Here is a 72,089-nt window from a genome sequence, read left to right as displayed (position 1 = left end):
CACGCGCCCCATTTTGGACTTGACTACACATGGGTGACACTTGCCCGATGACCAGTACCAACCCACAAATGCCATGGAACCAAGGCAGCTGCCCTGGTGGCCGCAAGGTGGCACTTACATACCAACTATTAAGCCCCCACGTAGTGGGGCATTATGGAACACAACCCGAGCTAAATGTAGGGGCCAGCCATGCCAGCCACAACTCAGGCCATCTGGTCCACCTGCCACAACCTGGGACATCATGGCCTACTCCTTGGGCCAGACCCCACTGTGCAGAGGCATGTGTATAAAGTACCACCCACTGCACTCTGGGGTGGGGGATTCAGCTGCCGCATCTCTTTCCCTGCCCTGTCTGGGGTCTTACGGCACCACCTCCGTGCACTGGGACCGGGGCCTAAGAGACAATTCCACACTGACAATTAAGCCCCCATAAAGATGGAGCTTATGGAACCTGACCGGAGACAAATGTAGGAGCCAGTCGTGCCAGCCACAACTCTGGTCATCTGGTCCACCAGCCACAACTCGAGCCATCTGGGCGCACTCCCCAGGCCAGGTGTTATGGCGGCATGCTGGCTGTGCCTTGCCTGCCCTGACCCTATCGTCCAGGGGCTGGCAAGGTACCACCCCCGCGCTCTGGGGTGCTGGCTTAATATTTGTATGTATTTTGATTGTTTTTACATCTCCTTGTCCTCTCCCTGTTGTCCTGGGGGTGCTTTGAAAACTATTAACTTCCTTTATAAGTGCCAAACAAGCAAACAATATATAACTACATAATATAAAATTCATGCAATATCTTATTGCAGGGGCGTCAGTAGGATTTGAATTGGAGAACAGATCTAGCAACAATAGTTTGTTGAGAGGTGTCACAACGCAGATTCAAGATTCGTACCTGAAAGATTATGTACAAATAATCAGACGTTCAGCTAGATCACAACCACAGAGTATTCTTCTCTATGTAGCTATACAATAATTGTATGCCGGACGTTCTCAGCAGGGTGCACTACTTCTGTATCAAAGAAGAAATCATGATTGCCTTGAGAGCTACTATGGATTTGGTTTCCTGTGGCACACAAATCACCTTGCTCCAGGACTTTTCCCCATACATAGTACAGATGGAAAAGGTACACCTACACTACATAAACCGGGGAAATAATGCATTGAACTTTGCAAAAAGGGTTCCTGTGGGATGCTATCCTAAGTGATTATGAGTTAATGCTGTATAACACAGATAATGAGCATAATTAAGGAGAAACACTCTGAATCACATACATACATTTTCAATTGTTGTTGATGCAAATACATTTAATAAAGGAATCTATCCTACTGGTCAGTTAATAAAAACAAATTATAACATAATAAAAACAACATGCAACAGGTACAGGGTGCATGTGCCAAGAATGTATATTTACATGAGGGAAGTTTATATCTGGCAGACACCAATTACAAACTAAATTTTATTTTTACAATGGACACTGGGAGAAAGAATTGTACCCTCAAGATAATTGTTACACTAATAGATCAGCAGGTATATACAATGAAATTGTATATGAGTACTAATTCCATGTTAGATACACAAAAATATACTACGTAAACAATCGAAACTCAGAAAAACAATGGTGAGTTGCATGGTGGTCAGTCAAAATCTCAAAAAAAAAATCTCGAATAACAATAAGGTCGAAAAAAAAAGACAGAAAAAAAGTCAAACTTCTCTTTTTTGAATTAGATATTTATTTTGGGGTCCGGGATTTAAAAAAAAAAAGGTAAAAAAAAAAAAGGGGGGGTTGAGGGGGAACCCCCCATTTCGATTAAAAAACGTCATTAAAAAAATTTTATTTTCGAGATTTTTATTTCGAGATTTATTTTTTCGAGATTATGACCATAAACCGGGTTGCATTGCTCGATAATGGCTAGCACCAGAGAAAGCATACTCATCTGAAGTAAATTGGAGAGAGGATAAGCAGGCTGAATTCTGCTTAAATGTAGAGAGAGCAGGATCGACTTCTAGGAAGTGTAGGTGCCAGTCTATAGTGCGCCTGAAGTGTAAGACGTTTTGGCGCCAGTCTATTCCTTCCTCAAAACCCGGTGTGTAATGAAGAGGACCCTGCTAGGCAGTAGATAGACAGATTGAAGATAGAGAGCAGAGAGTACAGATGTGAACAGGTGGCAAAGACAATATGCAGCTAGTAAAAAGGGGTAAATAAAAGGCGTAAAAATATTAGTGTGGAAGGATACGGTTCAACTACTGAGGTTGTGCTCCAACTGGCTCGGCCCAGTGGAGGTCTATAGGGCATAAAATGTACCCATGGGATGAATCCTAGTGGGAACAGGGAAAACCATGATTCAAAGCACAGCACAACGTTGTCAGCATCCATTATGAAGTCAAATGGCAAGGAACATGGAAAAGGTTTGAGTACATATCTTGGATATGTAATTTAGAAACATAGGTAGTTAGAAATGAAAAGGATCAATAGCTTGCAGCACTAAGCTCCTACAAGAAGCAAACATGTTTTTACATAAAGACAATTGGTAAGAACCTGATTGCTAAGCCAGTAAGCAAATTCAAAAGGAGGAAAAGATGCATTTTAGGGGAATCAGCACCTAACTTAATGGTGTATAGTTATTTAAAGTGGACAATCATGAATGTTTGACAGTAAGCTATGTACAGAATACAGGGAAGAGGTGCTCTGTCAGAGCAGCATTCTGCCAAAACTATAAAAACAGTTTGGCTGCAATTACCAGAGGGACGATCGCATAAGGGGTGACTATATCGCTTACCATCTATTCTTGAGTTTAGCAACGAGTATCACAGGGAGAAGAGTGGCTGGTCTCTTACAGTGTGCAGGAGGGAGAAAACTTCATCATGATGCAATCATAGCCTGAGCCTTGTTCACAAAGGATTATGGTCACGGCCCATGATGTCAAGACCCAGTGGTGCCTGAAAAATGGGGATGCACGTGCAGGTCAAAAGTAAACATTAAAGACACGTGGAGGCAGTGTGGTAAATACTATGTGTGCAAATGAGTTCCAAACACATCACCAGACCTGGAAGGGGACATCTACTCAAACAGGTATGGAACAAGTGAACACGTAAAAAAAGCCTGGGGTCGTGTCTACATAAGAGCATATTAATACCTGTGGACAATAACCCGGTGCACTCACTTGATATATGAGGATGCGGCAGGTGGAAAGCTAAAAGGAGATACCCACACCCTAAATATTGGTTAATGGGGTACCTGAAAGACCTCATTTAAGCCTGATATGTGCGTCTGCAGCTGCTGAATCCAGTGCATTCTTTGTAAAGGAGTGTTCATTTAGAGTTGTTGCTACTTGAAACTTTTTCTAGGACCTACCAAAATAAATCCCCAGGAGAACGATTCATTGATGTCTAGTGGTGAACAAGCAGTTCATTGGGGGTTCGACATCTAATGCGGAACCTTTGTTCAGAGATTTGTGTAATGACAACTCTCTGTTTACACAGGCATTCAATGCTACACACAACTTACTTGCGTTTGCTGTTTGTAATTATATTCAGGGACCATGCTCTGTCTCTGATGGTGAAATGTTCCACTTTTGCGTGAATCTGCACACAGAACAAGTCCCACCTGGGTGATGGTCTACAAGAGGTCCCAAGTTCGAGAGGGTCTGGGGTTTTATGTTTTCTTTTAAAGTGAGAGTGGACCAAACTGTCCTTGGCATTTCTTGATCTTTTCAGGGCAAAGAGATGTCCTTCCACTTATGGATGTCTTAATTTGACTAAATGTCAGTATTTATGGATAATATATTTTAGTTCCAGGACTTTTCTCCTTGTCCCTTGGCCAAGTGGAGGTCCTTGCGTGTTCTCATAAAGTGACTACATGATAAGGGCCAGTGGTATCGAAGGTGGTTCCCCTGTGCAGGACTTTGCACTTTGTAGGGTGAAAGCAGATCGATATCGACAATGGAGGAATATTTGCCAGTTATGAACCCATCTTCTCGGTCCCCGTTGACTCTGCCTCGAATCGGGCTATATTCTTACCCGGTAATTAAGTAACCCGCATTTTTATCTGTACTTAAGTTGAACTAAGACACTGCTCTACTGTAACCTTTGTAATTAACTTGTAAAATGCCTTCACGTTCACATCACTCTGTAAGCAGACTGCATTTTCTGTATGTAACTCATTTCTGTAATCAACAAGCATTCTGTAACAAGCGCTATGATGCCCTATGGCCTCCCGGCGCTATACAAAACCAAATAAATAAATAAAATAAATAAAAGTCTACCCACATCCGCTGCGTGGTGTATCATTGCAAGGTCCAAGAGGCAGTGGCTCTGGAGCTGCTCTTCGCGTTCAGACTACACTTCTGCCCTCAAGGCATGATTTTGATACTTTCAATGCTAATTTTGACTATATTCTGCTCCCTGTTGGAAGGGGAGTTTCAACGTTTCAGATGGGGAGGGGTCCACATTTCAAGGAACACCTAGCTTGCTTTCCGAATGTTCTGTACCATCCAAAGACATTTGTATTGCAGTTCTTTTTTCTGGGGAGAGGACTACAGTGGGGGGTCTGTAGTGAGAAACCCCCAGGACCTGGTTTGTTTTTCTTTGGGGATGGGGGAGGGCACTTGGGATTAGGGTTTGTTTTGGGCTTGTTTTTTGAGGGGATTTGTCTGGTGGAATGTAGAGAGGGAAAATGCAAAGTGTTAACCTGGGACCTTAAAGAGGTTATTGGTGGATTTGTCTTTTACTTTGGAGGGACATTTGGTTCATTGGCTTCAGGCGTTCCCCAGCCCTTTATCTGCTTGTGTTACATATAAATGACTGAAAAATAATTACTTAATATCACGACCCTTAATGTGCAGAGACTGAATTCCCCCGTTAAGAGGATGTCGCTGCTGGGCAGACTCCAGACATCAGATCTTCAGAAGACCCACCTGCTCTCACAAGATGAACACAGACTGAAGTATAGACCTTCCCAGAGGCAATACGTTGCCTCTGCCACAGAGAAGAATTGGGGGGGTTGTGATCCTGATGGGGATGGATTTCCCCTTTCTGTTGGGGGATGCTTTTAGGGAGTCATTGGGGAGTTTATTCTTCTGAAAGCTATTATATTGGGGCACCCCATAACCGTGGGGTGTCTGTATCTCCCTAATGTCAACCTGCATAGATTTCTGGCAAATATTCTCGCCACTCTGGTGCCTTTTGTCAATGGCAAATTAATAATATGCAGGGATTTCAATTTAATACCTGACCCTATGTTGGATAAGACACTCGCCCTTAGATAAAACAATTAAACAAAATGCCCTGGCTTTCCTGAAGGTCCTGCAGGAATGTAGATAGGTGTATGTCTGGAGGCTGCTCCATGGGAATGAGAGTGAATCATTGTTTTATTCACATGTGCACAGAGGGTTTTCACATATTGGCCTCCTACAGATATCAACAGCGTAGTATGCTTATGTGTCAGGATCTGACATTGGCCCTAGGCTGCTCTTGGACCATTCATAAATCTACATGCAACTGAAGGTTATAGATTGTGTTTAACTGCTAAACAGTGAGTGGAAGGAAGGGGTGCTTGAGACCCCCCCTTAGTCCGACGCTTCCTGGGTGGGCCCAGCCACGGCTGCTTCAGGTCCAGGGCCCCGGCCCTGAGGCACTCGTGCGGGAACACCTTCGGGAACCATGACCCCTTTCGTACGGGAATATCTCTGGGTGCTGTAATACCCCTGCACACACCCCTGTGTAGCAAAACCAGGGGCGACTAAGACTCCATTTTGAAAACCACATACTCCATTTTCAATAAAGAATGGCTATCAAAGTTTTACTCCTCCCTGCAGCCAGCCACGGCGAGCACACACAATAAGCGAGACTCTCCCCCCACCTCCTCCCCTCTGCCGTCCACACAACTACTTGGTTCCCATGAGAAGGCTGGCTGCAGGAATGCAACAAAATCCACACTGTATCACTTTCCGTCCGACTCCCTTTACTGACTCAGATGCACCCCAGAACAAGGGCCAGAGCAAGGGCTATCTGTCTCTGGAAACCTGCCCCGCACTCCACAGAACCGGGCCATACAAACATAATCCCTGTGCACTCTAGGGCAAAGTCAGCACTTAAAAAAGACTCTTAAACCAGTGAACCTGTCTTTCCTTTGACATGGATAAAAGTAAGCATGCCCTCTCTTCTTGTGTGAGATAGTATAAACCTGCAAATAACTTAATAAGGCTTGTGAGTAAGCAATGCAAATAAATATACGTGTGCAACTGGAAGTTCCTATGCTAACCGCTGTATTGAAGGCATAATATATGCCTACTTATAATGTTGAAACCGTTCACAATATTAACTACAATATTACAATGGTTAATGAAATGTAAAGCTGTCCATACTCACACAATTCTAACTCATTTTCAATAAAGCTGAATGTAATTACATGTATGATGTCAGAAAGCATAACACAGAAGTTAGTCGAATAAGTGAATCTCGAATTAAAGAAATGTTTTATTATACGGTTATTCATCAACAGTCTCTCTCTCTCTCTCTCTCTCTCTCTCTCTCTCTCTCTCTCTCTCTCTCTCTCTCTCTCTCTCTCTCTCTCTCTCTCTCTCTCTCTCTCTCTCTCTCTCTCTCTCTCTCTCTCTCTCTGCCTGTTGGTGTAAAATTGCCTAGGTGTATAGAGATAAAAGCATGTCCCAAGCCTATTTGATTCAAATGTAAACCAGCCAGCCACGTGCTAAAAAGTTGTATGTTAGATGTATTTAGAAAGGCTTTCAGCCATTATGTAGTGTGGGACTAAACTGTAAAGGGGGCCTCAGCTCGCCCCTGATCACCTTGGTGTCAGCAAAGAGTTATGTTGTCTGGACAGTCAGCCCCTGAGCCCCCTCCAAGGAAATGCATGTTTATCATGATACATACCATTTGCAACACAGTCATCTCAGCTATATACTCCAACATTCCCCTTTTCAATACTGAATGAACACCCATGACCATACATTAACCTCATAACCCCTACCCCTGACCTGGTTTGAACAGGAGAATGATACCTTTGATAAGGTCATATAACTCATGTCCAGGAATGAATATGCTCACTTCAGAGCCTTGTTTTCACAAGTGCAAGATACTGGCCTTGCTGCCGGACGAACAGGTCAAAATTCGGAATGGTTGGGAATGCGTGGCCACAAGGACAAAATGTAACTCAGATAGGATGTCAGAAAACCAGCGAAGGATGCCAAACCGAGGAGCCCAGCTGAACGTTTGACCCTCAGCACCATGTCATCTCATCACATGCCCATGGACTAATCAACCACCACCGACTGTATAGCACCTATAGGTACCTACCCTTAGTGTCCAATCCCGATTGACTCTGTGCCCCTTAGGCCTTCACTCTGTTCGATAATGATAAAGCTGTATAAAAGTAATTTGTAAATTTGTAACATGTTTTCTGCAGAGCGCTCTCATCGTGAGTAGAGTAGATTCTGTTTGCCCTAACTTTAGATAAAAAGCCTTTAACCACACTTTTACTTTGTATTGGTCTTATTCCCTTCTGGGATGTACCTTTATTGACTCTGTTGGGTGATTTGCCTGCTGTATTGGGGGCCTCTCATTTTCATTGGTGACCCCGACGTGATAGCGTTCTTTTCCATCTTTCTGGCACGAGACGCCCCACTGCTTTGACCCTGAGCGCGCTCCCTCAAGAGCTACCCGCCAATGCCAACCAGTACACCTAGACGTGCGCACGCAGTAGGGTGAGCGGGTACGGGATCCCTCTTAACAAAACCCATATGTACCACTCGCCGGAGCCGGGTGTGGTCTTTGAGCGAGGAGCAGCGCCCTGCCTGATAGGGTCCAGAGGGTCTTGGATCAAGACGGACACGTGAGTATAAAGTGCAAGTGATATTAAAGGCACGGGTGGGGGTCAGATTAGGAGGTCTTGGGATAAACGACATAGTCTTGGTAAGACAAAAAAGGTGTGGAGGGTTGAAGCTAAAGAGGGTTGACTGGGTTCTGGGAGTCTGTGGCTTTTCTATATTTCATACTATTCTCATTCTATTGCATATGGCCATTAGGACGATGACAAAGTATAAGGTGATAAGAAGTTAACAGGGATCCTATCTCTGCGGGGGGTGGAAGGCGGCACCAGATAGTGGTATCTCGACTAGTACAGGATATATGGGTATGAGAAATTGAGGTAAAAGAAGGTAACGTAGGGGTCCAAGGGAAGACCCAGAGTATTAATTAGAAACGCTTTTTTCCGACCTTTATCTTATCTATTCTCCCTTTCTGTCCCTCCCAAGTGGGTAAACTAAAGAAAGGTGGAGGGAGAGGTTAAAAAACTCACAGAGGAACAGGGGGCTGGGCAAAAGTAGAGGAACATTGGGAACGGTGGGAAAAGGGGGAAACAAACTGTCTTGTTTATGTTTTCGGTTGTCCATGTGAAACATTAAATGTCCATTGTTGTGTGAAAAGAGTGTTTCTGTGCATAACGTGGGAAGCAAATTTGGTGTTATATGAGAAGAATTGCATATGTGACAACGTGATTTTAAGGTATTGAACAGCGAAGGAACATTCAATCTAAGTTGAAAAGAAGTGTAGGTTGTGTTAAACTGGTCATATGAGAAGTGAACACGTACAAAATAGAAGCATCAGGTAAGGTGTACTGAGAGTAAAAATACAATGGGTGCAGGGACGCCCTTTGTCCACATTTGCAAAACGTTACCAGGGTACGCAGAGAAGATTAAGAAATATCATGAGCAGTGGACAGTGGAATTGAAGGGGGAATGGTTACCCCAAGTATGGCCTGAAGGAGGGTCCTTTGACAAGAAGGTGTTAGACATGGTTGCCACTTTTTTGTTCATTAAGTATAAGGGAAAGCAGTTGCAGAATAGAAGAGAGATATTGGACCTGTGGAGCTTATTTGAGGAGGTGCCCCCAGATAAGAATAGCGAGCATGATGCATCTCCCCTGACAACAGCTGACAGCACAGGGTCACCCACACAAGATGAAAAAGTAATAGAGGTTACACGTGTTTACCCCCTATTGTCAAAACCAGTGCCTGCAGAGGGGTATAGTGACCCTGTATATGTAGCACAGCCCACAGCCCCGCTCGTACATAAGCCATCCACCACAGCACCACCCCTGTATGAGAGCCAGAGCATAACAAGACCTCTAGATGCATCTACAATTGATACTGGAAACTTGCACAGGATTTAGACTCGAAACTCACAATGGCCCGAACAGAACTGTCCCGCATAAGGGCCATGGGTGAGGGGGGAGGGGTGTCTACCCCCCGGGCAGAACGCGATGACACACCCGCACTGAGTATGGGAGCAGGGGAAGATGGATGGAAAAAGGGAGAGATTCTATTCATAATAAATGACATCCCTACGCGAATAATAGAAATAAACACTGCAGACAGTGAGCGGGAGATAGAGGAAGGAGGGGCAACGTCAGATAGAGAGGAAGAGTGCTGGAGAGACTTAGAAGAGCAAGAGGAGGAGGGAAGGAGGCTAGGAATTGCCAATGGTGGGGTCTCATTTGGAGAAGGGTAGTCCCCCATGGAATAATGGACGGGGATGCTAAGAAACAGGGCACGGCGCAAGGCAGTGATCAGAAAGAAAGGGAAGAAGGTGAGTACTAAAATGGGGGCGGGGGAATTTACAGCTGCCTCTGATACACCGCGGGCGGGAAGGCCAAACTACATACCATGGGCTCAAATGGACAAGGCCAACTTGCTTAAAAAGCTACCCCACTATCCGGAGGCGCCAGCAAATGGATATGTGTGTTTGAAAAACACACGGCAGGAGTGCCCTTGGCAGTGGGGGATGTTAAAAGCTTGCTAGTTTCTGCAGTGGGAGATCACGCTAACAGGGTCTGGGCAAAGGCGGGGTTCCCAGGAATAACATTAGATTGCGACCGCCATGATGGGGCCTTGTTTAACACAGTGCAAGCGCGCGTGTGGGATACGTTGAGGGAAATATTCCCAGACACTCCCGACTTACAGTCCGTGATGCAATGTACAATGAATGATGAGGAAGATGCAATGTCCTTCATTCACCGGGTGCAGGACATGTGGAGAGCGGAAACGGGTACGGCCTGGGACCAATCAACATTGCTGTTTTACTTCATTGTAAAAAGGGTTCCCAAAGGAAGTGCAGAAAGCCCTTGACAAAATAGCTGGGATAAAAGCCAAGGGGTGGCCGGAAATTCAAAGCATCATAGTGCACCACTGCAAGAGGATAAAAGAGAAGGAAAAGGAGATAGCTCAGAGGCGGCTGGCAGACAAAACTAAATTAGTGCAGAGCAAACTGCTGAAGGTCAGTGTGGTAGCAGCTGCCAGCGCAGCAGGAAGGGAACGGGAGGAAGCAGATGGACAGATGGGGATACCAATGCAGATGGTGGAAAATTGTACAGGTAACAGCCAGGACCAATGGGCAGGGGAAAATCAATATGAGGGACCGCAGTGGCTATCGAGAGGGGGGCGAGGCAATAGAGGAGGATTCAGGGGATCAAGAGAAGGGGGTGCGGGGTATGGAGGGCCATGAGCGGGAATGCCGGGACAATGTTGGAATTGTGGGAGGTGGGGCCATTTCATGAGAGAGTGTCGAAGCAGACCAAACTATACATATCCAAATCAACGCCAGGCGGACACTCCCACCTGGGAAGCCCTTATGGGCTGCCAATGGGCGGGACTAGGCGGGATAGTCAAGTCGACCCTAGATACATGAACGAACGTCCAATGCCCCATCAAGATACATCCTCACACCCCCAGTTTCATAATCATGCCGCTCCCATGCACAATCCGACTACACCACTACAGCCAATGGGGCACCAATGACACAGTGCAGGGGAGCAACAGTGGTGACAGGAATTGTTTTCGTTGTAGATGAACTCCCGTGGCACTCAGCATAGGACAGCCCACAGAGAGCACTTGCGTGTCCAGTACTATCGATAACCCATGATGCAGCAGTGGAAAAATCATGCCTCAAGGAAGGCAGGTTCCCGCTTTCTAATCAGACTTTGGAAACGCAGGGGTTCTCTGGGGTGGTGGTCGAGGTTCCATACACTGAGGATCTAGACATAACGGTGGGGTGGAAAACTGTACGTGCCCTCATGTTGGGTTATGAGGAATCGCCTATCAACTTACTGGGAAGGGACCTTCTCAGCAAACTCAACATGACCATCTCATTTACCTAGAGAGGGATAGTGTGTTCCACGCCAGGCATATGTACAATTTGTGCGATGTTAGTGATACACACACAGGCAGATCCCACAAACACGAGGCATACCCGTAAATCCTACAAAATATGTCCCCACAGGTTATAAACTGGTGATACGGTATATATATTACTTATACACACCTCATTTTCTCTGACAAAAGAAGAAAGAGAAAAGGATTGGAAAATGTTGCACAGAACTATTTCAAAACCGGAGCACTGCTATCTGGGTATATTACTCCTTAGCTCTAGATAGTGTCCTAATAATCTTTATTTGTAGACACTAACATCACATATATGTATTAATGCAATTGATGTTATCAAAAATCATTCAGTATGATTTTGTCACTTGACTAGATATGAAATCTCACTATATACATCAAGCATGTTTCTCATTATTTAATAAAGAACCACGTATAAGGTCTGGCCTTGCTAGTATAGGCACAGGTACCCCCTCTATAGGCCAAATGAAGTCGGCCAGGTGGAATCAAATACGTTTCGGCGTGAAGCTCTAAACAGAAAACGCCTTCCTCAGGACCAAAGATCAGATGTGTAAGACATTAACCCCTAGGGAGATAGACAAAAAATAAGAGGGGGATTTAAAAGTAAAAAGCCACCCCACGATGGCTGAAGAAAATTTAAAAGCATGCCAGTTCCTATCTCAGGGTTATTGAAAATAAATGGTTCAAGAATGACCAAAATCAGAGCAGGTAGTCAATACAGCTGCTGGTGTTAGGGAGGGGGGGCAAGAATACACACCCAAACCCAGTGTATAATACTTCAACATGCAATAAAGAATGGTACTCAAAGTGAAAAATGAATGAAAACGTGAATAATTTAAGAGAAAAGCCACATTCAGTAGGGAAACATATGAGAACTAAATCGCCTAGGTGGAATACGACATGGAAGGCATGGGCACCTCAGTAGTAAAAGGGCAGCAGTTCTCAAAAGGGTACCCAAAGTACAAGGGAAATATTGTACCTCAAATGGGGTTTTGGGTAAACCACTGTGAGCTCAAATCCAGCAACCCTAAGTACAGATGCAAAAGTGTCGGCTCACTGAACGACACCAAAGTACACTACACCATGTGTAGTCTGTGTCTACTCCAACATGCCTAGGAAAAAAACAAACAGAAACCAAGCCACAATGTATGGATATTTTCTCTAGTCTTACAAAGAGTCTAGGGGGTATATATAGCATAGTAGTGTAAAAGGTACAGCATATAAATGAAGGCAAGTACCTGGCTATAGTGGCCATAGGGGGCCCCGTGTTTTCATGTTGGCTCTAATCTTTATGACCATGCAGGAGAGGCTACAACGAATAGAAGCCCCTATTATCCCTCGGGCAATACATAGGGAAGTTCAAACTATTCCAGTTTTCAATTTATCAGACATAGAATTATCCGACCAACAAATTCAGCTCCTCACAAAGGGCCTTTCGTTTGTCCCTACCAACAGAACGGACTGGTATTCTACGGAAGTTGAGATGAAACAATTTTTCAGAAAAGTTAGACTTAGTAACTTTTTTTGTGAACAAGGGGATCGTGAAATTGTAACAGACACGGGAATGAGGGTTCCCTCTGTCTTTACCCCATCAGATAATCAGGTGGCGGTGGAAATTGTCTTATTTAAGAAATGTGTATTGAATGATTTTAGAGGACTCCATAACACCAACCATCAGGTTAGAAATAATCTCTCTAACAAAGAAAAGAAAGCATTTGAAGAACTAACGTCAAATCCCAACTTGATCATTAAACCTGCTGATAAGGGGGAAGGCCTTGTTCTCTTCTCTTGGGCAAGATACAATCGCATCACCTTAGACCTGCTGAAAGATACCCAAATCTATTGTCCACTAAGGAAGGATCCTTCACCTGACATAGAAAAAGAGATCAGGGATGCCACTCAATATGCAGCAGATCGATCATGGATAACTAAGGAAGAATTTGAATATCTAAATTACTCGGAAAAAATGACTCGTTTTTTCTACAGCCTTCCTAAGATCCATAAGGACCAAATACACCCACCGGGTAGGCCGATTGTGCCTGGCTGTGGTTCCCTTTTGGAACCCCTGTGCAAGTTTATAGATCTATTTTTGCAAACGATCAGCCAACAAACAGATACATATTTGAAAGATAATACAGCAACCATAAAAATCTTTGAGGGAGAACCATTTGATGGGGATCAGGACTTTTTAGTTATGATGAACATTACATCCCTCTATACTAACATCCCTCAAGAAGAGACAATAGAGATAGTCCACCTTTTCCTTAGCCATCAGGCGACCCAACAGCGGGTTCCAGCGGCTTTCATAGTCGAACTGATGACTATTGCACTACAAAGGAACTTCTTTATCTATTCAGGTCAGTTCTATCTACAAACAAGGGGCACGGCCATGGGAGCAGCATTTTCTCCCAGTCTTGCAATCTTGTTCATGGCTGCTTTTTAGGTGAGATATGTCTTCTCAGAAAACAACATCTATAAACCACACATTAGAAAATGGTATAGGTATATTGATGATGTGATTTTTCTCTGGAGAGGCAATATTGAGTCTCTACAGGAATTTGTTGTCTATTTAAATGGTCAACATAATACCATCAAATTTACGATGTTACATTCTAAATCGACAATCAATTTCCTGGATCTATGCATTAATGTTAAAGTGGGACATTTAGCTTGTTCTTTGTATACAGAAACCACTGACAGAAACACCTTTTTACAATTTAAGAGCTTCCATCCCAGATCTCTTAAAGAGAATTTACCGTTTAGTCAATTTCTCAGACTTCGCAGAAATTGCACAGAGATTGCTGATTATTATAAACATGCTAACAAACTTGCCAGCGACAAAGAACAAGGCTACCCGAAAAAACTGGTATCTCACTCCCTTAAAAGAGCGAGATTTACCCCCCGGGAAAACTTACTGGAGCCCAGCCTGAGGGAACAAAACCAGAATCGCATAACATGTGTTACAACCTATAGCACACAATCCTTTGCGATCTAGAAGACACTTCTGAAGTATTGGCCAATGGTGAGCAACTGTCTACAAGATAAAGTGAAACCACTGTTTGCGTTTAAAAGATCGAGAAATTTGAGAGACAAACTGGTGCACTCAACGAGCCACAGCAAGCCTAACACAAGTCATAGAACCCTCAGACCATTGTTGGGTCATTATCCCTGTGGAAATTGCAGTGCTTGCAAATTCACAATGAAAATGTTCAATTTCAAAATCCAGGAAAGAACATGGGACATACGTTTCTTATCTAACTGCAAAACATTGAATGTAATATACTGTGTCCAATGTCCATGTGGACTGAGGTATGTGGGCCAAACCACAAGACCAGTGCACACAAGGATCAATGAACACAGATCTAGGATTAGATGTAAGAACCACCAAGCATCAATGGTGTCCCATTTTGTTGCCTTTGCCCAGACTCCTGATGACATCCAATGGTGGGTGTTAGACGTTGTGAAAAACAGCTCCAACCCGAAGAGAGCTATGAATAACAAAGAATCCAAATGGATCCATCGTTTGCAAACTCTTGACAAACTGGGAGGACTCAATGAAGAATCTCCCAATTATGAATTCCCACAATGATCTTGGGTATATTTGATTTAGCTTTTCCTTGATGCTGGCAGTTATTCCTGAACGCAATGCTTATTTCATCACAGCCATATAGGGCTTTGGTATTTCTCCTTCAGCAGATCGCTCCGTTCAACAAGGTTTCAGAATTTGATCTGTCCTCATGTGGTTACCCACAGTGCTTTTCTACTTTTACTGAATAGAAGGCCATTCAGCCACATTTTTCAAGCCCACAAGAACCTTAGATTTAGATTAGCCTATATGGTAATTATGATATCCTGACCACTTGAGGCTATTTGCTATCTTCACCTCATCTATCTCTTGGGCTTGTGTTAACTTTGTAGATATTGACAACAATTTTGTCTTCCTAAGCCAACTGAGGCACTAGCAAAACCTAGGAACCTCACTGACCGCCCTGGGCAGCAGCCGCCACATAAGAGGCATAGTTAACTCAAATGGACATTTGGTTGCTGATTGCAGCCAAACAGCCACTGAGGGTTACTAGCATGCAAAGACCTTGGTATACACTATCAAGACCACCTTCTTGCTAAATTTTAGATTCTGTTGTTATCATTCCCTATTATCACTGGCTTCCTTTAATATAGAGAAAGCACCTGTGACAGGGTGCATTTCCTTAGTTGGCCACTACCAAAACAACAGCGCACTTCCCCTGACATGGATTGTGCTACCAGCTTTCGAACACTATGGTTATGTGGACTTTCTGCCGCACGTTTTGCAGCTTTATGACATAAAACAAACTATTCTTATGTTTTGGCACACTCTACTTATTGACAGGCTGTGCCATTTACTTTGCATTACAGCAATGGTTTGGTCACTGTGCAGTACGCTACAAAACGGGCTGACTTGTTTGGACAATCAGAGCGATCACATGTGCCGTACTCTTTGAAGACTTGCATGCTTAATCCCGGCGGAGATAGCAACTCCGCCTTTTGCCAACGGCTTGGTGAGTATGTGTCTGTTGCCTTAGAAGACATCAACAGGCCGATTCATGGAATAATTAGCGCGGCGCAAGTGGGCAAAAACGTGCGATTCGCAGTGGAATAGCGAAAATCGCAGTGCAAGTGCGAAAATCGCACGAAAAGCAGCGCACGTCGATTCATGGAAGTCCGTGCGCGAGAAAACCAGCGGATGTGCGATAAAAAAGTGCGCGGCGCACGTTGGCGCACAGGCCATCAAACAGCGTGCGCCAGGTCACAGCGAAAATCGCACAGGCCACAGAGAAAATCGCACATAGCGCGGCGCACGCAACAAAAGTAGGCGGAACACGGGGCGTACCACTCGGAATGGGGAACAACTTGCCAAAATGTGGGCGTCACGGGGGAAGCACAGGGTACAAGTGTGCGGAACGCCCACACGCTCGCCTACAACACGTATTCATGGAATAGAATAGGGCAAAAAAGCGCACGCTCAAACCAGCGCACAGGCACAAACACGACCGCCACAAGAAAGCAGGCTTGTGTTAACTTTGTAGATATTGACAACAATTTTGTCTTCCTAAGCCAACTGAGGCACTAGCAAAACCTAGGAACCTCACTGACCGCCCTGGGCAGCAGCCGCCACATAAGAGGCATAGTTAACTCAAATGGACATTTGGTTGCTGATTGCAGCCAAACAGCCACTGAGGGTTACTAGCATGCAAAGACCTTGGTATACACTATCAAGACCACCTTCTTGCTAAATTTTAGATTCTGTTGTTATCATTCCCTATTATCACTGGCTTCCTTTAATATAGAGAAAGCACCTGTGACAGGGTGCATTTCCTTAGTTGGCCACTACCAAAACAACAGCGCACTTCCCCTGACATGGATTGTGCTACCAGCTTTCGAACACTATGGTTATGTGGACTTTCTGCCGCACGTTTTGCAGCTTTATGACATAAAACAAACTATTCTTATGTTTTGGCACACTCTACTTATTGACAGGCTGTGCCATTTACTTTGCATTACAGCAATGGTTTGGTCACTGTGCAGTACGCTACAAAACGGGCTGACTTGTTTGGACAATCAGAGCGATCACATGTGCCGTACTCTTTGAAGACTTGCATGCTTAATCCCGGCGGAGATAGCAACTCCGCCTTTTGCCAACGGCTTGGTGAGTATGTGTCTGTTGCCTTAGAAGACATCAACAGGCCGATTCATGGAATAATTAGCGCGGCGCAAGTGGGCAAAAACGTGCGATTCGCAGTGGAATAGCGAAAATCGCAGTGCAAGTGCGAAAATCGCACGAAAAGCAGCGCACGTCGATTCATGGAAGTCCGTGCGCGAGAAAACCAGCGGATGTGCGATAAAAAAGTGCGCGGCGCACGTTGGCGCACAGGCCATCAAACAGCGTGCGCCAGGTCACAGCGAAAATCGCACAGGCCACAGAGAAAATCGCACATAGCGCGGCGCACGCAACAAAAGTAGGCGGAACACGGGGCGTACCACTCGGAATGGGGAACAACTTGCCAAAATGTGGGCGTCACGGGGGAAGCACAGGGTACAAGTGCGCGGAACGCCCACACGCTCGCCTACAACACGTATTCATGGAATAGAATAGGGCAAAAAAGCGCACGCTCAAACCAGCGCACAGGCACAAACACGACCGCCACAAGAAAGCAGGCGGTAGCGTCTCTGCGCCTGGAAGAAATGTGCGCCAAAAGGTGCGCCAACAAATAGCACCTATATACAGCCATGATGAATGCCCAATACTGTGGCCCTCCAGGACAAATGACGTGCAAAGGGGTACCCACAAACACAGACACGCGCTGACAGAAAAAAACGTGTGCGTGTATACCGGGGTGCGCGGGAAGTCTCACACGCAAATTGGTCGGGTACGTGGATTACAGGGGTGCGTGGGAAGTACCACACGCGATTTGTCAGGGTACGTGGATTGCAGGGGTGTGCGGGAAGTTCCACACGCGATATGGCCGTGTACGTGGATTTCAGGGGTGCGCGGGAAGTACCACACGTGATTTGGCCGGGTACGTGGATTTCAGGGGTGCGTGGGAAGTTACACACGCGATTAGGCAGGGTACGTGGATTTCAGGGGTGCGCGGGAAGTTCCACATGCGATTTGGACGGGTACGTGTATTTCAGGGGTGCGCGGGAAGTTCCACACGCGATTAGTCAGGGTACGTGGATTACAGGGGTGCGCAGGAAGTTCCACACGCGATTTGGCCGGGTACGTGGATTTCAGGGGTGCGCGGGAAGTTCCACACGCGATTAGGTAGGGTACGTGGATTGCAGGGGTGCGCGGGAAGTTCCACACGCGATTTGGCCGTGTACGTGGATTTCAGGGGTGCGCGGGAAGTACCACACGCGATTTGGCTGGGTACGTGGATTACAGGGGTGCGTGGGAAGTACCACACGCGATTTGTCAGGGTACGTGGATTGCAGGGGTGCGCGGGAAGTTCCACACGCGATATGGCCGTGTACGTGGATTTCAGGGGTGCGCGGGAAGTACCACACGCGATTTGGCCGGGTACGTGGATTTCAGAGGTGCGCGGAAAGTACCACACGCGATTTGTCAGGGTACGTGGATTTCAGGGGTGCGCGGGAAGTTACACATGCGATTAGGCAGGGTACGTGGATTTGAGGGGTGCGCGGGAAGTTCCACAGGCTTGTGTTAACTTTGTAGATATTGACAACAATTTTGTCTTCCTAAGCCAACTGAGGCACTAGCAAAACCTAGGAACCTCACTGACCGCCCTGGGCAGCAGCCGCCACATAAGAGGCATAGTTAACTCAAATGGACATTTGGTTGCTGATTGCAGCCAAACAGCCACTGAGGGTTACTAGCATGCAAAGACCTTGGTATACACTATCAAGACCACCTTCTTGCTAAATTTTAGATTCTGTTGTTATCATTCCCTATTATCACTGGCTTCCTTTAATATAGAGAAACCACCTGTGACAGGGTGCATTTCCTTAGTTGGCCACTACCAAAACAACAGCGCACTTCCCCTGACATGGATTGTGCTACCAGCTTTCGAACACTATGGTTATGTGGACTTTCTGCCGCACGTTTTGCAGCTTTATGACATAAAACAAACTATTCTTATGTTTTGGCACACTCTACTTATTGACAGGCTGTGCCATTTACTTTGCATTACAGCAATGGTTTGGTCACTGTGCAGTACGCTACAAAACGGGCTGACTTGTTTGGACAATCAGAGCGATCACATGTGCCGTACTCTTTGAAGACTTGCATGCTTAATCCCGGCGGAGATAGCAACTCCGCCTTTTGCCAACGGCTTGGTGAGTATGTGTCTGTTGCCTTAGAAGACATCAACAGGCCGATTCATGGAATAATTAGCGCGGCGCAAGTGGGCAAAAATGTGCGATTCGCAGTGGAATAGCGAAAATCGCAGTGCAAGTGCGAAAATCGCAATGAAAAGCAGCGCACGTCGATTCATGGAAGTCCGTGCGCGAGAAAACCAGCGGATGTGCGATAAAAAAGTGCGCGGCGCACGTTGGCGCACAGGCCATCAAACAGCGTGCGCCAGGTCACAGCGAAAATCGCACAGGCCACAGAGAAAATCGCACATAGCGCGGCGCACGCAACAAAAGTAGGCGGAACACGGGGCGTACCACTCGGAATGGGGAACAACTTGCCAAAATGTGGGCGTCACGGGGGAAGCACAGGGTACAAGTGCGCGGAACGCCCACACGCTCGCCTACAACACGTATTCATGGAATAGAATAGGGCAAAAAAGCGCACGCTCAAACCAGCGCACAGGCACAAACACGACCGCCACAAGAAAGCAGGCGGTAGCGTCTCTGCGCCTGGAAGAAATGTGCGCCAAAAGGTGCGCCAACAAATAGCACCTATATACAGCCATGATGAATGCCCAATACTGTGGCCCTCCAGGACAAATGACGTGCAAAGGGGTACCCACAAACACAGACACGCGCTGACAGAAAAAAACGTGTGCGTGTATACCGGGGTGCGCGGGAAGTCTCACACGCAAATTGGCCGGGTACGTGGATTACAGGGGTGCGTGGGAAGTACCACACGCGATTTGTCAGGGTACGTGGATTGCAGGGGTGTGCGGGAAGTTCCACACGCGATATGGCCGTGTACGTGGATTTCAGGGGTGCGCGGGAAGTACCACACGCGATTTGGCCGGGTACATGGATTTCAGGGGTGCGTGGGAAGTTACACACGCGATTAGGCAGGGTACGTGGATTTCAGGGGTGCGCGGGAAGTTCCACATGCGATTTGGCTGGGTACGTGTATTTCAGGGGTGCGCGGGAAGTTCCACACGCGATTAGTCAGGGTACGTGGATTACAGGGGTGCGCAGGAAGTTCCACACGCGATTTGGCCGGGTACGTGGATTTCAGGGGTGCGCGGGAAGTTCCACACGCGATTAGGCAGGGTACGTGGATTGCAGGGGTGCGCGGGAAGTTCCACACGCTATTTGGCCGTGTACGTGGATTTCAGGGGTGCGCGGGAAGTACCACACGCGATTTGGCTGGGTACGTGGATTACAGGGGTGCGTGGGAAGTACCACACGCGATTTGTCAGGGTACGTGGATTGCAGGGGTGCGCGGGAAGTTCCACACGCGATATGGCCGTGTACGTGGATTTCAGGGGTGCGCGGGAAGTACCACACGTGATTTGGCCGGGTACGTGGATTTCAGAGGTGCGCGGAAAGTACCACACGCGATTTGTCAGGGTACGTGGATTTCAGGGGTGCGCGGGAAGTTACACATGCGATTAGGCAGGGTACGTGGATTTCAGGGGTGCGCGGGAAGTTCCACACGCGATTTGGCCGGGTATGTGGATTTCAGGGGTGCGCGGGAAGTTCCACACGCGATTAGTCAGGGTACGTGGATTACAGGGGTGCGCGGGAAGTTCCACATGCGATTTGGCCGGGTAAGTGGATTTCAGGGGTGCGCGGGAAGTTCCACACGCGATTTGGCAGGGTACGTGGATTGCAGGGGTGCGCGGGAAGTTCCACATGCGATTAGGCAGGGTATGTGGATTGCAGGGGTGCGCGGGAAGTTCCACACGCGATTTGGCCGTGTACGTGGATTTCAGGGGTGCGCGGGAAGTACCACACGCAATTTGGCCGGGTACGTGGATTTCAGGGGTGCGCGGGAAGTTCCACATGCGATTAGGCAGGGTACGTGGATTGCAGGGGTGCGCGGGAAGTTCCACACGCGATTAGTCAGGGTACGTGGATTTCAGGGGTGCGCGGGAAGTACCACACGCGATTTGTCAGGGTACGTGGATTTCAGTGGTGCGCGGGAAGTTACACACGCGATTTGGCCGGGTACGTGGATTTCAGGGCTGCGCGGGAAGTTACACACGCGATTTGGCCGGGCACGTGGATTTCAGGGGTGCGCGGGAAGTTCCACACGCGATTAGGCAGGGTACGTGGATTGCAGGGGTGCGCGGGAAGTTCCACACGCGATTTGGCTTTACCTGTACTCCCTCCACGGCCCCTGCAGGCAGCACACACCGCAGGGGACTACCCTGCACACCTGCTCATGTCACCCACCACCCCCGCCCCCAGCCACCAGGGGCACCCTCCACCAGGCCCCCACCCATGTCACCCACCACCCCCACCCCCCAGCCACCAAGGGCATCCTCCACCAGGCCCCACCCATGTCACCCACCACCCCCACCCCCCAGCAGTGCAGGGGCATCCTCCACCAGGCCCCCACCCATGTCTCCCACCACCCCCACCCCCCAGCCACCAGGGGCAGCCTCCACCAGGCCCCCAACCATGTCTCCCACCAACCCCCACCCCCCAGCACTGTGGGGCACCTGCCAGCAGGCCCCCACCCATGTCACCCACCACCCCCACCCCCCAGCACTGTGGGGCACCTGCCAGCAGGCCCCCACCCATGTCACCCACCACCCCCACCCCCCAGCACTGTGGGGCACATGCCAGCAGGCCCCCACCCATGTCACCCACCACCCCCACCCCCCAGCAGTGCAGGGGCATCCTCCACCAGGCCCCCACCCATGTCTCCCACCACCCCCACCCCCCAGCCACCAGGGGCAGCCTCCACCAGGCCCCCACCCATGTCACCCACCACCCCCACCCCCCAGCAGTGCAGGGGCATCCTCCACCAGGCCCCCACCCATGTCTCCCACCACCCCCACCCCCCAGCAGTGCAGGGGCATCCTCCACCAGGCCCCCACCCATGTCACCCACCACCCCCACCCCCCAGCACTGTGGGGCACCTGCCAGCAGGCCGCCACCCATGTCACCCACCACCCCCACCCCCCAGCAGTGCAGGGGCATCCTCCACCAGGCCCCCACCCATGTCTCCCACCACCCCCACCCCCCAGCCACCAGGGGCAGCCTCCACCAGGCCCCCACCCATGTCACCCACCACCCTCAGCCCCCAGCAGTGCAGGGGCATCCTCCACCAGGCCCCCACCCATGTCTCCCACCACCCCCACCCCCCAGCAGTGCAGGGGCATCCTCCACCAGGCCCCCACCCATGTCACCCACCACCCCCACTCCCCAGCACTGTGGGGCACCTGCCAGCAGGCCCCCACCCATGTCACCCACCACCCCCACCCCCCAGCAGTGCAGGGGCATCCTCCACCAGGCCCCCACCCATGTCACACACCACCCCTACCCCCCAGCCACCAGGGGCAGCCTCCACCAGGCCCCCACCCATGTCACCCACCACCCCCACCCCCCAGCAGTGCAGGGGCATCCTCCACCAGGCCCCCACCCATGTCTCCCACCACCCCCACCCCCCAGCAGTGCAGGGGCATCCTCCACCAGGCCCCCACCCATGTCACCCACCACCCCCACCCCCCAGCCACCAGGGGCAGCCTCCACCAGGCCCCCACCCATGTCACCCACCACCCCCACCCCCCAGCCACCAGGGGCACCCTCCACCAGGCCCCCACCCATGTCTCCCACCACCCCCACCCCCCAGCAGTGCAGGGGCATCCTCCACCAGGCCCCCACCCATGTCACCCACCACCCCCACCCCCCAGCCACCAGGGGCAGCCTCCACCAGGCCCCCACCCATGTCTCCCACCACCCCCACCCCCCAGCAGTGCAGGGGCATCCTCCACCAGGCCCCCACCCATGTCACCAACCACCTCCACCCCCCAGCCACCAGGGGCACCCTCCACCAGGCCCCCACCCATGTCTCCCACCACCCCCACCCCCCAGCAGATCAGGGGCATCCTCCACCAGGCCCCCACCCATGTCACCCACCACCCCCACCCCCCAGCCACCAGGGGCACCCTCCACCAGGCCCCCACCCATGTCACCCACCACCCCCACCCCCCAGCAGTGCAGGGGCAGCCTCCACCAGGCCCCCACCCATGTCTCCCACCACCCCCACCCCCCAGCACTGTGGGGCACCTGCCAGCAGGCCCCCACCCATGTCACCCACCACCCCCACCCCCCAGCAGTGCAGGGGCAGCCTCCACCAGGCACCCACCCATCTCTCCCACCACCCCCACCCCCCAGCAGTGCAGGGGCATCCTCCACCAGGCCCCCACCCATGTCACCCACCACCCCCACCCCCCAGCCACCAGGGGCACCCTCCACCAGGCCCCCACCCATGTCACCCACCACCCCCACCCCCCAGCAGTGCAGGGGCAGCCTCCACCAGGCCCCCACCCATGTCTCCCACCACCCCGACCCCCCAGCACTGTGGGACACCTGCCAGCAGGCCCCCACCCATGTCACCCACCACCCCCACACCCCAGCAGTGCAGGGGCAGCCTCCACCAGGCACCCACCCATGTCTCCCACCACCCCCACCCCCCAGCAGTGCAGGGGCATCCTCCACCAGGCCCCCACCCATGTCACCCACCACCCCCACCCCCCAGCCACCAGGGGCACCAGATACAACCCTAATGGCAAGTCTGTAAATGAACACATGTCCGTCACACACACATACACAATGGGTGCAAGTGAATGTCAAAACCCATATCATGACATGTATGAAACCAATGAGAAAATACCACAAGTGAAAGTTAAAAAAACATGTATTAAAGATGAAAAATAAGTAAACAAATCAAACATACAACAATGGGGATAACAAAATAAATGGTCCATGTCCGAGAACAAATGTAAAAATAAAAAAAACAAAATAATCCAAAAACAAATGTTGTCCAAAGCAATATCATGTGGAAGGAAAATATTGAAAAACCATTTCCTCATGGTGAACACAATAATTAATAAAAAAAAAGTTTCTTCAAAAAGCAAACTATATACACGAATATTCCAGGGTCCATGAGCCCAACACCATAAATGAAACCTACTACTACCTAATGAAAATAATATATACAAAAAAGTGGCCATTGTCGGAGCGGTCCAAAAAAATAAAAATTAATAAAGGAAACCTAACACTAACTAACTAAATAACTATATACAAAGGCAGCGGGCAAGTCCTGCGGCTCACTCAGTGATGTTGCTGGCCAGGGCATCATCGAACTCCATGTCGATGTCCTGGAGGCGGGACTCTATCCTGGCCCCGAGGTCTCGCAGGGATAACCCCATGTCCAGCTCAAACTCCCTGCGAGCTTCCTCGAGGCACTCAGCCCGCCTCAACGCCCGACGCATGGAGAACTCCGCCCTGACCATGGTGAGCCGCTCCTCTTCCGCCCGCTGCCGCTCCGCACCTATCCGCTGGACCAACTGCTCCCACACGGAAGACACCACCATCCCAGGGTTGCCCTGCCCTCCGGCCGATGCCTGCCCCTCTGATCTTGATGGCCCCGAGCCATGATGCCTCCCACGTCGAGCCTGCTGCTGCCTCCGACGCCACTGCCTCTGCCAGCACGACGGCATCCAGGCTGATGGAAACCACCGACGCCGTCGTGCACGTGCCCTGCCCGACGATGCTGTCACATCTTCCATCTGCTGGGGTGCAGTTGCTGTGTTGTCCACCCCTGCTGGATCTCCGACTCCCAACTGTGGCAGGGATGGGATCCCCACCGAGCTGGCTGCATTGGTCGGGGCAGGTCCACAGGGGGCCCTGGTGGCATCTGGGCCGGAAGACCGCAAGGAGACCGACTGGTGTATAGCCTGCACAGAGGAGGAGAGGGCCGCCAGATTGGCCAACACATGCAGGAAACCCCCGAACATGGCCGATCCCAATTGGGCCACGTCGGCACGGTGCACTTCGTGATGACGTGCGTGCTCCTCCTGGGAAGCACGCACGGCATCACGAATCACAGCCGTGCGCATCGCAACCCCAATCAGGACCTTCTCCACACGGCCAGGGGTTCCCACGTCCGCAGGTGGAGGGGAGTCAGGTGACATGGACATCCGCTCTACCTGCGGACGGGCCTGGGACGGGGCATCCCTGCTGGTGCATGGTGGTGCACTCACAGGGTCAGGGACAGTGACATGCACAGGCCCCTCCACGGTGACCTGTGCTGCCTCCTGCCCCTGGCCCTGGACTGCACCACTTGCACCAGCAGGGATGCCCCCACCAGGCCCCATGTGTGCCCCAGTGGCGGCCTCCTCCTCCTCTGTGCAAACCACCAACCTGGATGGCTCCTCACCGTCTCCCATCGTAGCAGGCCCCTGTGGGGGCTCACCCACCCCTTCCGCTGCAGCCATGGGGGCATCCCCGCCGCCTTGCTCCACAGCGCCGTCTCCGCCCTCTTCTTCACTAGCCGCTGCGTAGAGGGAGAAAAAGAACACAAGCATCAGGGCACTGTACAATGGTCCCCCTAGACAGGAAGCAATAGCAGATGAGCACCACTGTCAAAGTACACTTCCATCATGTCCCTCCACAACACATGGGTCAGTCCAGGCAAAACACACACAGTAACAGGCATGGTGCATGCCATGGACATTTCCATGCATGTCCAATGGACTCTTGAAACATTCAATGATATGTAACTCACATGCATCATGGCTCATGCCTATCACATGCACACACTTCACCTCAGTCACATCCATCTGGCCCCAAACACACCAAACACAGCGGATACAAGGGTAATTTGGCTGCTTCACTGAATCTGTGCATTGTCACACACATGTGTCATGCATCCATGGCATGCACAAGTCACAGACACGCAGGTCAGGCACACAGACATGGCTACCATATATGTACCTGGCATCAGCACCCATCCCTCACCCCCACCCATGTCCAGGTACAGAGACTGGCATGCTCTCATGTTCAAAAGCTGCATAGGGCTCCCATTGCGGCATTTGAACACATGCAACAACCATGTGGGTCACACATCACTGGTCGCACATGCATTACCATGATGTCCCTGCACACATACATGCATACATGGCCTATGGCACACATACAGGCAAGTATCATAGAACCAGCACACCGCAACATGCCCTGTCTCACACAGTAATGCTTGGACACTTACCGCTCAACTCCAGACGGGCCTCCCTCTCAAGGATCTGGGCGTGGAGTGCTGGGTGTACGCGTTCCAGGACCCTCATCTGGATGGAACTCATGCGGCCCCGGCCCCCCTCCACGAGGCGCCGGGCCTTCACAAGGGTCCTGGACCTCAAGTCCTCCCAGCGCTTCTTGATCTTCAGGACGTTGGGGGTTGCCACCCCCTCCGCGTTGATGGCAACCACACAGTCGGCCCAGATCCTCTCCCGTCCTTCCTTGCTGGCGCGGGACGATCCAAAGAGGGCATCATACTGCCCCAGGACATGCTCCACCAGGACAACAACTTCGGTGGCAGTGAAGCTGGTGCCCCTCTGCCCCTCTGGCCTGGGGTTGCCACTGGTGCCAGATGTGGAAGTGCCTGACATGGCAACCCCAGAGGGAGGTGTGGGTGGGAAACTGGGTCCTGGGGCTGGGCTGTGGAGCGATGTAATCCCAGTCGGGAGTCTTCAGTTCCAGCAGGGGTGGACACAGCAACTGGACCCCTGCAGATGGCTGATGTGCATTCACCAAATGGCAGGGCACGGTGGCAGCAGGCAGGCAGGCAGGCAGGCAGGCAGCAGCAGATGGCACGTGGGAGGCTGCTCGGGGCACTGGGGGGCAGTAACTCGGCCTTCTGGGCAGGAGCGTGGTCTTCCGTGTGTTTTCGCGTGGCCAGCTTGATACGGAGTGATTTGGCACGTGAAAATCCTGCACGTCAGCGTGAAATCCGAGGAAAGGCCCTTAGCGCGTAAGCGCGTCAGCACGCATATGCGATTCTATTGGACCAGAGTCCCTCAGCGCGTAAGCGCGTCTGTGACGTGACCCGCACGGGTGTTCCCCACTCAGCACGTGATGACGGAGCACACGTGGAAATACTGCACGTCAGAGTGTCATCGCGTGTAATTGGACAAAAGTGCGCATACACGCGATTGGCCTATGTAAGTGTATTTCATGGGTGCGCGGGCACTTACACACGCAAGTACGTCAGCGCACCTGTATCCCGTGGTGCGTGGGAATTTCCACACGCTATTGGACTGGGAACTGGATTCCAGGGGTGCGCGGGTCACACGCTCGCCTAGAACACGCGCAAAGCATAAATTTGCGCACTTTAACAATAACAAGCTCAGACGCCAGGATGAACATACCGTTCCTAGCAGCAGTGGCAGTGGGCTACCAAAGGAGGAGGAGGAGGATAGTCAGGGCCAGAATATTCACACCCAGAACCAGCCTTTTCGGGATGCCTGATGACCAGGTGTATGGGAGGTACAGGTTTCCACCACACATAATACTGGACCTGGTGAGTGAGTGGGAGGATGACCGCACATCACCCACCCTGTGCTCCCAAGCGCTCAGCCCCCTGGAGAAGGTCCTCAATGTACTGCACTTCTTAGCCACTGGATCATTTCAGCGGACAAGTGCCATAGTGGGTGGGGTGTCACAGACCATCCAGTCACGCTGCCTACACCAGGTCTTGAACATCATCACTGCACGCCCATCAGTCCGCAGGCCCATATACCTGCCCAGAACACCTGCAGAAAGGCATGCTGCCGCCCTGGATTTTTACGGTGTGGCACGATTCCCCAAAGTGCTAGGTGCCATCGACTGCACCCATGTGGCTCTACGTCCCCCCAGGGCATCTGAGCACATCTATAGGAACCGCAAGCACTGGCATTCCATCAACGTGCAGGTAGCATGTAATGCCAAGGGAATCATCACCTCAGTATATGCCAACTATCCCGGATCCACCCACGACAGCTTCATTTACCGAATGTCCACCCTAAGCCGGGACCTAGAAGCTGGGCGGCATGGCGATACATGGCTGCTTGGTGAGTATGTATGCCACTGCACATGCATGCATGTTGGATACTGAGCAAGGTCACAACCCCACCAATGATACCAATCACCACCTCCACAGGGGACAGTGCCTACCCTCTCAGCCCCCACATGATGACGCCAATTCGGAACCCCACCACGCCACCCGAGGTAAGATATAACACAGCCCACATTACGACCCGGGGCATAGTGGAGCGCACATTCGGAGTGCTAAAGTCACGCTTTCGCTCCCTTGACCGTTCTGGCGGCCAGCTGTTATACGCTCCCCCAGTAGTGTGCAGGATCATAGTGGCAGCATGTGTCCTGCACAATGTTGCAACACGCCGGGGCCTGGCCGTGGACATGGTGGTGGCCCCACATCCCCAACCACATGCACAGCCGCTGCGCATGGGAGGGGAAAGGGCACGGGGGGAGGCAGCCCGTACACAGCCAGTGGCTAATTACTTCACATAGAAATCACACCCCTGTGGAGTGCACACTGCCCTGGCACATTCCATCTGACAATCAATGATGACTCAACCTGACACTGATCCTGAATGTCTGGAGAATGAACCGTGAATACCATATCAGCCTGAGATTGTTCACCTGGAAGTGTCACAATGTGTGCATCCCTACCCACACAGACACCACCAATGCAGTTTTGTGAAGTTACACATTCAAGCAGCTAAAATGAATTTCCACTTGCAAAATGCAACAAGAGGACAGTGCCATGTCAGCCAACCCAACCCCAGCACCGCCACACGACACACCGTGCCATGTCATGCTATTTGCAGGTAAACAAAGTAATCCCCACAACATGACACTAGTGTCACTATGTACAGTATCCCTATTAGAAACCTGAACACCTGAAATGCTCACAGCAATACCGGACCAACAACATACTTGAGCACGTACTACCATTAACATGACATCACAAATGTTACATATTAGTAGTCTCACCACCTGGAAATGCCTGCACTCCCACCACTACCAACTGTGCAGTGTTGGCGCCATGTAGAGTTGTAGGTGCACTGCTGCCAACATGGACCCCATCTCCAGACTAGAGGTCCTTGTGTAGACATGAGGAAGGGACCTGCAAATTGGGAGGTAGACACAGAAGATGAGTTACACATCAATGCAACATGCAGTGTACAACACAACAGCAATATGCACTAGGAATGTATACACAGTATTGACTACAGACTGCCCACACAGCTCAACGTCACTGTGTAATTCACTGTCACTTGGGCACACCCTTTGCAAGCCCATGGAAACGGAAAGCAGGAGGGGTGTGTGTGACTCAAACCCAAGCATCTGAACCAAATACATTACAAGCCTGCATGTGCCCAGCCACAATGCAGCGTATGCCCACAGGAACCACGGAAGCCAACAAATCGTCCCAAAAAAATAGGGAATAAAATAAATAAAAATAAAAATAAAAATAAGAAACAATCAAAAATGGCCATTGATGGGCCCGGGGGGGTTGGGGAGGCCACCCAGGAGGTCCGAGGACAGGATGCACACCAGAACCCACCTGCGTGGATCCTGGGAAAATAAAACACCTCCATGGGCTCATGGCCCACACGGCTACCCTATTGTGGGAGTATCACTGCTGTCGCTATTATCACCCTGTGCAGCTGCATCCGGAGGTGGTTGCACTATGGGAGGCAGCCCACGCAAGGCCCTAGTCTGCTCCTCCATGGCTGCAAGCATGCGGGTGTGGTAGGTCTGGTTCTGGAGGATGAGTGTGCGGAGGTCCCCATGCAACAACTCACGGGATGCCCGGACCTCCTCCCTCGTTGCCTGCATCTCAGCTGAGAGCGTACGGGTGAGACGCTCCAGCTGCTGTTCTGTCCTTTGGTGTGTTGAAGCCTCAAGCTCAACAAGAGTCGTCCTGAGGTGAAGGAGCTCCTGCCTCAGGGCTTCCCTGTGGCCCTGGGACTCAATGGAGATGGCCTCCTGCAGAGTCGCCAGTGCCGCCCGCCTGTCCCTGTTGGACCCCAACATGTCCTCCCTGTGTGACTGGCAGATGGAGTCGGTTGCCTGCTCTAGTCGCTCCATCAGCCTTTCTGGAGGGACAATGGAAGTGGCCACCCTATCCATGGCCTGAGCCATCATCTCGGATGATGCAGCCTGTTGGGTTGCCATACCGTAAATGGATTGCTCCCATGCGGTATTGCCAGGTGGCGTACGGCCACCACGTCGGCGGGCACCACACCTGTCTGGGGCAAGGCGAACTGCGCCTTGCTGTGCCGGCACTGCCTGAGGCTGCAGGACTGCATTCCCCCTCTGATCTGCTGGCCCAGGAACAGGATCAGATGTCGCGGAGTGTGACCCTGCATCCGTAACCACCAAAGGCGTAGCTGCCAACACTGACATCCCCATGGAGGGTTCTGACCCTGGTGCAGGTGGGTGAGACAGAACAGAATCCCTCCCTGGAACACTCACCTGCGACGGCACGTAGGTCTCATCTGAATCGACACCTGAGTACAGCTCGGGGGAGGTGCAGCCAGAGACACCCCTTGAGAGCACGACCTGCAGCACTTGTGGGTTCTCCCCCACCACCACACCACGTCCCTCACTGGTGGTTGGTCGGCCCTCGGACCCCTCCTGGGTCTGCACCATCTCCACAACCCCAGCACTATCAGGTGTGTCTTCCCCTGCAAAGACATAAAAACAAAGAAATGGAAACAGGCATTAGCACCATGGCACACAATGAGGGCTGAGAAGCAAGAGAACCAGTACTTGATTGACACATGTCCCACATGACTAAAACCCTCCCATGCATGCACCCTCACTGCGTATGAAGTGCAGGCAAATGGCACACACTGATGACACCAAGATGGAAGATGAACACATTTTCTGCATGCTGCCTGGCAGTGGCATCACACATTGGCCTGTGATTGCCAGGTGAAACACACATGCCATCACACAGATGGCATGTACCATTGCTATTGAGTGAAGATGGAGAGGAGGGCAGCACCTATTAATTCAGTCCAGTTCCCGCATGTAATCGCTTTTCTAATTCTAACAGGTCAGATTTTTCACCTGGAGCTGATAGTCTGAAATGGTCCAATTGCACAGGGACATGTGTGTACAAATGATATCCAGGTAACAAAGTCACTCCACTTTACCATAGCCATGTCAGACATGTGACTAGTGGACAGCGACATGCCTAGTAAAGGTGGGGGAATGCAAACAATCTGACTGAATGAACAGTGAAAAATAAGCAACTATGTTGTGGCAAGGTGACACTTCAAGGGCAACTGGCGTGCAGTTGGGCTAGATGTCTACTGTTGGCAGAAGGGATACTGCTATGGCCAAATGCAGCTGCGCAGGAAGGATTGCATGAAGCACATGGCTGACCCATACGACTCAGGCGCACACACTCTCACTTGGCACACAAACAGAAGCCCTCACACACACACCATGCACATGGATGACACACACATGCATGTGCACTCACCGGACAATGCCTCGTAATCAGCCAGATCTCCCACGCCTTGGATCTGTTCCTCCGTGATGTAGGTCCCAGCGACTGACTCATGTGGAGTGAGTTCCATGTCTACTACTGGAGACCCACCTCCAGTCACTAGAGTTGCGGCATGACTTGAGGCCAGCTTACTCTTTGCCCTGCGCTTTAGGTCATTCCAGCGCTTATAGCAATCATTGGATGTGCGCCTCACGATTCCAAGGGCACTTACGATGTCCGTAACGGTCTGCCAGTGTGCCTGGCGTTGTGCAGGTGTGGTCTTGGATCCTGCAACAATGACCATCTCGTTGTCATGTGCGGACACATACTCGACAAGTGCATTCAGTTCATCATCCGTGAAGCTGGGCTTCCTGGACGGGCCGGACTGTGTAGCCGTGTCTGGGGCATTAGCCTGTGCCGGACGAGCACTCTTCCTCTTCCGCTTGGAAGGTGGTGGTGATCCTGAGTGTCCTGCGCCGCTCTGGACCCTAGGGGCAGGAGCCCTGGTGGACTCTCTATCAGGAGTGTGGGATTGCACACTCAGCATGGGAGTTGGTGCAGGCATTGGCTCTAGTGTGATGGTGTCAGGGGGAATGTCAGCAGCATGGACTAGGACCGACACTGTCCTGGCTGGGTGTGTGAGGGCTGGGGTGGATGGAGCCGCAGCTGCCCCTGCAGCCTCTCCGCCCTGCCTCCTTGGTGCAGCAGATGACCTTGCTGGCCCAGATGCACGTGGCATGGTGACATCAACGTGCACCAGCGCACGTGTCATAGGCCTGCTGACCTGGAAGTCAGCCATGGAGTCAGCCAGATCTGGTGCCACAATGGGCTGGTCCAACAAGGGCTGAGCATGGATGGTGTCAGCCACATCAGCCTCAACGGGAGGGGGGGGATTATGGGTGCCCTTGACTGGTCCTCCACACATGGGGGGACAGGCTCACCCTGCAAGTAACGACCATGTCCCCTACCGGATCCACCACGGCCACCACTTGTGGCTCTTCCACCTTTGCCACCCTTACGGAATCCTCGCCTCCCAGCCATGGCACTGATGTAAATGTGCATATGGGAGTGGCTGTAAACTATTGTCCTGGGCAATTGGGGGTCAAAGGGGTTGGGTACCAGATGGTAATTGTACCCTAGTGCTCTTGCAAGGCTGATTGTAACCCCTGGGGAAAGATGACGGGTCACGCTACGCACAGGAGCCCCAAAAAAGGGAGATGACGTGCACGCAACCCCTCCTAGACCACGTGTGCAGAAAGAAAAACCTGCACTACGCTCTGGCACCCAGTAACACAAGAATGAACATATGCGTGTCACACGCAGCCTAGAATGACCTCTGAAGGGGTAGGCTACACACGGGGCAAGCACAGATGTTAGATACGTGCGTGACTCACCGTCTGCCTGGTAAACGCGCGTGTAAAAGGAGCACGTTTGGTTGGCAACACCCCCGCCAAAAGAAGATTTGTACGCTGTCTGAGGAGACAGGACAACAGTAGAAGGGAACACTGTTTGAGGGAACAGGCCCAGGTAAACCAGTAAAAGAGAAAAAAGAGAAAAAGCTGTCAGAGGTAACAGGGAATACGAACTTGAAACGCCGTGAAGTAAATCGCGTGTGAAATGACAAGAAGTACAGAATTCACCCACTCGCTCTCCACGAAAAGCACGTACAAGGAAAATGTGTTCTACACGTACCTTTTATACAGGCCCACACGTCCAGTGTAGGGCCATTTCCACCAATTACACGCTTTGTCACTTCTGCGTGTAGGGCCATTTCCACCAATCACACGCTTTGTCACTTCTGCATGTAGGGCCATTTCCACCAATCACACGCGATTACACTCTGACGTGCAGTCAGACATGAGTCGGGCATGAGTGGGGGCCTGGTGGAGGGTGCCCCTGGTGGCTGGGGGGTGGGGGTGGTGGTCGACATGAGTGGGGGCCTGGTGGAGTCTGCCCCTGCACTGCTGGGGGGTCGGGGTGGTGGGAGACATGAGTGGGGGCCTGGTGGAGGCTGCCCCTGCACTGCTGGGGGGTGGGGGTGGTGGGAGACATGGGTGGGGGCCTGTTGGAGGGTGCCCCTGCACTGCTGGGGGGTGGGGGTGGTGGGAGACATGGGTGGGGGCCTGGTGGAGGATGCCCCTGGTGGCTGGGGGGTGGGGGTGGTGGGTTGACATGGGTGGGGGCCTGGTGGTGCCCCTGGTGGCTGGGGGGTGGGGGTGGTGGGAGACATGGGTGGGGGCCTGGTGGAGGGTGCCCCTGGTGGCTGGGGGGTGGGGGTGGTGGGAGACTTGGGTGGGGGCCTGGTGGAGGATGCCCCTGGTGGCTGGGGGGTGGGGGTGGTGGGAGACATGAGTCGGGCATGAGTGGGGGCCTGGTGGAGGGTGCCCCTGGTGGCTGGGGGGTGGGGGTGGTGGGAGACATGAGTGGGGGCCTGGTGGAGGCTACCCCTGCACTGCTGGGGGGTGGGGGTGGTAGGAGACATGGGTGGGGGCCTGGTGGTGGGTGCCCCTGGTGGCTGGGGGGTGGGGGTGCAGGGGGGTGTACGTCCAGTGTCACTTACGCGGCGTGTACGCGCTAGGGCCATTTCCACCAATTACATGCTTTGTCACTTCTGCGTGTAGGGCCATTTCCACCAATTACACGCTTTGTCACTTCTGCCTGTAGGGCCATTTCCACCAATCACACCCTTTGTCACTTCTGCATGTAGGGCCATTTCCACCAATCACACGCGATTACACTCTGACGTGCAGTCTTTCCACGTGTGCTCTGTCATCACGTGCTGTGTGGGAAACACCTGTGCGGGTCACGTCACAGACGCGCTTACGCGCTGAGGGCCTTTCCTCGGTTTTCACGCTGTCGTGCAGGATTTTCACGTGCCAAATCACTCCGTACCAAGCTGGCCACGCGTACGCACACGGAATACCACGCTCCTGCCCGGAAGGCCGAACTACTGCCCCCCAGAGCCCCGAGCACGCTCCCACCTGCTGCTGCCTGGCTGCCTGCTGCCCCTGCACTGCTGGGGGGTGGGGGTGGTGGGAGACATGGGTGGGGGCCTGGTGGAGGGTGCCCCTGGTGGCAGGGGGGGGTGGGGGTGATAGGGGACATGAGTGTGGGCCTGGTGGAGGCTGCCCCTGCACTGCTGGGGGGTGGGGGTGGTGGGAGACATGGGTGGGGGCCTGGTGGAGGTTGCCCCTGCACTGCTGGGGGGTGGCGGTGCAGGGGGACATGAGCAGTTGTGCAGGGTAGTCCCCTGTTTTGTGGGCTGCCTGCAGGGGCCGTGGAGGGTGTACAGGGAACACCTGTGAGGAACCACCCAGCCTAATCGCGTGTGTAACTTCCCACGCACCCCTGTAATACACGTACCAAGCCAAATCGCGTGTGAGAATTCCCGCGCACCCCTGAAATACACGTACCCTGCTGAAATCGCGGGTAAAACTTCCCGCGCACCCCTGAAATACATGCGCCCAGGCTATTCGCGTGTGGAACTTCCCGCGCACCCCTGAAATACACGCGCCCAGGCTATTCGCGTGTGGAACTTCCCACGCACCCCTGAAATACACGTAGCACGCTGGGAGACATGAGTGGGGGCCTGGTGGAGGCTGCCCCTGCACTGCTGGGGGGTGGGGGTGGTGGGAGACATGAGTGGGGGCCTGGTGGAGGCTGCCCCTGCACTGCTGGGGGTGGGGGTGGTGGGAGACATGGGTGGGGGCCTGGTGGAGGGTGCCCCTGCACTGCTGGGGGGTGGGGGTGGTGGGAGACATGGGTGGGGGCCTGGTGGAGGATGCCCCTGCACTGCTGGGGGGTGGGGGTGGTGGGAGACATGGGTGGGGGCCTGGTGGAGGCTGCCCCTGGTGGCTGGGGGGTGGGGGTGGTGGGAGACATGGGTGGGGGCCTGGTGGAGGGTGCCCCTGGTGGCTGGGGGGTGGGGGTGGTGGGAGACATGGGTGGGGGCCTGGTGGAGGGTGCCCCTGGTGGCTGGGGGGTGGGGGTGGTGGGAGACATGGGTGGGGGCCTGGTGGAGGATGCCCCTGGTGGCTGGGGGGTGGGGGTGGTGGGAGACATGAGTTGGGCATGAGTGGGGGCCTGGTGGAGGGTGCCCCTGGTGGCTGGGGGGTGGGGGTGGTAGGAGACATCAGTGGGGGCCTGGTGGAGGCTGCCCCTGCACTGCTGGGGGGTGGGGGTGGTGGGTGACATAGGTGGGGGCCTGCTGGCAGGTGCCCCACAGTGCTGGGGGGTGGGGGTGGTGGGAGACTTGGGTGGGGGCCTGGTGGAGGGTGCCCCTGCACTGCTCGCGGGTGGGGGTGGTGGGAGACATGGGTGGGGTCCTGGTGGAGGATGCCCCTGCACTGCTGACGGGTGGGGGTGGTGGGAGACATGGGTGGGGGCCTGGTGGAGGCTGCCCCTGGTGGCTGGGGGGTGGGGGTGGTGGGAGACATGGGTGGGGGCCTGGTGGAGGGTGCCCCTGGTGGCTGGGGGGTGGGGGTGGTGGGAGACATGGGTGGGGGCCTGGTGGAGGCTGCCCCTGGTGGCTGGGGGGTGGGGGTGGTGGGAGACATGGGTGGGGGTCTGGTGGAGGGTGCCCCTGGTGGCTGGGGGGTGGGGGTGGTGGGAGACATGGGTGGGGGCCTGGTGGAGGATGCCCCTGGTGGCTGGGGGGTGGGGGTGGTGGGAGACATGAGTTGGGCATGAGTGGGGGCCTGGTGGAGGGTGCCCCTGGTGGCTGGGGGTGGTAGGAGACATCAGTGGGGGCCTGGTGGAGGCTGCCCCTGCACTGCTGGGGGGTGGGGGTGGTGGGTGACATGGGTCGGGGCCTGCTGGCAGGTGCCCCACAGTGCTGGGGGGTGGGGGTGGTGGGAGACATGGGTGGGGGCCAGGTGGAGGGTGCCCCTGCACTGCTGGGGGGTGGGGGTGGTGGGAGACATGGGTGGGGGCCTGGTGGAGGATGCCCCTGCACTGCTGGGGGTTGGGGGTTGGGGGTGGTGTGAGACATGGGTGGGGGCCTGGTGGAGGGTGCCCCTGGTGGCTCGGGGGTGGGGGTGGTGGGAGACATGGGTGGGGTCCTGGTGGAGGATGCCCCTGCACTGCTGACGGGTGGGGGTGGTGGGAGACATGGGTGGGGGCCTGGTGGAGGCTGCCCCTGGTGGCTGGGGGGTGGGGGTGGTGGGAGACATGGGTGGGGGCCTGGTGGAGGGTGCCCCTGGTGGCTGGGGGGTGGGGGTGGTGGGAGACATGGGTGGGGGCCTGGTGGAGGCTGCCCCTGGTGGCTGGGGGGTGGGGGTGGTGGGAGACATGGGTGGGGGTCTGGTGGAGGGTGCCCCTGGTGGCTGGGAGGTGGGGGTGGTGGGAGACATGGGTGGGGGCCTGGTGGAGGATGCCCCTGGTGGCTGGGGGGTGGGGGTGGTGGGAGACATGAGTTGGGCATGAGTGGGGGCCTGGTGGAGGGTGCCCCTGGTGGCTGGGGGTGGTAGGAGACATCAGTGGGGGCCTGGTGGAGGCTGCCCCTGCACTGCTGGGGGGTGGGGGTGGTGGGTGACATGGGTGGGGGCCTGCTGGCAGGTGCCCCACAGTGCTGGGGGGTGGGGGTGGTGGGAGACATGGGTGGGGGCCAGGTGGAGGGTGCCCCTGCACTGCTGGGGGGTGGGGGTGGTGGGAGACATGCGTGGGGGCCTGGTGGAGGATGCCCCTGAACTGCTGGGGGTTGGGGGTGGTGGGAGACATGGGTGGGGGCCTGGTGGAGGCTGCCCCTGGTGGCTGGGGGGCGGGGGTTGTGGGAGACATGGGTGGGAGCCTGGTGGAGGGTGCCCCTGGTGGCTGGGGGGTGTGGGTGGTGGGAGACATGGGTGGGGGCCTGGTGGAGGATGCCCCTGGTGGCTGGGGGGTGGGGGTGGTGGGAGACATGAGTTGGGCATGAGTGGGGGCCTGGTGGAGGGTGCCCCTGGTGGCTGGGGGGTGGGGGTGGTAGGAGACATCAGTGGGGGCCTGGTGGAGGCTGCCCCTGCACTGCTGGGGGGTGGGGGGGTGGGTGACATGGGTGGGGGCCTGCTGGCAGGTGCTCCACAGTGCTGGGGGTTGGGGGTGGTGGGAGACTTGGGTGGGGGCCTGGTGGAGGGTGCCCCTGCACTGCTCGGGGGTGGGGGTGGTGGGAGACATGGGTGGGGTCCTGGTGGAGGATGCCCCTGCACTGCTGGGGGGTGGGGGTGGTGGGAGACATGGGTGGGGTCCTGGTGGAGGCTGCCCCTGGTGGCTGGGGGATGGGGGTGGTGGGAGACATGGGTGTGGGCCTGGTGGAGGGTGCCCCTGGTGGCTGGGGGGTGGGGGTGGTGGGAGACATGGGTGGGAGCCTGGTGGAGGCTGCCCCTGGTGGCTGGGGGGTGGGGGTGGTGGGAGACATGGGTGGGGGTCTGGTGGAGGGTGCCCCTGGTGGCTGGGGGGTGGGGGTGGTGGGAGACATGGGTGGGGGCCTGGTGGAGGATGCCCCTGGTGGCTGGGGGGTGGGGGTGGTGGGAGACATGAGTTGGGCATGAGTGGGGGCCTGGTGGAGGGTGCCCCTGGTGGCTGGGGGGTGGGGTGGTAGGAGACATCAGTGGGGGCCTGGTAGAGGCTGCCCCTGCACTGCTGGGGGGTGGGGGTGGTGGGTGACATGGGTGGGGGCTTGCTGGCAGGTGCCCCACAGTGCTGGGGGGTGGGGGTGGTGGGAGACATGGGTGGGGGCCTGGTGGAGGGTGCCCCTGCACTACTGGGGGGTGGGGGTGGTGGGAGACATGGGTGGGGGCCTGGTGGAGGATGCCCCTGCACTGCTGGGGGGTGGGGGTGGTGGGAGACATGGGTGGGGGCCTGGTGGAGGCTGACCCTGGTGGCTGGGGGGCGGGGGTTGTGGGAGACATGGGTGGGGGCCTGGTGGAGGGTGCCCCTGGTGGCTGGGGGGTGGGGGTGGTGGGAGACATGGGTGGGGGCCTGGTGGAGGATGCCCCTGGTGGCTGGGGGGTGGGGTTGGTGGGAGACATGTGTTGGGCATGAGTGGGGGCCTGGTGGAGGGTGCCCCTGGTGGCTGGGGGGTGGGGGTGGTAGGAGACATCAGTGGGGGCCTGGTGGAGGCTGCCCCTGCACTGCTGGGGGGTGGGGGTGGTGGGTGACATGGGTGGGGGCCTGCTGGCAGGTGCCCCACAATGCCTGGGGGTTGGTGGTGGTGGGAGACATGGGTGGGGGCCTGGTGGAGGGTGCCCCTGCACTGCTCGGGGGTGGGGGTGGTGGGAGACATGGGTGGGGTCCTGGTGGAGGATGCCCCTGCACTGCTGGGGGGTGGGGGTGGTGGGAGACATGGGTTGGGGCCTGGTGGAGGCTGCCCCTGGTGGCTGGGGGGTGGGGGTGGTGGGAGACATGGGTGGGGGCCTGGTGGAGGGTGCCCCTGGTGGCTGGGGGGTGGGGGTGGTGGGAGACATGGGTGGGGGCCTGGTGGAGGCTGCCCCTGGTGGCTGGGGGGTGGGGGTGGTGGGAGACATGGGTGGGGGTCTGGTGGAGGGTGCCCCTGGTGGCTGGGGGGTGGGGGTGGTGGGAGACATGGGTGGGGGCCTGGTGGAGGATGCCCCTGGTGGCTGGGGGGTGGGGGTGGTGGGAGACATGAGTTGGGCATGAGTGGGGGCCTGGTGGAGGGTGCCCCTGGTGGCTGGGGGGTGGGGGTGGTAGGAGACATCAGTGGGGGCCTGGTGGAGGCTGCCCCTGCACTGCTGGGGGGTGGGGGTGGTGGGTGACATGGGTGGGGGCCTGCTGGCAGGTGCCCCACAGTGCTGGGGGGTGGGGGTGGTGGGAGACATGGGTGGGGGCCTGGTGGAGGGTGCCCCTGCACTGCTCGGGGGTGGGGGTGGTGGGAGACATGGGTGGGGTCCTGGTGGAGGATGCCCCTGCACTGCTGGGGGGTGGGGGTGGTGGGAGACATGGGTGGGGGCCTGGTGGAGGCTGCCCCTGGTGGCTGGGGGGTGGGGGTGGTGGGAGACATGGGTGGGGGCCTGGTGGAGGGTGCCCCTGGTGGCTGGGGGGTGGGGGTGGTGGGAGACATGGGTGGGGGCCTGGTGGAGGCTGCCCCTGGTGGCTGGGGGTGGGGGTGGTGGGAGACATGGGTGGGGGTCTGGTGGAGGGTGCCCCTGGTGTGTGGGGGCTGGGGGTGGCGGGAGACATGGGTGGGGGCCTGGTGGAGGATGCCCCTGGTGGCTGGGGGGTGGGGGTGGTGGGAGACATGAGTTGGGCATGAGTGGGGGCCTGGTGGAGGGTGCCCCTGGTGGCTGGGGGTGGTGGGAGACATGAGTGGGGGCCTGGTGGAGGCTGCCCCTGCACTGCTGGGGGGTGGGGGTGGTGGGAGACATGGGTGGGGGCCTTGTGGAGGATGCCCCTGCACTGCTGGGGGTGGGGGTGGAGGGAGACATGGGTGGGGGCCTGGTGGAGGCTGCCCCTGGTGGCTGGGGGGTGGGGGTGGTGGGAGACATGGGTGGGGGCCTAGTGGAGGATGCCCCTGGTGGCTGGGGCGGTGGGGGTGGTGGGAGACATGAGTCGGGCATGAGTGGGGGCCTGGTGGAGGGTGCCCCTGGTGGCTGGGGGGTGGGGGTGGTGGGAGACATGAGTGGGGGCCTGGTGGAGGCTGCCCCTGCACTGCTGGGGGGTGGGGGTGGTGGGAGACATGAGTGGGGGCCTGGTGGAGGCTGCCCCTTTACTGCTGGGGGGTGGGGGTGGTGGGAGACATGGGTGGGGGCCTGTTGGAGGGTGCCCCTGCACTGCTGGGGGGTGGGGGTGGTGGGAGACATGGGTGGGGGCCTGGTGGAGGATGCCCCTGCACTGCTGGGGGGTGGGGGTGGTGGGAGACATGGGTGGGGGCCTGGTGGAGGCTGCCCCTGGTGGCTGGGGGGCGGGGGTTGTGGGAGACATGGGTGGGGGCCTGGTGGAGGGTGCCCCTGGTGGCTGGGGGGTGGGGGTGGTGGGAGACATGGGTGGGGGCCTGGTGGAGGATGCCCCTGGTGGCTGGGGGGTGGGGGTGGTGGGAGACATGAGTTGGGCATGAGTGGGGGCCTGGTGGAGGGTGCCCCTGGTGGCTGGGGGTGGTGGGAGACATGAGTGGGGGCCTGGTGGAGGCTGCCCCTGCACTGCTGGGGGGTGGGGGTGGTGGGAGACATGGGTGGGGGCCTGGTGGAGGATGCCCCTGCACTGCTGGGGGTGGGGGTGGAGGGAGACATGGGTGGGGGCCTGGTGGAGGCTGCCCCTGGTGGCTGGGGGGTGGGGGTGGTGGGAGACATGGGTGGGGGCCTGGTGGAGGATGCCCCTGGTGGCTGGGGCGGTGGGGGTGGTGGGAGACATGAGTCGGGCATGAGTGGGGGCCTGGTGGAGGGTGCCCCTGGTGGCTGGGGGGTGGGGGTGGTGGGAGACATGAGTGGGGGCCTGGTGGAGGCTGCCCCTGCACTGCTGGGGGGTGGGGGTGGTGGGAGACATGAGTGGGGGCCTGGTGGAGGCTGCCCCTGCACTGCTGGGGGGTGGGGGTGGTGGGAGACATGGGTGGGGGCCTGTTGGAGGGTGCCCCTGCACTGCTGGGGGGTGGGGGTGGTGGGAGACATGGGTGGGGGCCTGGTGGAGGATGCCCCTGCACTGCTGGGGGGTGGGGGTGGTGGGAGACATGGGTGGGGGCCTGGTGGAGGCTGCCCCTGGTGGCTGGGGGCGGGGGTTGTGGGAGACATGGGTGGGGGCCTGGTGGAGGCTGCCCCTGGTGGCTGGGGGTGGGGGTGGTGGGAGACATGGGTGGGGGTCTGGTGGAGGGTGCCCCTGGTGGCTGGGGGGTGGGGGTGGCGGGAGACATGGGTGGGGGCCTGGTGGAGGATGCCCCTGGTGGCTGGGGGGTGGGGGTGGTGGGAGACATGAGTTGGGCATGAGTGGGGGCCTGGTGGAGGGTGCCCCTGGTGGCTGGGGGTGGTGGGAGACATGAGTGGGGGCCTGGTGGAGGCTGCCCCTGCACTGCTGGGGGGTGGGGGTGGTGGGAGACATGGGTGGGGGCCTTGTGGAGGATGCCCCTGCACTGCTGGGGGTGGGGGTGGAGGGAGACATGGGTGGGGGCCTGGTGGAGGCTGCCCCTGGTGGCTGGGGGGTGGGGGTGGTGGGAGACATGGGTGGGGGCCTAGTGGAGGATGCCCCTGGTGGCTGGGGCGGTGGGGGTGGTGGGAGACATGAGTCGGGCATGAGTGGGGGCCTGGTGGAGGGTGCCCCTGGTGGCTGGGGGGTGGGGGTGGTGGGAGACATGAGTGGGGGCCTGGTGGAGGCTGCCCCTGCACTGCTGGGGGGTGGGGGTGGTGGGAGACATGAGTGGGGGCCTGGTGGAGGCTGCCCCTGCACTGCTGGGGGGTGGGGGTGGTGGGAGACATGGGTGGGGGCCTGTTGGAGGGTGCCCCTGCACTGCTGGGGGGTGGGGGTGGTGGGAGACATGGGTGGGGGCCTGGTGGAGGATGCCCCTGCACTGCTGGGGGGTGGGGGTGGTGGGAGACATGGGTGGGGGCCTGGTGGAGGCTGCCCCTGGTGGCTGGGGGGCGGGGGTTGTGGGAGACATGGGTGGGGGCCTGGTGGAGGGTGCCCCTGGTGGCTGGGGGGTGGGGGTGGTGGGAGACATGGGTGGGGGCCTGGTGGAGGATGCCCCTGGTGGCTGGGGGGTGGGGGTGGTGGGAGACATGAGTTGGGCATGAGTGGGGGCCTGGTGGAGGGTGCCCCTGGTGGCTGGGGGTGGTGGGAGACATGAGTGGGGGCCTGGTGGAGGCTGCCCCTGCACTGCTGGGGGGTGGGGGTGGTGGGAGACATGGGTGGGGGCCTGGTGGAGGATGCCCCTGCACTGCTGGGGGTGGGGGTGGAGGGAGACATGGGTGGGGGCCTGGTGGAGGCTGCCCCTGGTGGCTGGGGGGTGGGGGTGGTGGGAGACATGGGTGGGGGCCTGGTGGAGGATGCCCCTGGTGGCTGGGGCGGTGGGGGTGGTGGGAGACATGAGTCGGGCATGAGTGGGCGCCTGGTGGAGGGTGCCCCTGGTGGCTGGGGGGTGGGGGTGGTGGGAGACATGAGTGGGGGCCTGGTGGAGGCTGCCCCTGCACTGCTGGGGGGTGGGGGTGGTGGGAGACATGAGTGGGGGCCTGGTGGAGGCTGCCCCTGCACTGCTGGGGGGTGGGGGTGGTGGGAGACATGGGTGGGGGCCTGTTGGAGGGTGCCCCTGCACTGCTGGGGGGTGGGGGTGGTGGGAGACATGGGTGGGGGCCTGGTGGAGGATGCCCCTGCACTGCTGGGGGGTGGGGGTGGTGGGAGACATGGGTGGGGGCCTGGTGGAGGCTGCCCCTGGTGGCTGGGGGGCGGGGGTTGTGGGAGACATGGGTGGGGGCCTAGTGGAGGGTGCCCCTGGTGGCTGGGGGGTGGGGGTGGTGGGAGACATGGGTGGGGGCCTGGTGGAGGATGCCCCTGGTGGCTGGGGGGTGGGGGTGGTGGGAGACATGAGTCGGGCATGAGTGGGGGCCTGGTGGAGGGTGCCCCTGGTGGCTGGGGGGTGGGGGTGGTGGGAGACATGAGTGTGGGCCCGGTCGAGGCTTCCCCTGCACTGCTGGGGGGTGGGGGTGGTAGGAGACATGGGTGGGGGCCTGGTGGTGGGTGCCCCTGGTGGCTGGGGGGTGGGGGTGCAGGGGGACATGAGCAGGTGTGCAGGGTAGTCCCCTGTTTTGTGGGCTGCCTGCAGGGGCCGTGGAGGGTGTACAGGGAACACCTGTGAGGACCCACCCAGCCTAATCTCGTGTGATAATTCCCACGCACCCCTGTAATACACGTACCCAGCAAAATGGCGTGTGATAATTCCCACGCACCCCTGTAATTCACGAACCCTGCCAAATCGCGTGTGATAATTTCCGCGTACCCCTGTATTACACGTGCCCTGGCTAATCGCATGTAAGACTTCACGCGTACCCCTGTAATGCACGTTCCCTGGACAATCGCGTGTTGAACTTCCCGCGTACCCTTGTAATACACGTACCCTGGACAATCGCATGTTGAACTTCCCGCGTACCCCTGTAATACACGTACCCTAGCTAATCGCGTGTAAAACTTCCCGCGTACTCCTGATATGAAGGTTGCCCGCTTTGCGTTCCTTGTTTGGCAGCCCTGTAAACTGGTCCAGGGTTAGCGCAGCCCTTTGCGATGATTTAGCGATGTTGATGGCTTTTCCTTGCGCGAGGGCGTTCTTGGGGGCGTTACTGGCGCTGCTGCAGGGTCGCTGCGATTCTCTGCGCCACGGCTGGTTTGGGAGCATGAAATCCATGAATACGCTGTGCGCGGAAATCGGTTTTAGCACACGTGCCTGGCGCACACAATCGCACGCGGACACTCTGCGCCAGCCGCTTGCGACACTTTTCTGCGAAATTCTATGAATTACCCTGCAAAGCTTTTCCTACAATTGTGGTCAGCACCTCTGACATGCCACTTATTTTGCCTTTTCTTTCCGTTTTCAGACGGACTGTTAAAAGCCAACAGCTAACGGTCATAAAGATTAGAGCCAACATGAAAACACGGGGCCCTCTATGGCTTCTATAGCCAGGTACTTTCCTTCATTTATATGCTGTACCTTTTACACTAATATGCTATATATACCCCCTAGACTGTTTGTAAGACTAGAGAAAATATCCATACATTGTGGCTTGGTTTCTGTTTGTTTTTTCCTAGGCATGTTGGAGTAGACACAGACTGCACATGGTGTAGTGTACTTTGGTGTCGTTCAGTGAGCCGACACTTTTGCATCTGTACTTAGGGTTGCTGGATTTGAGCTCACAGCGATTTACCCAAAACCCCATTTGAGGTAAATTATTGCCCTTGTACTTTGGGTAACCTTTTGAGAACTGCTGCCCTTTTACCACTGAGGTGCCCATGCCTTCCATGTCGTATTCCACCTAGACGATTTAGGTCTCATATGTTTCCCTACTGAAATCACAATGTGGCTTTTCTCTTAAATTATTCACGTTTTCATTCATTTTTCACTTTGAGCACAATTCTTTATTGCATGTTGAACTATTATACACTGGGTTTGGGTGTGTATACTTGTCCCCCCCTAACATCAGCAGCTGTATTGACTACCTTCTCTGATTTTGGTCATTCTTGAACCATTTATTTTCAATAACCCTGGGATAGGAACTGGCATGTTTTTAAATTTTGTTCAGCCATCGTGGGGTGGATTTTTACTTTTAAATCCCCCTCTTATTTTTTGTCTCTCTCCCTAGGGGTTAATGTCTTACACATCTGACCTTTGGTCCTGAGGAAGGCGTTTTCTGTTTAGAGCTTCACGCCGAAACGTATTTGATTCCACCTGGCCGACTTCCTTTGGCCTATAGAGGGGGTACCTGTGCCTATACTAGCAAGGCCAGACCCTATATGTAGTTCTTTATTAAATAATGAGAACCATGCTTGATGTATATGATGAGATTTCATATCTAATCAAGTGACAAAATCAAAGTGAATGATTTTTGATAACATCAATTGCATTAATACTTATATGTGATGTTAGTGTGTACGAATAGAGATTATTAGGACACTATCTGGAGCTAAGGAGTAATATACCCAGATATCAGTTCTCCGGTTGTGAAAAAGTTCTGTGCAACATTTTCCAATCCTTGTCTCTTTCTTCTTTTGTCAGAGAAAATGAGGTGTGTATAGGTAATATATATATACCGTATCACCATTTTATAACCTGTGGGGACATATTTTGTCGGTTTTTGCTGATTATTTTCCCCAGTCCTCCACAGAGTAGGGGATTTACCCTTCAGTATATATATACCCGTAAATCCTGACATGTTCGTACAAGGGCTGAGAATACTAACGCGAGTAGTAACAGAATTAAAGAACAAAAAATGGAGAGCCCCTCAGAATTCATTTTTCGTCCAGTAGCAGACCCAGAAATAGTGCTGGGGTCCATCGTATCCCTGGACATACATGAAGTACAAGTATCAGCACAGAGAATAGCAGTGACAGCAATGGACATGCAGGGATGCCAGTGGAGAACAGTGCTGTGTATTGACACCTATAAGGCCCTGCAAGACCTAACTGATGAAGAACGTTTTTGTGATACAGAAAAAGCCAGGGAAATAGTAATGGAAATTGCAATCCCTTGTGACGTCTTGATCCAAAGGAGAGAGGTGCACCTACCTCTCATGGCAATGATCAAAGCCCCACCAGTATACTTTGAGGAAGGCATGTGCCAAGTACCAAAACAGCTGTGGACCACAGGCCCACACGATGTAGGGTTACTGCATGAAGTGACACCAGGAAAGCTCAAACTCAAACCCGGTGCTATCCTACCCCGGGTGAAACAATACCCCATATCCTGAGAAGCGGAGGAAGGAATAAAAGACACAATGTATGCATTAATGGTACAGGGCATAATAGTTCCATGGTGTCCAGTCATTATCTCGAAAACAAAATGTCGAATTACAATAATGTCGAAACAATAATGTCGAAAACAAAAATGTTGAATTGTTTTTTTTTTAATTTACATTTTATTTTGGGGTTCCGGTGGTAAAAAAAGGGGTAAAACATTAAAAAAAAATTAAAAAAGTGGGGTTGGAGGGGAACCCCCCCCATTTCGAATAAAAATCAACAAAAAAAAAAATTCGACATTTTTGTTTTCGACTTTATTTTTTCGACATTATGACTTTCGACATATTTGTTTTCGAGATTATGACTATAAACCTAGTTCCATCTAGCTCACCTTGCAACTCCTGTATTTACCCAATCAAGAAAGGGGAGGGAGGGGCATGGAGGATGATCCAAGATCTACGCCCCCTCAATGACGTAGTACAGAAGGAATTCCCTCTTGTCCCAAATCCTGCCTCAATTCTATGCAGTATTGCAACAGAAGCCACCCATTTCACGGTAGTGGATCTAAAGAATGCAGTTTTTTCAATCCCACTTGATCAATGTTCTTGGCACCTACCAGCATGCACTTTAGGGGGAAAACAATATGAGCATTGTAGATTGCCCCAAGGGTATTGCGAGAGCGCTAGTATTTTTAACAGAATATTGCTTGAAGACCTTGGGACCATACACACAACAAGCCCCATAATTCAATACGTAGACGATCTGTTGGTTTGCGGTAAAAGTGAAAACGAGTGCAGAGAAGATTCCATCATCTTGCTGACACATCTTGCACAAAAGGGGTACAAAGTAGGCAGACAGAAACTGTGATACTGCTTAACAGAAGTGCTGTATCTAAGACAATTGATTTCCAAAGATGGTAAAAGAATAATTCCAGACAGAGCAGCAGCAATAGGGGCAGTGAAAGAGCCCAATACAGTAAAGGAGATGCAGATGTTCCTCGACATGTGTAACTATTGCCGCGCGTGGATATTAGATTATGCATCGTACACTAGGCCCCTGCTACAGGCACTCAAGGAAGCACAGAGGGAGAACACTAAGTTGAAGTGGACACAGGAAATGCACACGGCCTATGACACCCTCAAAGATCTGATATCTACTGCCCCAGTTCTCACGACCCCGGACTATGAGCAGGGATTTTACCTTTTCACACACTGCAACCACACTCATGATAGCTGTGTTGACACAAAAGACATCCCTGGGCCACAAGCCTTTGGCATTTTACAGTGGAACACTTGATGCAGTAATGCAAGGACATTTCGTGTGCAAACAAGCTCTCACTGCTGCCTCATTTGCGTTAGAAAAAAGCTCTACGATCGTGAAGGGATTCTCCATCACGTTTTACGGAGAACATTCCCTGTTCGCCATCCGCAAAAGCTCAAAGAGTACATTGACCACTCAAAGGGCCACAGCATACAAACTGATAATTTCTAGTGCCATTATTATATTGTGTGGTGTAAAAGCGTAAACCCAGCCATGTTTATTACAGAAGCATGAATCGTGGAAGACATGCAGCAGCACAATTGCGCTACATACACAGGGAATGATGATGACACGCCCAAAGCACATGAAATTGCATTGTCAGAAAGAGAGGTTTACTTTGTGGATGGGTCTGCATCTATAGATTGTGAAACAGGAGAAAAGCACCTAGGCTCCGCAGTAGTGCGGGTAGAAGATGGGGAGTTTGAAGTGATCGTGCAGAAGAGGTTGCCCCCACACTTTTCAGCCCAAGCAGCAGAGCTAGTAGCACTCATGGAAGCACTCCATGAAGCAAAAGGATGTATGGTCACCATCTATACAGACTCCGCCTATATGACAACCACGGTACATGGGGGACTAGCACAGTGGGGGACAAGGGGATTACGGAGAGCAGATGGGTCCCCAGTACAGCATGCAGCATTAATAGGAGACTTGAGTGATGCCTTGAAGGAACAAGTGTAGGCTTGTCGCAGTCATGAAATGCCAAGCCCATACCCAAGGTAATGATGTCATCTCATTGGGGAATGCGTCAGCGGATGCTGCTGCAAAAGAAGGCTCATATTTACACGATGCGCCTGGCGAAGAGAAGGAAATGTGGGTGTAAAGGGGGTGCAGTCAATCACCCACTGATCTACTATGGGGACAAAACATTACTGGCAAGGTGGTGATGCCAACGAAACTGCTAGAAGTAGCATTTAAACAGTTACACTTCCCAGCCCACAATGCAAAACAACACATCATTGCAGACATCCAAGAAAATTGATTTGCCCCTGGGATACAGGAACATGTCACAAAGTTGATAATAGAATGCATTATCAGGGGAACATTGCAACACCAAAAGGGCCCTTTAGAGAACTGCATATAGACTACGCAGACATGGGAGAGCGGTGTAACAGGGCCCGATATTAGATCATCATCGTGTGTCCATTTTCCCGGTGGGTTGAAGCAGGGCCATGCGTGCACCCAGACGCACGGTGCACTGCTAAATATCTAGTGAGAGAGGGTTTCCTCCCTGGGGTATCTATGATGTCATACGTTCCCGACAACGGAACGCACTTTGTGAATGATATGTTCAAGCATATCACTGCAATGCTGGGCATAACCCATAAGCTCTGCACGATTTATCATCCGCAATGGAACGGATTGTTGGAAAAAATGAACGGATTACTGAAGAGTAGGTTGTCCAAACTATGCCAAACATTCAAAAAGAATTGGGTGTATTGTCTACCACTGGAGCTTTTTGAAATGCTAAACCAGCCCAGCAAGGACTACCACCTGTCACCACATGAAATTGTGACAGGTCGGAGAATGCATACAGCCCATTCACCCTTGCGCAGACAATCAGATGCACATCAAAGCGCCACTGTCCTAGGTGAAGAGTTTCACGAGTATCTTAGAAATTTGACAAAAGCAGCATGCACAATAGCAAAGCAAATGGCACCCCCTTCACACAAGATACCTCCACTGACACAGTAACGCCCACCACAGTGAATTCAGACTGCCAGCTGATGACAGTTGACATGGTATACGTGAGAAGTTTTGTGCGGAGATAGAACGTGCCAAGATTTCACGGCCCATATACTTTCATCTTTTGCGTGCCTACAGCAGTTAAGGTCCAGGGATTGAGATATTGGATACATTTGACCGATGTACGCAGGGCCTATGGAAGCATAAACAATCAAAACACCCACGATGGTGAGGGTGAGGGTGAAGGTAGTACACAAACTTAGCAAAAGGGAGTGTTCAGGAACTGATGTCAATTGAGTATAATGGAAAATTCAGGGATGATGAAATATGTAAATAATTGTATAGTGTAATAGTATTCTTTGACAAGTGCATAATAAGTAGGATTTTGATGAAATGCTTTCTCTCTCTCCATCCCTCTCTCCCTCCCTGCTTGTCTTTATAGTTTTATTTGGCAACTGAAATGACAACATGTAAATAATATCTTCCTTCCTCTAATAATGAAATGATCTCGCTGTATTTTTGCCTCCCTCGGTTCTCTTCCCTCAGACTTAAAGTGTGGGGGAGGGAAACGGAAGGACACGGAATGGATAGAAGATGTGCAAAAGTAAAATGTGGTCTGAAGATCGATTACGTGCAAATAATCACACAGAGGAGCAGATTACAAATGATCAAAATTATGGATGTGGACAATATACTTATGCATGATTAACACGTGCTTATATCTCATTTATTAGGAATATCACTGGACACGGACCAGCCGCTGGCAGGAGCTAGTGGTAGTGCAGATAGGAGTAGATGGAGGAGAGAGGCGTACCCTAGTTATTCATATGAGTGTGTGCTGTTTGTGAGTGCAGTGGTATTCTTCTCTGTACTATATGGCCTGTTTCTCTACTGGGTGATCGTGTACATTTCCATAGATGCTGGCCAGGGGGGTGTGGGCATGGAAACAATAAAAAGAGGTACCCACCGAATTTGGGACGGTGCTAAGTTAATATGGGGCCATTGTACCCCCGAGACTGACCATAATAACAATAATAACACAAGTGTCCCCATAGCACAACAATGCAGACCCCCTCCACCCCTAAAGATGAACGACTCCCATTTTAATGTATATATAATGATTGACAGAACTCCTTCTGAACTCACATGGGTACAGAATCATCCATACCCAACAACTATGTCAATGTCAGAAGTAACCTCGCCTACTGGTCCAACCGCTGGAGAAGGGGGTAATAAGAGCAGAACCATGTTAAGCCCTTACTACAATCCATATAATCACGGGAATGGCGAGCAAGGGCGGGGGCCGAAGGGGAAAAGCCCAGGAGAAAGCGGAGAGAGGCAGTGGATAGATGATTGGGAGGAGCAGAATAACTTTGGCCTTGAAACAGTTGATGACACTCAGCACCCCATCAAACAAATAAATGGTATGCTGACATGAGCCACACAGCACAACAAGCAACAAATGAGAGCTACTATGTCTGCCCTCTCATACTCCACGCGTCAGGCACTCCCAAGGTGCTACTGCCACAAGAAATTCCATTTGCAGAGGACCAATGTCTTCTACATCTTACACTGTGCCGAATTAAGAATATGTTTCAAGCACACACAGTTTCTTTTGAACTATTGCAGAACGAACAAACATGCTACTCCCGGCCACAAAGTGTAATTTGTGTAAAAGAACCCTTTTTGGTAATAAAAGGGACATTGCATGCAGACAATAAGTGGCAGAAAGAAGAGATATTGTGCCTGCCTGAGGAAAAGCTCTCATGGGTACAGAGAACGTGCACTCCCATATGGACTGAACACATAAGCAAACTCACATGGGTCACCACCATCGAGAAACCCTTCAATTTACAGAAATAAATCTCATACGAACTATGCTTTCATGGAGAAGGAAAGAGGGACATGGGGAGCAACAAGAACTGTAGCAAAACTCTCATTATACCAGACATGAAGAAGGGAACAGCAGCGCTAATGGACACGTATTGGGTTTGCAGCAACATGGCATACCTGCATCTCCCACAATCTTGGAGAGGAACGTGCTCCTTGGCAACACTGCATTGCGCATGAATGGTAATCCCTGAGAGCCACATTAGCAGAAAACGCAGACATGAGGGAATCCCAGATGAACCTTCCCCAACACCGCTCAAGGTGGAATCTGCATGTGCCATAGGTGAGTAAGGAGTCCAAGATCCACTAAAGATAAAGAAACGGTCATCCAAGTATATTTCAAACAAGTCCTCTGAACTTTTGGCTGAAATACCTGACAGATATTGGCTTTTCAGCTCCATAGAGACATTTTTCGTGTCCCTCATTCCCAGCATAAAGGCGAGAGCAAATGCCAAATGGCTCCAGATCACCAGATGGGAGCTCACCCAAAAATTGGCCAACAACACTGAAGAAGGGTTCAACGTCATCAAAGTGGAACTCTGAGCCTTGCGATTTATGATGATGCAGAATCGATACGTGCTGGACCTATTAACAGCAATCGATGGAGGTGTTTGCCGAAAAATTGGGAGCACATGTTGCACATTTGTACCTTCTGCAGATTCTGAGAACGGCTCCCTTTCACATGTGATAGCTGCGGTGCACGACCTTGGCGAGAGGATGAAAGACGAAGGAGGGGCACAGCCCAGCACATGGTTCGACAATCTCTTCTCATGAGTACTCTCCTGGCTTGGAATGACGGTAAAGCTCCTCATACCTCTCATCGTCTTTTTTCTCCTGATTTTTTGTGTGTGCCAACTGGTACTCCGATGCTGTGCAAATGCAGTACCAAAGGGCGCGCTAATGATGGTGACAATAGGACGTGCAAATGGTGTGGCACAAATCAAACATGAGACAGAAGTGCAGACAGGAGATGCCGCAAAGCCCAAATATTGAATGACTGCTATATACAATACAGGGCATATAGTTGATAGCCTATATCACACAACTGTAAAGAGCCTAGAGAATTATCATGGTACAAGGAAGTATGGGTGGACCTGGAAGGTAATGGAGGGTGTATTTATATGAGCTGCACCCCTGACGAATAAGCTAGAAGGGGACACAGTCTCAGAGCAGTATGCAGGGCATGGATGCCAATAAAGGGCACACCTCCATGGGATGAAGCAGTGGCATAGGAGGAAGAACCTAAGTGATTGGGGCAGTTACAATATTCATTACTTAAGTAACAAAAGGGGGGAATGAGTGGAATGAGGGGGCACTTGAGACCCCCCTTATTCTGATGCTTCCCGGGTGGGCCCAGCCACTGATGCTTTGGGTCCAGGGCCCTGGCCCTGAGGCACTCATGCAGGAACACCTTTGGGAACCATGACCCCTTTCGAATGGGAATATCTCTCGGTGCTGTAATACCCCCGCACACACCCGTGTGTAGCAAAACCAGGGGAGACTAAGACTCCATTTTGAAAACCACAGACTCCATTTGCAATAATGAATGGCTATCAAAGTTTTACTGCAGCCAGCCACGGCGAGCACACACAATAAGCGAGACTCTCCCCCCACCTCCTCCCCTCTGCTGTCCACACAACTACTTGGTTCCCATGAGAATGCTGGCTGAAAGAATGCAACAAAATCCATACTGTATCACTTGCCGTCCGACTCCCTTCACTGACTCAAATGCAACCCAGAACAAGGGCCAGAGCAAGGGCTATCTGTCTCTGGGAACCTGCCCCGCACCCCACAGACCCGGGCCATAAAAACATAATCCCTGTGCACTCTAGCGCAAAGTCAACACTTAAAAAAGACTCTTAAACCACTGAACCTGTCTTTCCTTTACATGGATAAAAGTAAGCATGCCCACTCTTCTTGTGCGAGATAGTATAAACCTGCAGATAACTTAAGAAGGCTTGGCAAATGCATATATGTGTGCATCTGGAAGTTCCTATGCTAACCACTGTATTGAAGGCATAATATATGCCTACTTATAATGCCGAAAACTTTCACAATATTAACTTCAATATTACAATGGTTAATGAAATGTAAAGCTGTACATACTCACACAATGCTAGCTCATTTTTGACAAAGCTGAATGTAATTGCATGTATGATGTCAGAAAAGCATAACATAGAAGTTAGTCGAGTAAGTGAATCTCAAATCAAAGAAATGTTTTATTATACGGTTATTCATCGACAGTCTCTCTCTCTCTGCCTGTTGGTGTAAAATTGCCTAGGTGTATAGAGATAAAAGCGTGTCACAAGCCTATTTGATTCAACTGTAAACCAGCCAGCCATGTGCTAAAAAGCTGCATGTTAAAAGTATTTAGAAAGGCTTTCAGCCATTATGTGTGTGGGACTAAACTGTAAAGGGGGCCTCAGTTTACCTCTGATCACCTTTGTGTCAGCAAAGAGTTATGTTGTCTGGACAGTCAGCCCCTGAGCCCCCTCCAAGGAAAGGCATGTTTATCATGAAACATACCTTTTGCAACCCAGTCATCTCAGCTATATACTCCAACATTCCCCTTGTCAATAGTGAATGAACACCCATGACCACACATTAACCTCATAACCCCTACCACTGACCTGGTATTTGAATGTGTTGGAACAGGAGAGTGATACCTTTGATAAGGTCATATAACTCATGTCCAAGAATGAATAAGCTTGCTTCAGAGCTGTGTTTTCACCATTGCAAGATACTGGCCTTGCTGCCGGACAAACATGTCAAAATCCTGAATGGATGGGAATGTGTGGCCACAAGGGCAAAATGTAACTAGGGTAGGATGTCAGAAAACCAGCGAAGGATGCCAAACCGAGGAGCCCAGCTGAACGTTTGACCCTCAGCACCATGTCATCTCGTCACGTGCCCATTGACCAATCAACCACCACCGGCTGTATAGCACCGATAGGTGCCTAACCTTAGTTTCCAATCCCGATTGACTCTGTGCCCATTAGGCCTTCCCTCTGTTTGATGATGATAAAGCTGTATAAAAGTAATTTGTAACATGTTTTCTGCAGAGCGCTCTCGGCGTGAGCAGAGTAGATTCTGTTTGCCCTAACTTTTGATAAAAAGCCTTTAACCACACTCTTACTGGGTCTTGGTCTTATTCCCTCCTGGGATGTACCTTTATTGACTCTGTTGGGTGATTTGCCAGCAGTATTGGAGGCCTCTCACTTTCAACGGTTGTGGAAGCTTTATGATCCGCTGCTTCAAGATCCTGTTCTTCGAGGGTGACATAGCCACGTTCATCACCAACTGTTTTTCAGATAATGACAGCGATGACAAAGAGCTGGACACTTTGTGAAATGCTATGAAGGCAGCGGAGTGGGGAAAGTGTATTGGCCTCTCAGCGCACTACCTCAGGACAAGGAACCATGCTAGGCAGTGGCTTAAATCTCAGATGCACACACAGGAACTGCTTTATGCAAGCTTGCACTCTTCAGGAGCGCTGAGGTGTCTGAGGCTAGCCAGTCCTAGTTTAGAAGCACTAATGGAGTTGGAGAACGCTCACTCATTGCTATGAACAAATCCATTGTTTTATACATACAGCAATAAAGACAATAAGACACAGGCTTACAAATTACTCAACAAAAGACCATAAATGATATTGCTGTTTTTAGGGATGGGTCAGGCAACCTTCAATTCATAGCTGAATCAAAACTGTAGGTTATGAAACTCTACTGGCAGCTAAGAGGCTGGATCTCGATACCCAGGACTCTTACTTTCCCATACCTACCCTTCGCCATCTTTCTCAGGAGTTTTGTGACTGGCTCAAATTGCCCATTACAAAAGAGAAAATGGAACAAGAAGAAATGGAACATGAGGAAATGGAAAAGGCCCCTGGTCAAAATGGGTTTACTCCATGCTTTTATAAAACATTTAAATCTCATTGATTGACTTCTCTTATTAACTATTCCCTTGAGCCTGGAGCCATGATCACATCTGTGGAAGAGTCAATGCTCTCCCTGATAATTAAACTTCCTAAAGATCCTGCACTCTGTGGCTCCTATGATCCAATCTCCTAGCTAACTACTGAAGCTAAGATGTATTCTAATTTCCTTAGCCCTAGACTATTGGAGGCTTTGCCCTGTTCAGTCGACCCACACCGAACCAGATTTATTGGGGGAGGAGGGGCGATAATATTCGGCAGGCCATCGATATTATGGAGCTGTGCACCTTACTGGTGTTGAACACATACAAGCCCTTGATAAGGTGGATTGGTGATTCATTTATTTTGTGGTTAGTTTGTTTGGGTTCAGACCTATGCTCCTCATGCAAATTATGTCTGGCTAGAGATCTCTTTCTGTGTGATTCTGTATTAGTGGGCAGTAAGGGTGCTCATCAATGAGTGCACCACGAGTGCAGTCACGCAGTTGGGCAGGGGGCAGAGGGCAGCAAGCAGATAAGCACCTCTTATTTTTATTTTTAACTTAATATGAACAAGCAGTCAAGCTCATTTAAATTGTCGAATGTATTATTTTTGTTTTTCCCATTTACTGCAAACATCTTTTCACCTTTCTGTATGTTGCATTTATATAAGCTGAAAACAGGGATGCCCAAAAGTATCAAGCCAGCGAAACTAATTTGCGCACCTTATGTCACTCCTGTAAGAAAAGCTGTCACTGAGCCTCCTAATCGTAGAAGAGCTCAGCGAGCAACTGCTGATATTATCGGCTTCTACAGCTCCAAAACCAATTCAGGGACAACGCACGAGGTTACACTGGTAGGCATAGTACCACCAGCGCATAATAGCATTATAACAGATTCCCACAACTGCAAAGCTTGCATGCTAGAGCGCAATGAAATATCAGACTCCTAAATGATTGCAATTGTGCCAGGAACCTCGAGCATGTTGTATTTACAAGCAAGTTTGTCTCCCCCAATTCACCATCCGCTGCTGTCCTGAATGACGACCTTTTAGTACTTACCATCAAGGTCCCAGCTCTTCAGCAGACTTGTGAAGCACAGCTACATTCAACACGTATCTACACCTTGCACACGCTTGTACTACAATCCCTAGCCAACACACACGCCATTCCTTGTCTAATATGGCACTTCCACTCAAATCGATCTGTGGTGCAAGGAGAACACCTCCCTTACATATGTCACCTAACGAGGTGAGGAACATTGTACGCAACCCTTTTCCACAAAGTCAGTACTTTGACCAGACACATGAATTTACCACCAAGCAACTTCATCATTCCCGAGGCCCTGTATTGCTGGCCCCTGGCACCTTGAATCAGGCACTTTGGGTTGCGGACACACAATCACTGAATGCAAAGCTTCCTTCAACCTTAAATCTTTCCCACTCCCCAATCCTATATCCTGCCTCGGACTCATCACCACCATGTACATCACTCTCCTTTATCCACCCAACACCGCGTGGACAACAGTTAAAGCTGCAGGAGCATACCCCAATGCTTGATCTCACACTAGTGGCTATGAACACTGCTTTAATGTCGTTAGCAATTATTATCCAATAATAAAAGGAGTGTCCAGTCAAGGTTGTATTAAAAAGCTTTAAAAGACTTTGGACTGCAGACGTGCACACCAAACCGAGTTGCCTACTGCATTAAAAACCAATCAACCAAATAAATTGAAGACCAACTAATCATGTGTGCAAGCATCGCATCCAAAAACCTCTCTTGGCTATAGCAATCAAACCTATCCTTGTTGAACTTGACCACTCAATTCCCCCCATTCTCGTTCTGAGTTCCCAAACACCATTGGGGCTGCTTCATGGAATTTGTGCGCCGAAAAACGGGGATTTGTGCGCCTTTCTGCCAGCAAATCCCCATTTGTTAAAAAGGGATTTGTGGGCAGAATGGCGCACAAATCCCTGTTTTTCGTGGCACAAATTCCATGAATCAGCCCCATTGTCTTGTTCCCTGCCTCTTCCTTCAAATGTGTCAAGACCGATAGCCTCACAACCAGAAGGACCGGCTCTAACTCCAGAGCCAATAAAGATTCCAATCCTGCCAACCAAACTAACGTTTTTTTAAAAAAAACAACAGATAAATTTGGGGCTGTTCCTCGGATGCACCTAAAAACCAAACAAAGGGATTTAAACAACACCCTTATTTGTAGAGGCAGCCAGTGGAGATCTCTCTGAGGTTGCGAAATATGTGAGCGACGACGCAGTGAGAAAATCAACCTAATGGCTAAATTCTGTGCAACCTGTAAACGCTAAATTTGCTTCTTCAGAACACCCATGAGCAATGTGTTACAATAGTCGCTCCTCACCAAGGCACTGACCACCAAGGGTTGATCTTTGGGTGAAATAAGTCGAAACCGATGGTATACAGATTTCACTGTTTCATTGATCTGCAAATTACAGCTTAGGTCAGCCTGCCAGGTGCAGCCAAGGTTTTTTACTTGAGAGGCAAAATATGGTGAGGCCTCGAATAACTCCGGACAGGGCACATGTGATAGAGCTGTTGCCCGACTTTTCTTAGGACAATACAAAATGATCTCTGTTTTATTTCGGTTGAGCTGGAGCTTATTGGCAACCATCTAGATCTTGATTTACAAGCTGACAAAGCGTGTTCCTTCACTGAAAAAGCACAGTCCATAAGTCTTTTCATGATGCCTTTTTACAGGTTTCTCCATTGCTGCAATCCATGTCAGTTGTGTAATGTGCTCTGTCCCTGTTCGTGCGCACATCTGTTCCACGAGGGCCACAGTCTATTCTGGAAATCCCAGTGTTAGGAAAGATTTCATATTATATGTAAATTTCACTCCATGTGGCAACCCTCAAACATTTTGCTGCTGTTTTACACCCTGATCTAGACTTTGTCAGAGAAGCGCAGCCTTCCGCCTCACTCCTCTGGGCTTTTGCTTAATTCTTATGGGGAAACTGACATGTCCTTATGTTAGGGAGAATTCTCTTATAAGGCTAATTTCCCAAACATAGTGAGTCCCCCAGCAGCTTTGCTGGATTTTGGGGGTTATTTTTTTTCTCCTGCTAAGAGTGAGACTCATTTACTCCCACTCTTAGGCATGATTTGAGGTATGTCTTTGACTTGTTATGTGCTTATGGACTATGGGGTTCCTTTTTACTCCATAGGGTATCATCTGTTTTTCTGTATGTGTGGTACACAGCACCCTCAGTGCTGTACCACAGGGGTGTCACAGTGACCCCCAAACATAGACTCCATACCCTGGGGCTGACTACTGTCTCCCAGGGCATGTAAAGTCACCATTGGCTTTACTAGTCCAAAATTGTGAACAGAACCAGTACAAATCATCATATTGTGGAAGTACTGGTAAGGGGTAATTCGATTGCCTCTGGGTCTGTTTTCGAAGGGGCACTGTCCCGTCCCCCCTCATTGAGTTTCTGGCTGGTGGCAGTGGATACCACGCAAAATATTCCTTTGGAATATTCTCTATGGAAATTTTCCCATTGATTTTAAACGTGCCACTTTTAGGTGCAATGTTAAAGATACCGCTGCTTTATTTATTTAATATTAAATCCATGGTTGGGTCTTTTTGCCAGAACTCGGTTCCAAAATGGCGTTTGTGTCCGTCTTTGTAACTCTGACCAAGGTCGAGCCCTTTGTTCCAGTATTTTGGCGGGCTTCTCCACAGAAGCCCTCCAAATAGTGCCAATCTGTCTGGGTTCCATAGGAGGGGTGGAGGGGGGATTTGGCACCCTGGACTGAGTTGCCGTAGCAACTCAAGTCACACTCTTCTCTGATTGGCCCAGTGGTGAGCCGCCCGGCTCTCCACTTAACATGTGTGATTGACAGCTAGGCTGATGAATGGGGGTTTTTCTGCATAAAAGCAGGGCCTTTTGTCGGAATTGAAATAATATTATGCCTCCTATCGCAGCAATTGTATGTGTATTGGCCTACGCCAAGTTGTCTAAAACATGATGCGAATAAACTCCGCGGCAAGGTCTTGACCTTAGAGACAGTAATGTAAGTCGCCATCTTGGATTAAGCAGCCATTTTAGGTTCTCTTGTACTGTGGAAGTCACCCCGAACATCAAAATGGAGGCCGAATGACATTCTGAGTAAGATTCTGGCCGTTGTGACCTCCGTACACACGAATAATTAATATGCCTGCAGGCCACTTGTTGGGGTCGCAAACTGAGACCTTGTCCTATTGCTGACCTATGTGGAAATGTACAACTATATCAGTGAAACTGATCAAAACGCATAAATTATAGGATTGACCTGGCTAGAAACCCTTAGGCCCGATCCCAGAAATGGTTAACCCGCAAGAGGGTTGGCCAGGGCTGGACAAATCATATAAAAGACCCAAGTATTCCAATGTACGGTCTCTCTTACTAATGCATCGAACCTTCGTTGAAGTTTGTTACGTTACTCTGAGAGCCGAATAGCTATCCGTTTGTCAATTTACTTTGGTAACTGTTGTAGCTTTTAAATAAAGCACTTGTATGTTCTTTGTAACCTGTGTTGGTGTGTTTCTTTTGGGCTTCCCGGCCTCATATTATTTTCATGTTTTCACAGTTGGCGCCCGAACAGGGACCGTCAAGATTGATGCCGGATCATTGAAGGTTGACATAGACTATCGAACCGGGATCGGATGGTGTGATACTGTGGGTCCGACTGAACGAGACGCGATACCTCGGCAGCGCTGCACGATCCGATCCTTGGACGATAGTCGTGTGGTCTGACACGGCATCTTGACGAGGGTCCATTTTTGAGGCGAGCAGATTTGTCGAAACCACCAAACACAAGGTAAAATTCGTTAGGTAAGTTCTTTGGTAAACCGTACGGTCCTCCTTAGGTTTGGTCAGGTGCAGTCGTGACCAGGCTCTTAATTTAACCCTGACAATTTGAATTTGGCGTATTGTATCTGCAGACACAATTATTGACCAGGTAACACCAATTTTTTTGTGAAATGCCTGGGAAATTGTCTAGCTGCTTTAGGGCTCTGTTCCGCAGCGATCGACAATCTCTGGAATTTAGCCGCCCGGCACCACAGGAGGGGTCGCCGGCATGTACTATGTACTGTAAGTATGGCATTGGAAGTATAGTATTTAATGATATTTGGCACAGACAGACCAGACATGCCTCCGAATTTCAGTGGCCAATCAATGGTTTTTTTGAGATCCCCGTATTGTATACCTAGAATCGGTTTTGCTAAAAAAGAAGGCCAGACCTGCAGCCTTTGATGTTTTGCAAAATTGGAAAAAAGAAGCATTACAGCAGCTTAAAAGTAGGGATAAACATGCACGCCGTCATAAAACAAATGCCGAAAAGGCGTTGTTATATGATAAGGAAAAACATTCAGAGTCAGTTAAAAATATGGATAGGGCTTTTTCACTCGGAATCCAGAAAATGTATCCCTCTAAAGATTTTCATGTTTCTGAGGAATTTATTGAAAAATTGTTAAACGAACTGAAGTGGGAGAATGGAAGAACAGACTCCCGCCCTTCCCCTCTCGCGCTTGGCCTAGAGGATCACGGCCTAGACACCCGCCACGAGAGGAGTTTGCCTATCTACCAGACGACCAAATACCCTGGTACAGGAACATACGGAGGTGCCCACCTACCTGCCCAGCAGCCCGCCCTGCCCATGCCGACACCTGCGGCATGGATCAACTCGACTAAACCTACACGTCGTTAGAGATGCCATGACGACCTAGCCAACGGTCAGCACACCTGTGCACACATGCACACCGGACACTCCCACACCAATCCACACGAAGAACATACTCAGTGCTATGACATAGGCGACAGACATACCCACGGACGTGCATCTTTATTATTTTCCACATAGGCTCTAATGCAGAAACGCAAGACGCATAATGAACTTATCTAAAAAGGCTTGCTCACGCCTCTTCTAAGAACCATGTACCATAATGAAGAATATAACGGAGACACGATACTGAGGATAGAGCAATATGATGCTGTAACCTAAAGCGCTCTGCATCAAACGGTTCCACCTATGCACCAGGCCCAAGTAGGCCACAAGCAAAAGTTTCCATGAACATTGAATGAGCGAGAGCTCGGTTGCTGACCCTGCAGAATGAGCCCGGCGAAAGCACACCGCCAAGGGCACGATGTTGCAATCTCGCACGCTGCAAGCCGACGCCAAGGTCGCACCTGCAAGATAAACCAGGCACACAGTGGAAAAAACAAAATTAATTGGGCTGAATTCTGCCTCAAACACGGTCCCACCTCACGTGACAAAGCCAAACCTGACAGGATGCCAAGCCCAGGAGGAAGGAGACGCCTGAATCCCACGTTTCAAGACACAGGCAGATACAATTAAAAGACTCATTGGACATCTGCAGCAGTTGGAGTAGTCGACCTCCCAACATATGAATAAATCCTCACATTGTTTACACCTACCCATAGTAAAAACATTGTTGCAAATGACAGGTGCACCGCGAGCTGGGAACAGCGATAGTCCCAGACTGGGAGGCTCGCGAGCGGACCAATCAGAACATGGGGCTCTTATCACTGACGCCATTAACATTGACCAATCCTCAGAGGTCTTCAAGTAACAATTTTCATGTATCAAATTGAAGGGACAGCCCAAGTATATCACCTGACTAACCCTCAACCACTAATACCGTTCTCTATATGTATGCTATACTAACCCTACCACTCGAGTAACCAATCCAGAGTGGAAATAGGTTTTTTGCTAAACTTTGTAAGATGACGCAAGTAGCGCGTCATACTAAGGTAAAAAGGGCCTGCGAGCCCCACGATTGTGTGTGTGTCAGGACGGATGCGTCCCTGCCGTTTTGTCTAATAAACAGCAGAGTCACCTTGCTTCTTGCGTGTGTCTCATACTCTATCTCTTTTGGGATATACAGGAGGAGTTGGGACCTCCCTGCCCGGAGGTCTACGGACGGCCCGGCCGACCCCGGCAGAATTCCCCCCCGACAAGTTGGAGGCACTGCTGAGATCTGTTTAAGATCTGCTTTTTTATTTTTATTTTTCCAGGTACTCCCGTTGTGAGGAGGCCCGGCGGCGCGGCCCCCTCTGCCGTTGCCCCCTTCTGAGGACTACAGGACCATCGCGGAACTGCGAGAAGACCGGACAGCGCAATCCGGATATTGGCCTTCGGGAGCCGGTTGAGAAGTATCTCGCCCGCGGTTGGCGAGTGTCCAGACGTAATCCAGACTAGGGTAGGTGGCGAGCCGCTTGGAGGGGTGCACGCAGTCGAGCGGCCCCGCATCAAGAGAACTTGGTGAGCATGCCACGCACAACAAGCAATGTGAAATTGTGAGGGAGGGGGAGGAATTAAAAACGGGAGGTGGGAGGTGTTACACAGGTGCGCGGCGAAGGTTTGACAATTTAGTGTTGGCAATGAAATGAATGGTAGCCGAATGAGTGCGAGAGCAGTCGGCTACGTTGCGCGAGAGAGGGGGGTGGAACACGAAAACATCACGTGCGGCCGCTTTTAGACACTGATTGGCCTAGGTCGCGACTACGTGTAAGGGTGTGTGTGTGGTTTCCTACGATTTGGCATTTATTGATCAATGAGTAGATGATGATCCCTATTGTTCGAGCAAGAAACTCGATAGGTAGATGACGTTTCCCTGTAGGCGGTAGCTAGTTAGTTGCCCAATACGGAAGATAATTGGCTGGTTAAGCCCTCCTGTCGAGGGGCGTATCACACGCGAGGCGACGCAGCGTGCGCAGGCCGATTATATTATTGGTTACCTTGTTCCAGGAGTGACAGGAAGACAGCTGTGAGGTTAACGGGGGTAGATTACAAGTGTATTTTGGACTTAAAGAATATATGAAGAACTTACCAGTAGCTCGAAAAGTTCGGTGACGTCACCAATAGGGCTTTCATAGGATATCCCGAGCACAAGGCATCTTTCTTTCTGAGATTGGTGGGGAAGAGAACTGTGGTAAAGGAATGGAAACGGAGATAAAAGGTAATGAGTTGATCGGGGAAACGCGAAACGGGGGACGTGGCTGCGCACGGAGAACGCTGGCCACGGCGAGTGTAGAAGAAGGAGGAGGAGCAAATGAAAATAGGGCGACTGTATAAGAACGTCACAAGGGGTACGCAGCCGCAGGGGGCTACGTGCGCCTCAGCCGCAGGGGGCCGTAAGGGTGTTGTGTAAAGGAAGAAAGAAAGAAGAAAATATACAAATGTAAATACTATATTTTAATAATTTTCCTTAGCAGACTATCGCAAGTCCCCAAATTTACGGGGCCAGGTAAAGGTATAAGGCTGTGTATTGTAAGTGTTAGCAAGATAATAGCTACCAAATAGGGGAAGGATAACAAGTGGAGCGCTACTATGTCACACGGGACAGGATCGGGAGGGTGGGGGAACACCCTCACTACCCCACTACAACACATATGTACCACACTGTCACCCCATAGGGAGAAACTGATCAAGTATAGCATAGAATGGACACAGGGGATGGACAACAAAATGATAACACCATGGCCGCTTAATGGTAGCTTCAATCCATATACCCAACATTCACTATTAAACCATCTGCATAATACATACAAAGGGAAGAAGTTGACAAACCACGTGGAGGTGTTTAACTTATGGAGGATGTTCCAAGGGACCCGACCAGGACCAAATGGAATGTTCACTGTGGGGGAAATACCGGAAGAAAAAGAGATTAAGGAGGAAGGAGAGAATGGGAAAAAGGGGAGTGAAGACCCAAGGAACACGGGGAACGGACGAGTGGGAGGAGAAAAGAATAATAACTGAAAAGAAAATGAAATAAAAAAGGAACAGAGCAACGATATACCCCTAGCAAAGGTAGTGAAACCAGAGGGAGGGGGATTGTACCCTTTAAGAGAATTAGGAGAAATAGAAAGAGGACAGTTAAGGGCGGCTGAGGGGTACTCGAACCCGGCATACAGCCCGCCACCATATGTGGCTCATAGGAAGATGCCAGCAGGGGAGGGGAGGACTGGAGTAGAGCAAACTGAGGAAATAGGACATGATGAGTGGGTAGCTGCGCAGATACTATTAAAATTACGAGGTTCATTAACAGGAGAAGAGAAGGAGGTAGTAAGGAAAATAGAGGAGGATAATACCAGGGAGAGTGGAATGAGAGGGGAAGAGCTGTTACGACAACAGGAAGAAATTTTGGAGGAACGACTAGCAGAGTTAAGGGATGAGCTGAATGAACTGATCAAACAGCTCGAGAGGGAGGAAAGAGTGAGAGCAAGGTGGAAGGAAAGAAGGTAAGAACGAATTGGAAAAAATAAGGGAACGAACTGAGGAGCAAAGGAGAGAAGCTGAAAGGGTAAAAGCAGCAGCAGAAAGGGTATCAAGAGCAGTGCTACGAGAGAGGAAAAGGGAAGAAGAAGAGAAAGAAAAGGAAATGGCAATGTGGAAGAAGAGATTACTATCAGAAACGACTAAGAAATACAAAGAAGGGAGGGTGATAGAGAGCATATTAGAAAGGGAGAGGGTGAGATGGGAAAGGAAGAAAGAGTATGAAAGGATATTGGAAAAGGTGAGTAGTGAAGTAATGGAGGAATTAAAAAGGAAAAGGGAGGAAATTGGTAGAGAGATGGAGGAGAGAAATGAAGGGGAAAGAGAAGATAGGAGAAGGGAGAGTGAAGTAAGGGGTATTGTGTATAGAGTCGCAGAAGTAGCAACAACAACAGCGCAAAGGGGAGCGGTTGGTAAAGGAGAAAAGGGAGAACCGGACCTAATAGACTTAAAAACAGTAACAATCAAGGGGAAAAAGACAGAGTGGGGGCTGCCGTTTGTGAATGACTTTTGTAGTGAGGAAGAAGAAGAAATGGAGAAGGAAGGAAGAAACAGTGAAAGGGAAAGTCTAGATAAACTATATACCACCCGGACCAATACAGACTCACCATGGATCTGTAGGAGAAAGGATGAACTGGAGAGAAGTGAGGAGGAAGAGCAAGGGATAGCGGAAAGACAGACACATGAAGACACATCGTCACCATCACACCCTCTCCCATCCCACCCTACATGCTCAACCACCTCACGCTCATCACGTACAATCAAACTTGCGCCCTTCACAAACGAATTGACACCCTATGCAGGTCGGCTTAGAGACCTCCCTAGACGCAGGCAGGAAGGATGAATACACACGCCCACATTAAATACAGGAAATGATGGAATAAGGGGAATAGATGGAGAAGAAAGAGTTACGAGCAGGGGAAATACGGACGAAATTGACGATGTAGGAGAGAGGGAAGAAGAGGAGGGGTGTGAGGACTCGATTTTGTGGAACCCAAGGGATAAATCGAGACACAACTTAATGCCACTTCTGGAGAGGGGAGGGTTAGACCACAGTATGTCCCTTGGAAGCATACAGACAAAGAAAATATAAAATGCAGGCTCCCATCATTAAGTGGAGGTGCGAGTAAATGGATATATGAAATGGAAAAACACACCGCAGGACAGAAACTGGCAGTGGGAGATGTAAAGGGCCTTCTAATATCGATATTAGGGGATGCAGCGGATGACATTTGGAAGAGAGCGGGATTCCCTGGGGTAACAATAGCAAACACATTGCACGATGGGGCACCATTCGCAAACTGCAGACATGCACTATGGCAGGCACTAAGGGTACAGTACCCAGACACATCAGACATAGGAGCAATTGCCTCACGCAAGATGCGTGAGAACGAAGATCCTGTTGATTATATCCAGGAAATCCAAGAGAAGTGGCGCATGGAAACTAGAGAACAATGGGACAAAACACCAGCAATATTTTATCATATACTAGTACAAGGGCTCCCAGAAGGAGTTCAGAAACAACTGAAGAAAGTAGTGGGAATGGAAGCAAAAGCATGGCCAGAAATACAACTGACAATAGTGCATCATTGCAGGACATGGCAAGGAAAAATGAAACAAAAGGAAGAGGACAGGAAAACGGAAGAGGATAAACTAGTACAGAAAAAACTTACTAAATACACAATGGAAGGGGCACTAATAACTACACCTACAACAATGACCCAAAGCCCCACACAAGTAGTGGCTGCACAAGATCCCTCCCAAATACCACCCTCACAGACTATACCACAACAGGTGCCGCCACTCCAACCATACACGACCAACATGGGAGGAGGATACTCAATGCCAGGAGCTGGGTATTATAATTACAACAGGGGAAGAGGAGGAATTATGAGAGGGAGAGGATACGGATATAACACACAACAGCAGATGGGAGGACTTAGAAATTCCTACCCCACCGGACAACCAGTATACCAGGACAACACAGGAAGCTTTCCATGGCAGAGTAGGGAACCACTGGTGTGTTGGAGTTGTGGATTAGAAGGGCACATGTCACGCACGTGTAGAGTAAGACCAGGAACACCATCATGGAGCGAACAGGGACAACCAAGGCCCACACAGGAACAGCAGGGCATACAGCAACAGCAGACATTGCAACAGAGAAATGAACAGCAACAACTAATAACACAACAACAGCCACAGACATATTCACTGCCACAACAACAGGTAGCGATAACACAACAACCCCAAGCACAACAAACACAACTGGGTAGGGTGACGGTCCTGGGACACAACCCTTACACAGGAAATGTCAATCGTTGTACCCTCAATAGGACAGCCCACAGACGGCCTTGGTGTGTCCCATCCTGTCAGTAACACCTAATAGTGCGGAGGAACCACGCATAGAGGTAACAATAGGTGACAAAAAATTATCATTCCTTGTTGACACCGGGGCGACCCGGTCTTGCATAAGGGAAGGTAAATTTAAGATGTCGGGCGAAGCCATGAACACCCAAGGATTCTCTGGGGCTAGAGGGTTGGTTCCCTTTACTGATAACATTCCCTTATCTATAGGAGATTATGACATTTCAGTCCCCCTTTTATATTATAGTGCCTCACCAGTAAATATACTGGGGAGAGACATCATGAACAGGTTGAATATGACGATCTCCTTTACGGAGGACGGCATAATTTGCTCTACTCCAGGAATTAACATGCTCACAGCACGACAGATTATGCAAGCATACTGCGGACAGACAGCGATTAGGGCTGAGCCAGTAGATGTTGAACTATTCCAGTATGGGACAGACATGGCATTTTCATGGATGCCAGGGATAGAGGGAAAGATCTGGAGGAGGCCAGCCGCATATTTGTTCAGACCAGAAACACCAGTCAATGAACCAGAAGGAAAGGTGGTTCCAGTGGACATTGAGAGCATTATAGCAACAGCTGATTACATTGTGGTACATGCCCAAGACAGAGAAGGAAGAGCATGGAGGGCAGTGATAGCACTAGCAGAAGGATGTAGACTCACCCAGGTGTCAGATGAGGAGCTGTTTTCAGAAGAAAAGGAGGAAGGTGAAATGGTGTTTATGATGAGTGTGGAAATATGGCTAAAAGTGGCGTACAAACAAGTGGCAAAGAAAATTGCAATGGCACTTGAGGCACCCATATCCACCCCAGTTCCCTTCTTTGAGGAGGATATGACAAAAGTACCCACATCATTATGGACTACCGGCCCCTATGACGTGGGGTGCATAAAAAGTATAGGGGGAGTTAGGATAAAATTGAAGAAAGGTGCAATACTCCCCAGAGTGAAACAGTACCCACTATCAAAAGAGGCAGATTAGGGCATATATGAAACCATAACGGCCCTTATAAATAATGGCATATTGGTCCCCTCAGAATCACCATGTAACACGGCTGTATACCCAGTGCGCAAGGCTAGAGGGGGGTCTTGGCACTTCATACAGGATCTCAGGCCCTTGAACAACATAGTAGAAGCAGAATACCCTATAGCTGTAAACCCGGCCACAATATTGTGTGGCATTCCAGCAGGAGCATCACGATTTATAGTGGTCGACCTTAAAAATGCTTTTTTCTCAATACCATTGCACCCAGACTCACAAGATTTGACAAGCTTTACTTACAGAAACACAAAGTGGAAACACACCAGATTGCCACAAGGGTACTGTGAATCACCCTCAATATTCAACAGAGTAATACAGATGGATTTGGGTAACATTGAAGTGGAAAGCACAGTGTTGCAGTATGTCGACGACATAATAATTTGCAGTACAAACGAAAGAACATGCAGAGAGGACTCATTAAAGATGCTGACCATACTGGCCGAAAAAGGTTACAAGGTAGACATGAAAAAGTTACAGTACTGTCAAGAACAGGTACTTTACATTGGTCAGCTCATATCCCAACATGGAAGAAAGATTGCACCACAAAGAGCACAGGTCATTTCAAAAACGCCAGTACCACAAACAGTGAGGGAACTGCAGCAGTTCCTGGGTCTGTGCAACTACTGTAGAGCATGGGTATTTGATTATAGCTCATACATAGGACCCCTGCTTGAGGCGTTAAAGGAAGCTAATAAAGGGGAGAAAAAGTTGGGGTGGACAATGGAAATTAAAGAGGCTTTTGATGAACTGAAAGATGCGATATCAACTGCTCCGGTACTGGCGACCCCAGACTATGAGCGACAATTCTTTATATTTTCACATTGCGACTCAGCAGTAATGAAAGCAGTGTTGGCTCAAAAAACAAGCATGGGCTACAAACCAGTAGCATTTTACAGCGGCCACTTAGACCCTGTGATGTTAGGTCATTTCCCTTGCGAACAAGGTCTCGCCGCAGCTGCTTTTGCGGTAGAGAAAGCATCAGCAATCACCATGGGGTGCCCGACTACATTGTTTGTGGCACATGCACTATTTGCAATATTGAATAAACCTAAGTCCACCCTAACCACGCAAAGGGCATCAGGTTATGAGATCATCTTATCCAGAGCTGAACTATCAATTGTTAGATGTAGCACGGTCAACCCTGCAAGGTTCCTAGCAGAAGTACTTGAGGAAGGAGATTATGCACACGATTGTACGCAAATCACTGAAATGTACTCATGTACTAGAAAGATTGAAGAGAACGCACTAGGTGAGCTCCTGTTCATTGATGGGTCATACACTATCGATCAAAGGGATGGTATAAGGAGGACTGGGGCAGCAGTGGTAAAAATGATGGAGGTACCGGTGTGTGTGGCAATGAAATGTGTACAACTACCACAGCATTATTCCGCTCAAGCAGCAGAACTAATTGCACTGATCTTGGCGTTGAAGGAAAGCTTTGACAAACGAGTGACCATATATTCCGACAGCGCATATGTTACGTCCACTGTTCACTCAGGGCTGTCGAAATGGAGAAGAAGAGGGTTTAGGAGAGCTGATGGCACTCCAGTGCAACATGCCCTCCTATTGGCTGAACTAATTGAAGCAATAAATGACCCCCAAGAATTAGCTTTGGTCAAATGCACCGCACACCAATGGTGAAGACTACATTTCAAAAGGGAATGCAGCAGCAGACGCACATGCGAAGTATGCTGCATATTTTGGTGAGATATGGAACCCCCCAGAGTCAGAGAGAGGGAGAGGGAGGGGAATGGCTAAGGAGATGTTGATAAGAGAAGGGTACACCCATCTCCCAGCCACACAGATAATGGAGCTACAAGCGGCTGCACCAATGGCAGAAAAAGAATTATGGGTAAAAAGAGGATGCACAATGTCACCAACTGACGCACTATGGCGCCAGGGTGACACTGGAAAGATTGTAATACCACTGGCACTATTGAACACCGCCCTGAGCCAACTACACCACCCAGCCCACACAGGCAAGGAAGTAATTGCAGCACGAATTAGGGAAGACTGGTTCTGCCCTGAGTTACATTCTCATGTGTCAAATTTTGTCAGCAATTGTCTCACATGTCAACAGTTTACGGCCGGTCACACTCTGAAGGTGATAAGAGGTACTATACCCCGGCCAGAGGGACCCTTCCGACATCTCCATATTGACTATGTTGATATGATCAACGTATGTCAAGGAAATAGGTATATGATTGTAGTAGTATGCCCATTCTCGAGGTGGATTGAAGCAGGGCCCTGTTCACACCCAGATGCATTCAGAGCAGCTAAATTCCTAGTGAGGGAGGTCTTCCCCAGGTGGGGAGTGTGCGAGGTACTGCGGTCAGATAATGGCCCACATTACGCAAACGAAATGTTCCAGCACATCACATCCTTACTGAACATCAAGCATAAATTTGCATGTGCATACCACCCACAGGCCAACGGTATATGTGAACGCCTGAATGGCCAATTAAAGGAGGCAATTGCAAAAATACAGCAAACAACAAAGAAGAGTTGGTTGTATTGCCTTCCACTAGCCCTATTTGAGCTAAGGAATAGACCAGGTTCCGACCACCACCTCACCCCTCACGAGGTGGTTACCGGACGTCAAATGCGCCTTCCCCTAACGCCAACATCAAGAGCATTTACCGATCACGAGAGTACTGCAAATGTCCTTGGTGACGAAATGTATCAATATGTGTCTTCTTTGATTACTAGTGTAGTGTTTGTGTCTCAACAGCTCGAGCGCACACGGGGCGGGTCTAACAGCGATCAACAAAAAGACGTGGATAAAGAATTGGAAAAGGAAAGACTGTGCAAAGTTGCTAAAGGTGACCACGTACTACTTCGCAATTTCAACAGAAAGTGGAACAGCCCACGCTTCACTGGCCCCCATCTGGTAGAGGAGGTATCAACGAGAGCAGTAAAGCTACAGGACAAACGTGCTTGGAACCACCTACACGACGTAAAGATCTACAAACTCCAGACCCGCCCCAGCGCCACCGACAGGGACACTGGAAGAACAACAACAGCGTCACCAATGGAGGAAGAGACTCCTACTACAACTAACGGCCTAAGTATCCCCGTACCCTGCCACCCCTCAGATTCCCCAGAGACAACTACTAGAAAAGAAAGGGGTGATCCCCATATCGCCCACCCCATGGTTACACGATTAAAGAGTAAAGAGACTTCCGCCAGTTGAGCCCTAAACCGTCTGCCCATTGACCCCCTACCCATTGTAGTAATAACTGAACTGAGGGACATTGTCTTGCACATATACACATGCAAACACCTGAATGTTCTCTTTCTTTTCTCTCGCACATGCAGGTACAGCGTATTATTGTACTATTAAGAAAGTAGATAACTAACCAATTCACTGCCCAGGAGTAGATGGTACCCTCAGACGATAATTACCTGGAACAATTGTCACACCAATTTCTATATGAAATAAAAAGGCTAACGTACCTGAAAAGAAGGAGGGTGCGTGTCTACTACACAGCATTCCTCTTGGCCATAGAACATTCAATGCCCCACCTCCAACCATACTTGCCTGACCTAAAAGATAGATCGCTTAGATTGGCGTGGGAACAGCTCTTCGCCTGGGCACTGAATGACTACTTGATAGGGAGAGCTAAAAAACAACAACTAACATTAATAACGAGCATATTAAGAATTTTCAGGCGGGCAACTGTAACGTCGCAAGAATAAGCTGCCGGACTGCAGCAAGGTAAGAGCAAAATGCCGGTGAAATTAGCATTTGTAATAAAAATGATGGGGATTTTAATGACCACCGGATTCTTGGCTGCCTCTGTATGGCAGTACAGCTATGCTATCAATATTATTGCTGTACCCAAACCAAATACACCCACACCCCCAGCTGCAACAGGTGTTACGTCAGGTGGTACAGTAAAATCCCACACAAGGAAAATAGAGTTAAACGCAGCACATACTCAGATAATAAAGGTATTGATGATTACATACAAGATTCAGCACACATCTCAAACAACATATGGTACCAACACATGACCCACATAGGTAAGCAGACAACAGAAGACAGCTGCTACGTTTGCTCATTAATCCCATACGCCATGAGCGCTTCTCGAACATTTGTTGCCACGGAGATAGATGAAAAAATAGCACGATGTATAATATACCTGGCACTGTTCCAGACGAAAGGAAGATTTCAAGGGACAGTGGTGCAACTGGTGTGGAAAACACGAGATACATATCCATATGAAAACAACTTCCTCAAGACTTATTTGAGTTACCACAAGAGCAGTTTACATGCTGAAGGATTCAGATACATAACAAGTGGTCCTGAAAAAGGAGAAACAAAGAAAGTAACACTATAGTACCTACCATGTGATTGGTACGCCACTGAAGTCCCTGGTAAGAACGGATGTTGGGAAAGACCACTGGTGATAATAACAGGGAAGGTGTACATGAACAACAAATGGGACATAGGAGTGGTTGGTAGCAACATGGTAACAAGAGAAAATATTTCAACTATTGATGGACACAACCATAGATGTTGGATGACTTGGGTCAAGTACGTACCCATGCTCACGTGGATGGAGAAGTATGAAGACCCAATAACAATACTGCCGCTAACTGCGCCTAAGGTATGCTACCAACATAAGGGGGAGGTGGACGTAGGATACAACACCAACTGTGAAAGCGTGATGGAGTTACCTGAGGGGGAGCAGGAACAGCAGTAGTAATGGACCATTACTGGGCCTGTGGAGAAAAAGCATACCACACACTGCCCCCTCTGTGAAATGGTATATGCACAATAGTGCACGTTAATGTACCATCTCTAGTGGTA

The sequence above is a fragment of the Ambystoma mexicanum genome, chromosome 2p (assembly GCF_040938575.1).
Source record: "Ambystoma mexicanum isolate Mex_15411 chromosome 2p, UKY_AmexF1_1, whole genome shotgun sequence".
Classification (NCBI taxonomy): domain Eukaryota; kingdom Metazoa; phylum Chordata; class Amphibia; order Caudata; family Ambystomatidae; genus Ambystoma; species Ambystoma mexicanum.
The sequence above is the reverse complement of the archived record's forward strand: the minus strand, read 5'-3'. Positions refer to the sequence as shown.